We start from the raw sequence: 72089 nt of genomic DNA, 5'->3' as shown, positions 1-72089 counted from the left end.
TGCCCTGTATCAATCCCCAAACTAATCCCACTGCCCCACTCTCTCACCAAGCCCTGTATCAATCCCAAACTAATCCCATTGCCCCACACACTCCCCACAGCCCTGTATCAATCCCCAAACTAATCCCACTGCCCCGCTCTCTCACCAAGCCCTGTATCAATCCCAAACTAATCCCATTGCCCCACACACTCCCCACAGCCCTGTATCAATCCCCAAACTAATCACACTGCCCCACTCTCTCACCAAGCCCTGTATCAATCCCAAACTAATCCCATTGCCCCACTCTCTCACCAAGCCCTGTATCAATCCCAAACTAATCCCATTGCCCCACACACTCCCCACAGTCCTGTATCAATCCCCAAATTAACACCACTGCCCCACTCTCTCCCCAGAGCCCTGTATCAATCCCCAAACTAATCACACTGCCCCGCTCTCTTCCCATAGCCCTGTATCAATTCCAAACTATTCGCATCTCCCCCCTCTCCCCCCATAGACCTGTATCAATCCCAAACTAATCCTACTGCCCCACACACTCCCCATAGCCCTGTATCAATCCCAAACTAATCCAACTTCCCCACTCTCTCCCCATAGCCCTGTAACAAACACAAACTATTCCCACTGCCCCTTCTCTCCCCATAGCCCTGTCTCAATCCCAAACTAATCCCACTCCCCCACTCTCTCCCCATAGCCCTGTATCAATCCCCAATCTAATACCACTACCCACTCACTCCGCATTGCCCTGTATCTATCCCCAAACTAATCCAATTGCCCCACTCACTCCCCATAGCCCTGTATCAATCACAAACTATTCGCACTGCCCCACTCTCTCCCCATAGTCCTGTATCAATCCCAATCTAATTACACTGCCTCACTCTCTCCCCGTAGCCCTGTATCAGTCCCAAACTAATCCCCCCTCCCCGCAGCCCAATGTCAATCCCGAAACTAATATCACTGCCCACTCACACATCGTAGCCCAGTGTCAATCCCCAAACTAATCCCACTGCCCCGCTCCCTCCCCATAGCCCTGTATCCATCCCAAACTGATTCCACACACCGCTCTCACCCCATAGCCCTGTTCCAATCCCCAAAATAATCCCACTGTCCCACTCTCTCACCATAGCCCTGTATCAATCCCAAACTAAGCCCAATGCCCCGTCCTCTCCCGGAAACCTGTATCAATCCCAAACTAATCCCACTGCCCAATCTTTCCCCATAGATCTGTATCAATCCCCCACTAATCCCACTGACCCGCTCTCTCCCTGTATCCCCGTATCAATCCCAAACTATTCCCAATGCCCCACTATCTCCCCATTGCCCTGTATCCGTCCCCAAAGTAAGCCCACTGCCCCACTCTCTCCCCATAGCCCTGTATCAATCCCCAAACTAATCCCACTGCCCCACCCTCCCCTCCCCATAGCCCTGTATCAATCCACAATCTAATCCCACTGCCCCACTCTCTCCCCACAGAACTGTATCAATCCCCAAACTAATTCCACAACCCCGCTCTCACCCCACAGCACTGTTCCAATCCCCAAAATAATCACACTGTCCCACTCTCTCCCCGAAGCCCTGTACCAATCCCCAAACTATCCCACTGCCCCGCTCTCTCACCAGAGACCTGTATTAAACCCCAAACTAATTCAAATGCCGCACTGTCTCACCAAAGCCCTGAATCAATCCCAAAATGATCCCACTGCCCCGCGCTCTCCCCGTATCCCTGTATCAATCCCCAAACTAATCACACTGCCCCACTCTTCCCTCTCTGCCGATAGCCCTGTATCAATCCCCAAACTAATCCCACTGCCCCAGCCTCTCCCCATTGTCCTGTGTAAATACCCAAACTAATTCCACTGCCCCACTCGCTCCCTGTCGCCCTGTATCAATTCCCAAACTAATCCCATTGCCCGACTCTCTCCCCGTAGCCCTGTATCAATCCCAAACTATTCGCATTGCCCCACATCGCTCCTCTCTCCCGAGAGCACAATCTCAACCCCCAAACTAATCTCATAGACCCACTCTCTCCCCGTAGCCCTGTATGAATGCCCAAACTAATCCCACGGCAGTCTCGCTCCCCATAGCACTGTAAGGATCCCCAAACTAATCCCACTGCCTCACTCACTCCGCATAGCCCTGTATCAATCCCCAAACTAACACCACTACCCACTCACTCCCCATAGCCCTGTATCAATCCCCAAACTAACACCACTACCCACTAACACCCCATAGCCCTGTATCAATCCCCAAACTATTCACACTCCCCCACTCTCTCTCCATATCCCTGTATCAATCCCCAAATTATTTGCACTCCCCCACTCTCCCCCATAGCCCTGTATCAATCCCAAACTAATCCCACTGTCCCACTCACTCCCCATAGCGCTGTATCAATCCCCAAACTAATCCCACTGCACCACTCTCTCCCCATAGCCCTGTATCAATCCCCAAACTAATCCACTTCCTCACTCTCTCCCCATAGCCCTGTATCAATCCCAAACTAATCCCACTGCCTCACTCTCTCCCCATTGCCCTGTATCAATCAACAATCTAATCCCACTGCCAGTCTCTCTCCCCATATCCCTGTATCAATCCCCAAACTAATCCCACTGCCCCACTCACTCCGCATTGCCCTGTATCAATCCCCAAACTAATCCCACTGCCCCACTCTCTCACCATTTCCCTGTATCAATCCCAAACTAATCCCATTGCCCCACACACTCCCCACAGCCCTGTATCAATCCCCAAATTAATACCACTACCCACTCACTCCGCATAGCCCTGTATCAATCCCCAAACTAATCACACTGCCCCGCTCTCTTCCCATAGCCCTGTATCAATCCCCAAACTATTCACATTGCCTCACTCACTCCCCATAGCCCTGTATCAATCCCAAACAAATCCCACTGTCACACTCTCTCCCCATAGCCCTGTATCAATCCCAAACTAATCCCAGTGTCCCACTCACTCCCCATAGCCCTGTATCATTCCCCAAACAATTCACACTCCCCCACTCTCTCCCCATAGCCCTGTATCAATCCCCAAACTAATCCCACTGTCCCACTCTCTCCCCATAGCCTGTTTCAAACCCAAACTCATTCCACTGCCCCACTCTCTCCGCATAGCCCTGTATCAATCCCAAACTAATCTCCCTGTCCCACTCACTCCCATAGCCCTGTATCTATCCCCAAACTATTCGCATTCCCCCACTCTCTCCCCATAGCCCTGTATCAATCCCCAAACGATTCCCACTGCCCCACTCTCTCCCCATAGCCCTGTATCAATCCCAAACTAATCCCACTGTCCCACTCTCTCCCCATAGCCCTGCATCAATCCCCAAACTAATCTCAATGCCCCACTCTCTCTCCATAGCCCTGTATCAATCCCCAAAATAATTCCACTGCCCCGCTCTCTCCCAATAGCCCTGTATCAATCCCCAAACTAATCCCACTGCCCCGCTCTCTCCCGATAGCCCTGTATCAATCCCCAAACTAATCCCACTGCCTCACTCTATCCCCATTGCCCTGTATCAATTCCCAAACTCATCCCACTGCCCCACTCACTCCGCATTGCCCTGTATCAATCCCCAAACTAATCCCACTGCCCCACTCTCTCACCAAGCCCTGTATCAATCCCAAACTAATCCCATTGCCCCACACACTCCCCACAGCCCTGTATCAATCCCCAAACTAATCCCACTGCCCCGCTCTCTCACCAAGCCCTGTATCAATCCCAAACTAATCCCATTGCCCCACACACTCCCCACAGCCCTGTATCAATCCCCAAACTAATCACACTGCCCCACTCTCTCACCAAGCCCTGTATCAATCCCAAACTAATCCCATTGCCCCACTCTCTCACCAAGCCCTGTATCAATCCCAAACTAATCCCATTGCCCCACACACTCCCCACAGTCCTGTATCAATCCCCAAATTAACACCACTGCCCCACTCTCTCCCCAGAGCCCTGTATCAATCCCCAAACTAATCACACTGCCCCGCTCTCTTCCCATAGCCCTGTATCAATTCCAAACTATTCGCATCTCCCCCCTCTCCCCCCATAGACCTGTATCAATCCCAAACTAATCCTACTGCCCCACACACTCCCCATAGCCCTGTATCAATCCCAAACTAATCCAACTTCCCCACTCTCTCCCCATAGCCCTGTAACAAACACAAACTATTCCCACTGCCCCTTCTCTCCCCATAGCCCTGTCTCAATCCCAAACTAATCCCACTCCCCCACTCTCTCCCCATAGCCCTGTATCAATCCCCAATCTAATACCACTACCCACTCACTCCGCATTGCCCTGTATCTATCCCCAAACTAATCCAATTGCCCCACTCACTCCCCATAGCCCTGTATCAATCACAAACTATTCGCACTGCCCCACTCTCTCCCCATAGTCCTGTATCAATCCCAATCTAATTACACTGCCTCACTCTCTCCCCGTAGCCCTGTATCAGTCCCAAACTAATCCCCCCTCCCCGCAGCCCAATGTCAATCCCGAAACTAATATCACTGCCCACTCACACATCGTAGCCCAGTGTCAATCCCCAAACTAATCCCACTGCCCCGCTCCCTCCCCATAGCCCTGTATCCATCCCAAACTGATTCCACACACCGCTCTCACCCCATAGCCCTGTTCCAATCCCCAAAATAATCCCACTGTCCCACTCTCTCACCATAGCCCTGTATCAATCCCAAACTAATCCCATTGCACCAGACACTCCCCACAGGCCGGTATCAATCCCCAAATTAACGCCACTACCCACTCACTCCGCATAGCCCTGTATCAATCCCCAAACTAATCACGCTGCCCCGCTCTCTCCGCATAGCCCTGTAACAATCCCAAACTAAACCCACTGCCCCACTCTCACCCCATAGCCATGTTTCATTCCCCAAACTAATCCCACTGCCCCACTTTCTTCCGATAGCCCTGTATCAATCTCCAAACTAATCCCACTGCCCCGCTCTCTCCCCATAGCCCTGTATCAATCCCCGAACTAATCCCACTGCCCCACTCTCTCCCCATAGCCCTGTTTAAATCCCGAAGTAATCCCACTGCCCCACTGTCTCCCCACAGCCCTGTATCGATCACCAAACTAACCCCACTGCCCCGCTCTCTCCCCATAGCCCTGTACGAACCCTGGAACTAACCTCACTGCCCCGCTCTCTCCATTGTCCCAAACTAATCCCACTGTCCGCTGTCTCCCCAAGGCCCTCTATCAATTCCCAAACTAATCCCACTGTCCCGCTCTCCTCACAGCCCTGTATCAATCCCAAACTAATCCCAATCCCCCCACAGCCCTGTGTCAATTCCCAAACTAATCCCACTCCCCCCACAGCGCTGTGTCAATTCCCAAACTAATCCCACTCCCCCCACAGCTCTGGGTCCATCCCAAACTAATCCCACTCTCCCCACAGCCCTGAGTCAATCCTAAACTGATCCCATTCTCCCCATAGCCCTGTATCAATCGCCAATCTAATCCCACTCTCCCCACAGCCTTGTATCAATCCCCAAACTAATAACCACTGTCCACTCTCTCCATAGCCGTCGATCGGTCCCGAAACTTATCCTGCTGTCTGCTCTCTCCCCAAGTCCCTCTATAATTTCCCCCAATTTATTTGTTTCAATTTCTCGTGCCCAATTATCATTATTTTTCCAATTAAGGGGCAGTTTAGCGTGGCCAATCCACCTACCCTGCACATCTTTGGGTTGTGGGGGTGAAATCCAGGCAGACTCCGGGGGAATGTACAAACTCCACAGGGACAGGGGCCCAGGGCCGGGGTACGAACCCGGGTGCTCAGCGCCGTAGACTGCAGTGCTAACCACTGTGCCACGTGCTGCCCTTATCAATTCCCAACTTTATCTGAGTGTCCCACTCTCTCCAAAGGCCTGTGTCAAACCCAAAACGCAATCCAGCTGCCCATAGCTGTGCCAATCCCAAAACTAATCCCATCTCCCCATATCCCTGTGTCAATCCCAAATCTAATCTCACTGCCCCACTCTCTCGCCATAGCCATGTAGCAATCACTGAACTAATCCACTGACCCACTCTCTCCCCATAGCCCTGTATCAATCCCAATCTAATTCCATTGCCCCAGTCTCTCCACACAGCCCTGGATCGATACCCAAAATAATTCCACTCTCACCATAGCCCTGTCCCCATCACCCAAACTAATCCCACTCTGACCATCGCCCTGTGTCAATGCCCAAACTAATCCCACTGCCCCACTCTCTCCCTGTAACCCTGTATCAATCCACAAACTAATCCCACTGCCCGGCTCTCTCCCTATAGCACTGTATCAATCCCCAAACTAATCCCACTGCCCCAATCTCTCCCTGTAACACTGTATCAATCCCAACACTAATCGCACAGCGCGGCTATCTCTCCATAGACCTGTATCAATCCCGAAACTAATCCCACTGCCCGGCTCTCTCCCTATAGCACTGTATCAATCCCCAAACTAATCCCACTGCCCCACTCTCTCCCTGTAACTCTGCATCAATCCCCAAACTAATCCCACAGCCCCGCTCTCTCCCTGTAACTCTGTATCAATCCCAAAACTAATCCCACAGCGCGGCTGTCTCCCCATAGACCTGTATCAATTCCCAAACTAATCCCACTGCCCGGCTCTCTCCCCATAGCCCTGTATCAATCCCAAACTAATCCAACTTCCCCACTCTCTCCCCATCGCCCTGCATCAATCTCCAAACTAATCCCACTCTCCCCACAGCCCTGGGTCATTTCTCAAACTAATCCCACTCTCCCCACAGCCCTGGGTCAATCCCCAAACTAATCCCACTCTCCCCACAGCCCTGTGTCAATCCTCAAACTAATCCCACTCTCCCCACAGCCCTGTGTCAATCCCAAACTAATCCCACTCTCCCCACAGCCCTGTGTCAATCCCCAAACTAACCCCACACTCCCCACAGCCCTGTGTCAATCCCCAAACTAATCCCACTCTCCCCACAGCCCTGTGTCAATCCCCAATACTAATCCCACTCTGCCCACAGCCCTGTGTCAATCCCCAAACTAATCGCACTCTCCACACAGCCCTGGGTCATCCCCAAACTAATTCCACTCTCTCTATAGCCCTGGGGCAATACCCAAACAAATCCCACTCTCCCCAGAGCACTGGGTAAATCCCAAATACTAATCCCACTCTCCGCACAGCCCTGAGTCAATCCCCGAACTAATCCCACTGCCCCACAGCCCTGTGTCAATCCCCAAACTAATCCCAATCTCCACACAGCCCTGTGTCAATCCCCAAACTAATCCCACTCTCCCCACAGCCCTGTGTCAATCCCCAAACTAATCCCACTGCCCCACAGCCTTGTGTCAATCCCGAAACTAATCGCCCTGTGGGGACTTTTCCACCGTGATCACATTTCTGATTGTGGAATCTTACTGTGCAATCAATCTTCCTGCTTTCAGTTTGTACACCTTCGAGTATAAAGAGAGGTAGAAATCGATCTTCAGAGACTCTGAACTTAATTTTGAAAGTGCCCCATTTTTGGGCTCTTCCTGTGCACAAGCTGCCTGCAGAATTCCCCAAATTAAAAACAAGGTGAGAGAGGAGCGTGAGGATGGAGTTAACAGAAAGCAGTTGGGGTTATCAAACTGACAGTTTTCATTGAATCTAAATCGTTTCATTTTAAATTCTAATCTCAGAAATGGACATCAGAGGATTTCAGTGAAAAACCCCATTGATCCTCCCTGTCGAATAAAAAGATGTTGTTGCTGATGAATCTGTATTTATTCAGGAATAAACTTTACATCTCCCAGTCAGGAAAATCAAATTGAATCCAGATTTTTAGAGCAGCTACTGAAGAAATCTGTCTGTGAGTAACAGAATAAGATTGTCCCCATCAAAGACTCCCAAGACAGGAACGTCCTGGCGTTTCTTGCCGGTCTTTACTCATTGTATTGAAAACCCTCCTTGGGAGACAGACGAATAGACATCCCAAACGAGTCAGAAATTCATGGGGATATAAATATTAACATCAAGGCTCAAGTAAGGACAGGCCATTGCTAGATCTGTTGCTGTCCCCTGAATTAACATAACCATAGACAGGACAAATGCCTCTGGCCTCTCCTGTGAAGACACATCTTTAGTAAACAATCACAGCGGACAGACTGAAAACATTCATGACAGATAGTCAGGGGATAGTATTTTAACATATGCTTCAATTCTGTTATACAGAAATGTGGTCCCTGTGGGATGATTGTGTTAAGACAGCAGCTTTCTGGGTTCATTGCTGTGTCAGTTATCAACAGTAAGGAGATTGGTATCTCTTGTCAGTCATTTATATGTCAATAGTGAGCTGTCGTCAGAGGGAGACATTCCACACGTGTCAGAGACTAAGGCTGGAGTTTGCTCACAGCTCACTGAGGATAGATCTGAGTCTGAGGGACTTCAGTTCTCAAACCAATCCTTCCACTTCACTGAAAACATTGCCCCTCTTGTTCAGTGTGTGTCTGTGTGTGTTGCTGAGTGGAGCTTCAGTTTGAAGTGAGAGAGCTTGAAGTGAGAGCTGTTGGTGGTGTGAGGAAGTGGAGTACCCCGGTCCTACCTGCCCCAGCTTGTGTTGTGCCTGGTGGGGGTGGGACCATCCAGGGCTGCAGGCCCAGCCTCCTGTCCTCCCACACCCCTGCCTGAGGTGGGAGTGGAACCATCCAGGGCTGCGGGCCCAGTCTCCTGTCCTCCCACCCCACTGCCTGAGGTGGCAGTGGGACCATCCAGGGCTGCAGGCCCAGCCTCCTCTCCTCCCACCCCTCTGCCTGAGGTGGGAGTTGGACCATCCTGGGCTGCAGGCCCAGCCTCCTGTCCTCCCACCCATCTGCCTAAGGTGGGAGTTGGACCATCCAGGGCTGCAGGCCCAGCCTCCTGTCCTCCCACCCCTCTGCCTAAGGTGGGAGTTGGACCATCCTGGGCTGCAGGCCCAGCCTCCTCTCCTCCCACCCCTCTGCCTAAGGTGGGAGTTGGACCATCCAGGGCTGCAGGCCCAGCCTCCTGTCCTCCCACCCCTCTGCCTAAGGTGGGAGTGGGACCATCCTGGGCTGTAGGCCCAGCCTCCTGTCCTCCCACCCCTATGCCTAAGGTGGGAGTTGGACCATCCAGGGCTGCAGGCCCAGCCTCCTGTCCTCCCACCCCTCTGCCTAAGGTGGGAGTGGAACCATCCTGGGCTGCAGGCCCAGCCTCCTGTCCTCCCACCCCTATGCCTAAGGTGGGAGTTGGACCATCCAGGCCTGCAGGCCCAGCCTCCTGTCCTCCCACCCCTCTGCCTAAGGTGGGAGTGGGACCATCCAGGGCTGCAGGCCCAGCCTCCTGTCCTCCCACCCCACTGCCTGAGGTGGCAGTGGGACCATCCAGGGCTGCAGGCCCAGCCTCCTCTCCTCCCACCCCTCTAACCGAGGTGGGAGTGGGACCATCCAGGGCTGCAGGCCCAGCCTCCTGTCCTCCCACCTCTCTGCCTAAGGTGGGAGTGGGACCATCCAGGGCTGCAGGGCCAGCCTCCTGTCCTCCCAACCCCTGCCTGAGATGGGAGTGGGACCATATAGGGCTGCAGGCCCAGCCTCCTGTCCTCCCACCCCTCTGCCTGAGGTGGTAGTGGGCCAAGCCAGGGCTGCGGGCCCAACCTCCTGTCCTTCCACCCCTCTGCCTGAGGTGGGAGTGGGATCATCCAGGGCTGCAGGCCCAGCCTCCTGTCCTCCCACCCCTCTGCCTGAGGTGGTAGTGGGCCAACCCAGGGCTGCGGGCCCAGCCTCCTGTCCTCCTACCCCTCTGCCTGAGGTGGGAGTGGGACCATCCAGGGCTGCAGGCCCGGCCACCTGTCCTCCTGCCCCTCTGCCTGAGGTGGGAGTGGGACCATCCTGGGCTGCAGGCCCAGCCTCCTGTCCTCCCACCCTTCTGCCTGAGGTGGGAGTGGGACAATCCAGGGCTGCAGCGAAATACTTTGTCTTTGGCTCCCGCAGGGCTGAAGAGTGTCGTCCACCCGCTTTACCATCTGCGGCGCGTGTCGGGCAGCTTTGGACATTACATTAGGCCCCTCCAGGGCTGAAGAACGCTGCCCCGCTCTGCTATTGCCCTTCGGCGCCTTCCCTGCATATAGGCTGCCACATCCCCACCTCCCCTGTCCTTTGCCTTTTTACACGGCCGTGTGGTAACAGAGGTGGGCATTGTCAGCACCTCGGGGGCATCCTCCACTCTGCCGGTGGCAGGGCGGCCAAGACATTATGCGAGGGCGGCAGCCTCCCTTCCCTCCGCTGCCTCCGCGGCGCCCTCGCCCTCCCGCCTGCTCACGCGGAAGCTGGGGGTGAAGTGCTATGCCCACCCGACCATGACCATTGAGGCGGGCACCCGTGCGATGTCCGGGGTTGTCGGCCCCTCGGCCATTGTAGCCGCCTCGCGGATGTACGGCAAGGCCGGGTTCTTCTTGCGGGCCGAGCAGGCGGCCCAACGGGCCCTGGAAAGGGGGCTCACGGTGGGCGGGACACACGTGGCGGTGGAGCCGCTGGAGGCCACCGCAGAACGTGTTGTTCTATTAAACGTCCCGCCCTCCCTCCTCACTCAGCTCCTCCTCCCCCATCCCAACCTACTGGGGGTCTCGCTGCCCTCTTCCTGGGTGTGGGGAGTCTTGCTGGCCCCTCCCCTGGTGAGGGGGGTCTTGCTGGCCCCTCCCCGGGTGAGGGGGGTCTTGCTGGCCCCTTCCCGGGTGGGGGTGTTGGTCTCGCTGCCCCCTACCCGGGTGAGGGAGGGTCCTGCTGGCCCCTCCCCGGGTGAGGGGGTGTTGGTCTCGCTGCCCCCTTCCCGGGTGAGGGGGGTCTTGCTGGCCCCTCCCTGGGTGAGGGGGGTTGGGTCTCGCTCCACACCCCTGGTGAGGGGGTGTTGGTCTCGCTGCCCCCTCCCCGTGTGAGGGGGTGTTGGTCTCGCTGCCCCCTTCCCGGGTGAGGGGGGGTCTTGCTGGCCCCTCCCCGGGTGAGGGGGGTGGGTCTCGCTGCCCACTCACCGGGTGAGGGGGGTCTTTCTTCCCCCCGGGTGAGGGGTGTGTGGGTCTCGCTGCCCCCTCCCCGGGTGAGGTGGTGTTGGTTTCGCTGCCCCTTTGCAGGGTGAGGAGGGGTCTTGCTGGCCCCTCCCCGGGTGACGGGGGGTCTTGCTGCCCCCTCCCTGTGTGAGGGGGGATTCTTGCTGGCCCCTCCCCTGGTGAGAGGGCTTGGGTCTCGCTGCCCTCTCCCTGGGTGGCGGGGGTGTCGGTCTCGCTGCCCCCTCCCCGGGCGAGGGGGGTGGGGGTCTCTCGTGTTAGTTGCCATCCCCCTGACACCCAGTTCTGCGCACAGAAAAAGAAAAGCAAGGCCAGGGGGGCCTGCGAGGGCCCGGCCTGAGGACAACCATGATGGTGGTGTCGACCCGGGCCTAGGGTTAGCCGGTGGGCCCGTACCTCCCATACTCCATGTGCCGGGGGACTCGATTTCAGATGGTGGCCGTTCGGAGGAGGAAGGCTGCTCGGTGGCGGGTGAGGAGGAGGATTTAGATGTTCTCTGCAGCGAGGCAGAGGGCACCCTCACACCCGGCACCGAGTCTCCCCTCGTCCCCCCTGGGGAACTCCCAACATTTCTGGGTAAACATCATGGTCACCCAGACTGTATGCGGCTGGCCCTGGACTGCTGGGGAAATCTGGGGCTGCTCCTTGGCTCCGCCCGGGCCTATGAAGGAGAGGCCCGGGAGTTCGATCAAGACCAGGAGGAGCAGCGCCAAGCTGCTCAGTTCCTTGTGGGACTCCTGAGGGAGTGGATGGGGTGTTGACCCTCCCTCTGAGCACTAAAGGTGTTGGTGACGGATAGACAATACTACAGACATGGAGGTAACCATCGCCAGCCTCAACATCAACGGCAGCAGCATCTCGCACCACCGTTTCCAGTTCTTGTCTATCCTCCGGGATGGAAAGTACGGGGTGTGCTTCCTGCAGGAAACCCAGCCCATCCGGGTGACGAAGCTCAGTGGGCCCTGGAGGGGCAAGGAGGAGTCTTCATGTGTCACCTGGCCCCACCTTCGGAGGGGTGGCTATCTTGTTGGCTCCACATTTTCAGCCGGAGATCTTGGGGGGGGGGGGGTCAAGGAGCCGGTGCCAGGCCGTCTGCTGCACCTAAAGGTCCGGGACGGGGCAGTGGTGATTCACTTTGTAAATGTATCCGCTCCCGTGGCCGGACCGCAGCAGGCGACTTTCTTCCAAAAGGTGTCCACTCTTCTCGGCATCATCCCGGCGGGCGAGTGCATCGTCCTCGGAGGGGATTTTAATTGCACCCTCCAGGACAAGGACCGTGGCGGAGTCCAGCGCAGCGTGGCGGCGGTGGTGAAGTTGGGGGACCTGGTTAGGTCCTTTGGCTTGGTGGATGTCTGGCGGACTCTCCATCCTGAATTGCGGGTGCGCACCTCTGTGCGGCCCCCGTTCAGAGCGTCCAGAATCGACCGTCTTTACATTTCCAAGACGTACTTGCCCAGCGTTCCGACGGCCTCCATGGAGCAGGTGCCGTGCTCGGATCACCACCTGGTGTGGGCCGGTCTCGCCCCGTCCCGCGCTCAGACACGGTCCGCGTACTGGCACTTTAACAACCTGCTGCTGGAGGACGAGCGGTTCCTGGACACGTTCTGCCGTTTCTGGGCCGGCTGGAGAAGGAAGTGGGGTGGCTTCCCCTCCTTGAGGCTACGGTGGGATGTGGGCAAGGCCCAGATCCGTGCCTTCTGTCAGGGGTACACAAAGGGGTCTTCGGCGGGCGGAACTCCACGATCGCCAAATTTGCTGAGGAACTCCTCGATCTGGAGTCACGTCTCGCTCAGCCCGATGAGGCCCGGCCCTGGGGCTGGTGTACAGGGAGAAGAGGGGCGCACTGCAGGACCTGCAACTCGCCGGGTCCCGCGGCGCGGACGTGAGGTCGCGGATCCGTCTCCTAACGGACATGGACCGCGGCTCCCGCTTCTTCTACTCGCCGGAAAGAGGACGCGGGGCCCGTCGGCAGGTGTCTACGCTGCTGGCCGACGACGGGTCCCTCGTCTCGGATCCGGAGCGGGTCAGGACCCTGATCAGGGATTTTTACTCCGACCTTTTCTCTCCGGATCCGTCCCGCGAGGACGCTTGCAGAGTTCTGTGGGAGGACCTGCCGCAGGTCGGCCCGGAGGGCGCCTGGAATCTCGATCATGTCATCAACCTCCAAGAGCTGACCGTCGCCCCGGACAGCCTCTCACGGGGCAAATCCCCAGGGCTGGACGCGCTGACTGGGGAGTTCTTCAGGGGGAGCTGGGACCTCCTGCGGAGCGACTATGCGGGGGTCCTGGGGGTTGTATCGCGACCGGGGAGGTGCCCCTTTCGTGGCGCAGGTCCGTCATTGCCCTGCTGCCCAGGAAGGGGGATCTCCGCCAACTTAAGAACTGGCGACCGGTCTCCCTCCTCAGCACGGACTATAAAATCTTTGCCAAGGTGCTGTCTTTACGCCTTGGCCCCGAGCTGGACCACATGATCCACACTGACCAGTCCTACACAGTTCCGGACCGCACAATCTATGACAATATCCACGTGGCCCGGGACATTATTCATTTTACCCAGAGGACTGGTCTGTCGAGCGCCTCCCTGTCTATTGACTAGGAGAAAGCGTTCGACAGGATCGGGCACGGGGATTTGCTCGGGACTCTGCGAGCTGTCGGGTTTGGGTGGCAGTTTGTGGCCCGGATCAGATTACTGTCCGCCGCCTCGGAGTGTCTGATTAAGGTTAACGGGTCCCTGACTGTAGAAGCCAAGTATTTCAAATACAACTAGTATAGGTAAAAGATAGCTGTTTAAGCATAAATGTTGAGCCCCAGTTACAGCATAATTTTCTTTTACTGTAATTAGATGACTTAAGACAGATATGAAAGTGTATAACTGAAAAGTTTCTCCCGGCCATTTTAGCTTAAGTTTTGTTTTAGTGCTTAGTTTAGTCAGTTTTGTCCTTTATAGTCTCCATTTTAGAGATGTCTTTTGGGGTTCTGTCAGTCTAACAGTCTGTGTCAGTGATGTTAGTCCGCTTTTGACTTTGAGTTTGAGTTTAGCTGAAGATTAGCTTTCTCTCTCTTTTCATGTTTCATTGCCAGACTTTGACCTTTTAAAAGTTACTTTCGAGCTGTCTGCCTAAGCAAAGAAAGATAATGTCTGTAATTCTCTGAAAGCTTCGAATTGTCTACGAATTGCTTTTTAAATGACTTTCAAATTGTAATCAAGCGACTACAAATAAAACAATTCTTTTTGGCACCTGAGGAGTTTATACTGCAAATTTCTGCTGAGTTCCAGTATTCGCAAAGTGCTACTGATAACCGAATAGCAGAGATGATATAAATTCCTTCAACTATACACAGTCGAATAATACAAGGAATCAAACAACTTAACACAGTCTGCAAATAGTACAAATCTTATAACTTGTCGTATTGCGCCAGGACTTGATTCATCAACTAAGCTTCCCCCAAACTTGGCGTGGTTCGACAGGTTAAGATCCCATAATTTAAAGTTTCCTTTAATTGGCGTAGTCAGGCATTCGGGGGGGGGGGAGTACTGAGGACGACCTTCGGAGGCCCAGGTGACGACGGAAAGCTTCGAAGATAATCGGAGGAGGTCGGGAACCTTCGGGAAGCTTCGGAGATAATCGGAGGAGGCCCAGAAGACAGCCGGAACCCACGGCTAGACTGGGGTAAGAAATATATTTTTCACCCATTAAAAGTCTTAAAGCCGCATCAATCAGTACTTCGACCCTTGAAAAGAACATTTTTTATAAACTGTGTTAAATAAATCAAGTGCCAGTCGGCCCCAGGTACATCAGTCGGTCGGTCAGACTATCAGACGTGACTGGAAGATGAGTCACTGCAGTAACTAAAATAAAACGGCAGTCAACGATCAAGAAAAGTTATGGCTGATCCAAATCAAAGTGTAGATTCAGAGCCTTTAGCAGACAGAAAATTACTCCCCACTACATCCAAGGGGGGTGCTGGAATACCAGATGTTTCTGTTGAAGATATGTTGGGGGGTTGTAGATCTTTCACTCGTAGACATTTTAACCTATGTGAAACCTCAAAGAAAATTGAATCAAAGTATGATATCCCCAGAGGACAGTGGTCCTTCAATAATATCAAGAGAGCATGGGGAAAATGCACACGATTACACGGTGCAGAACGTGTAAAATGGTCTCTGGTAATTACGGGACACATACACAGTCAGCAAGAGATCATTGTTAAAAATAAAAGTGATCATCAGCTTCAGTCCACTAAAGACCAACTAAGTGCAGTTCTTGAAGATTTGCAAGATGCAAAATCCAAACTTGAGCATTATGATGAAATTAGAACAGATTTGCAAAATAAAACCTCTGAACTCCAGCAGTTAAATGTTCAAATCGCAGAATTTCAAAATCAAGTTTTTAAAGTGGAGTCAGAATTCCAAAATCAAGTTTTTAAAATGGAGTCAAAATACCAACAGCTGCAATTAAATACTGAACGAAGTGATGATGAGTATAGGTCTACTAAAAGGCAATTAATTACAGTTGTTGAAGAATTGCAAGATGCAAAATCCAAACTTGAGCATTCTGATGAAATTAAAACAGATTTGCAAGATGCAAAATCCAAACTTGAAACAGAATTGCAAGATACAAAATCCAAACTTGAATATTATGATGAAATTAAAACAGATTTGCAAGTTGCAAAATCCAAACTTGAGCATTATGATGAAATTAAAACAGAATTGCAAGATGCAAAATCCAAACTTGAAACAGAATTGCAAGATGCAAAATCCAAACTTGAGCATTCTGATGAAATTAAAACAGGTTTGCAAGTTGCAAAATCCAAACTTGAGCATTATGATGAAATTAAAACAGATTTACGAGTTGCAAAATCCAAACTTGAGCATCATGATGAAATTAAAACAGATTTGCAAAACAAAACCTCTGAACTCCAGCAGTTATCTTTTCAAATAACAGAATTCCAAAATCAAGTCTTTGAAGTGGAGTCAAAATACCGACAATTGCAATTAAAAACTGAGCGAATTGAACTTGAAAATTGCAAGTTAGTGAAAGAAAGATGTGTTTTAGAAAGAAATATAACCAGCGTGACTGAACATTGTAATTCTTTGACAAACATGCTTTCTGTACAAAAGATTGAACAAACTCAGAAAGCAGTCCAAGCCACCCACCTAGTGGCACAATCGGCAATTGCACAGCCGAGATCAATTGTTAAAAATAAATCATTTTCTCTGTCGGATGAATCAGACGAAGATAGTGTTCCTACAATACAAAATACTAAAGCAATTCGACTAGCCCCTTTAAAACGCAAACGGGTTAGAGTTGGAAGCAAAAAAATAGAAGAAGATGGTGAAACTATCACTAGAAACATATTTGACCACCAATGGGTTCATGAACAAATTGATCCTTCTAAAATTGACGAATGGTCCAAGGGTCTTCCACACCCTAAAAAGAGTGGTATGACCACATGGGATGGAACTCACAGATTACAAGCCATTTACAGTCTCCACCCACTTGATGGAGTACAAATTCTGACTATCATGCTAGGTACTCGTATAAGTTTAACCCTTAAAAATGAAGTAGAAGTTGCCCTTGGAGACGATTTGCAAAATTTAGAAGCTGGTTGGCAAGCAGTCAAGAATTGGCTATTAAAATTCCGTCCCCCGAGGACCAATTGGTCTAAGATCACAGCTTGCATTCAAAAAAATGATGAAGATATTCAGGATTTTGAGGAAAGATTTTTACATACTTGGATGGAATATTCAGGGATGACACTCGACCAGGAAAATGACACATGGGATGCAAGCACTTTAAGTCCATTAAAAACGGCTTTTATAGCCGGTGTTAAACCTGGAGTTTCTGCTGCCTTGAATTTGGTTTTACCAGCTTGGGCCACAGCTGGCACATACCGAGACATAGTTGACCGATGCATTCAGATAGATCGTGGTTTGCACAATCAGGCAACTTTTAACACTGCAGCTGCTCAAATGCAGCCTATTGCTCAAATCCAGCCCATGTTACCTGCTGCTCCAGCGGCGGCTGTTGCAGCACCTGCAGGAATATCAGCAGTAACTACAATTTCACCACCGGCGCCAGGGCAAACATGTACCCTTGCTCCATTAAAATCACGTAAGGAAATACCACAATGTCTTTTCTGTGGTAGAGTAGGACACTGGATGGCAAAATGCTATCAAAAACAACGGACCTCGTTGGATTCAAGAGATGATAATGAAGTAGAAAATATTCATTACAATACATACCCACCTCGTGGTCAATTACGTAACTCACACAAACAAGACGCACCTAGGGTTACGTTCCAACAAGACACACCTAGACTTGCGTACAGGGATTCGAGACCCTCCCAGCCGTACCCACGTAGGGAGGAACCGTACCCACGTAGGGACGAGCTGTACCCACGTAGGGAGGAACCGTACCCACGTAGGGACGAGCTGTACCCACGTAGGAATCTATACGATGATGATAATGCTGTGAATGAAATGTTAAACAGCTGTCCTCCAGCTCAAAGAAGTTCTCTGTATGATAATTCAAAAAACTACTAGAACCCACTCTTGATGATTCTCTCCATTTCTCTCTACATGCACTTGTGGAACAAAAAAATGATGGCCTATATATTTCATTAAGAGTGGGAGGCATTTATATCGATTTTTTATTTGACACTGGAGCTGAACTTACCTGTGTTACTGAACAGAGTGCTGCTTTCTTTCCCCGAACTGTAGAAAAAATTGAAGCTTTTGCTGCAGGAGGAGGCTCGGTCACTCTTCGGAGGACTAAACCACTGCTTTTAGAATTTGGACCACATCAACTGATGACATCAATATGGGTAGGTCAGGTAACACAATCACTTCTAGGTATGGACATCTTATCACAACTAAATTCTTCACTCAATTTCAATAATGGAAAAATCACCTGGTCCATTAGACACATCAAAAAAGAAGAAATACAAAGCCATCCAATTTGGGCAATTGACAAAAATGATTGTGGTCTTTTAAAAATGGAACCAGTCACTTTTATGGGATCCGCTGCACCTTGTACCAAACAATACCCTATTAATAAAACTTCAATTGAAGGCATTCTACCTATAATAAAACAACTTGAAGAGAGGGGTATTTTAATGCGCATTCACAGTTCATCAAACAGCCCTGTATGGCCTGTAAAAAAGGCTAATGGCACATGGCGCCTCACTATTGACTATAGAAAGGCAAATCAATTCATTGTCAGAAAAGCTCCTTTAGTGGCAGATCCATCTACAATCTTTAACTCTTTAACTCCTGACCTTCAATGGTTTTCAGTTATTGACATGGCAACTGGCTTCTGGTCAGTACCACTGGCTAAACATGTACAACCATGGTTTGCTTTTACAGTCAATCAGCAACAGTACACATGGACTAGACTACCGCAAGGTTTTCATAATAGCCCAACTGTTTACCACATGGTTCTGCAGAATCATCTCAGGCAACTGCCTGATCTGCCTTCCACCATTATTCAGTATGTAGATGATGTTCTAATAGCCTCCATCAATAAAGATGATCATGACAAAGACTTACGGGTGATCTTGAACCACCTCAGTACAAATGGTCACAAAGCTAGCTTTGCCAAAGCACAAATTGCCCAGGAAGAAGTTGTTTACTTGGGTCAGAAAATTTCCAAAGGCAAAAGGGAACTTACTCAGAACAGAACAATTTCCACCAAAGCAGCTAAAGAACCCTCAACTGTACAGGAAGTCAGATCTTTCTTGGGCCTCTGTAATTTTAACAGAAATTGGATTGATTCTTATACTCAGTTATGTCAGCCATTAAATGATCTTTTAAAAGGAAACAGAAAATCAAGAGATCAAGTTAAACTCAATTCAGAACAAAAACAATCATTTCTGAATTTGAAAAAGGTCTTGTGTTCGGCACCAGCCTTAGGTATTCCAAACAACGGAAAACCTTTTACCATGTTTGTTCATGAAAGAGATGGTTACATGACTGCAGTTCTAGCTCAAGAACATGGTGATCAGTTAAGACCAGTTGGGTACTATTCCCTTAAACTTGACAATGTGGCACAAGCATTTGGCAGTTGTTTACGAGCCATGGAAGCCACATGTCGAGCTGTAATGATGACATCAGGCCTTGTTCTAGACCAAAAATTAATCATTAAATGTCCACACTCAGTCCATTCTCTACTATCCACGAACAGAGTGTCACAAGTTACATCAGCGAGATGGACTAGGTGGACAGCAGTACTGGAAGCTCCCAACCTATATTTTCACAAAGCTAGTCCTATAAACCCATCATCCTTGCTCCCGCTTCCCGAGGAACAAAAGGGAGGGGAGGGAGAAGGGCATGACTGTGTGAAAATAATAGAGGAAATGGAAGAAGTACGCTTAGTAGAAGAAGAGCCACTACAGAACCCAGATTTAATCCTATTCACTGATGGTTCCTCTTTTATTGACAAGGGTATCAGAAAAGCTGGGTGGGCAGTCACAAGCCCATACGAAGTATTAGCTGAAGGAAGCTTGCCCCCAGGTACATCAGCTCAGCAGGCCGAATTAAAGGCACTAACAGAAGCATGTCATGTGGCAAGAGATAAAACTGCTAACATCTTTACTGACTCCAGATATGGTTTTGGAGTAGCACATGATTTTGGCCATCTGTGGAGAAAAAGAGGATTTTTCACAACGGCAGGTACACCTATCCGAAATGGACAGGAAGTACAAAATCTTCTAGAAGCTATGGTTTTACCAAAAGAAGTATCAGTTCTAAAATGCAAAGCCCATACTCATGGAGACTCTATGGAAGCAAGAGGAAATGCTCTTGCTGACCAAGCAGCAAGGGAAGCTGCCTCCCTTTGTGCCTCTCAGTGGCATCAGGAATCCAGTCACATTTACAAATTGGGAGTAACTACCTTATTACATGATTTACGTGAAATGCAGAATGATTGTACAAAGGAAGAAAAATGGACATGGTTAGAATCAGGTATTCAACCAGGTGATGATGATGACATTTGGAGAGAAGTTCAAACTTGTAAACCAGTTGCACCACAATAGCTAATGCCTTTTTTAGCTCAACAAATTCATTCATGGGGACACATATCACCTCAACAAATGATGGATCGATTCCATAGAAGTTGGTGTGGTAAAGGATTCAAAAAACATGCACAATTGGTAGCAAACCGCTGTGTAACCTGTCAAAAGAATAACTTGGGACCCATAACATCAATGCCTCAATTAAGAGCTCCTGCCCCTGCAGGTCCATTCCAGGATATACAGGTAGATTACATCAGCCTTCCTAAATGTCAAAAGTACAATGACGTCCTTGTAATAGTGGATAAATTCTCCAGATGGGTGGAAGCTGCTCCAGCTAGAAGAGGGACAGCTGCCCATACAGCCAAAGTGCTGTGCAAAGACTTTATCCCTAGATGGGGAGTTCCAGCTAGCATTGACTCAGACAATGGATCCCACTTCACAGGTGCTGTTTGTAAGGAAGTCTGTAAACTACTAAACATTAACTGGAATTTACACTGTCCTTATCATCCACAATCATCGGGACAAGTGGAACGTATGAATCGAACTTTGAAAGAAAGACTGTCTAAATACAGCCAGGAAGGCATGAACTGGGTCCAATCTTTGCCAATAGTGTTATGCAGTATTAGAGCTACACCAAACAGAACAACAGGCCTGAGTCCATTTGAAATCATCACAGGCAGACCAATGTCTCTGCCAGGAACTATTGACTTGCGGAAAGCAGACTGTCATTTAATGAGTGATGCTTTGTTGTCTTACTGTCAAGATCTAACAAATGCAGTTAGCTCTGCTTCTCAACAGCTGTTAGCTGCGTGGGGAGATCCTCCAGAAGGTGGGCACGACCTGGTGCCAGGTGAAGAAGTGTACGTTAAAAAGCTGCAAAAGGAACCCTTAGGATCAAAGTGGGAAGGTCCTTTCGTAACCCTTCTCACCACCCAATCCGCTGTGAAGTTAAAAGGAAAGAAAAGTTGGATTCACGCATCACACGTGAAGCGCGCGTACAAGTAAAATGTTTGCCGCAATTTTAATTTTCAGTTATTTAATTGGCTTTGTGAACGTTGTATCAGAACTGAATAAGAACACATTCCTTTACACATCTACGATATATGCTAAAAACTTTAATATTTCTAATTGTTGGGTATGCATTGCAACCCCAACTAACTCAGGGGTGGGTATTCCCTTTCTAACTATTCCCTTTAATGCTTCAGAAACGGCAGAATGGTACATCTACCAAAGTGTCCCTCACTCTGTGGTGATTCGTTCTGGAGCATATTCATGTGAAAAAGGGAGGTTCCAGGTTCGCATCCAAAAATATATTAAACTATGGAAATCTGCAGGTTATCCACTAAATACCTTTTTAGGATGGCACCAACTTAAATATAACCCTAACCAAAAACCTCAACATCTCAACCTCCCAACTAATGGTAAACAAAACGGATCAATTTGCTTCATGAGTAAGAACCCTAAAGGGATACAAATGGGTAATAGTATTTGTACTAATTATGTAGATGTTAACACAGCTTATAAATGTACAAACGATCTCTTACAAAGAGTTCTGCGGTCCTCAAAGATAACAGGCATACCTAATCTCAAAAATAATAAAACATTCGAAGACCGATGGTTCTTAGAAAATATTTACTTATATTCTGCTTATAATGGAACTTATTTTATTTGTGGTAATAAAGCATATCCTTGGCTCCCAACATCCTGGTCAGGATCTTGCTATTTAGGATACATTGTACCGGCTATTCGTCATGTGATTAATCTTCCTCATGCTTCAGAAGCAGTTGCTCGAAGGAACAAACGTTCCATTTTCTTAAAAGATGCAATTTTTGATAGAATGATTCCATTCTATCAGGAAATGAGGATGGAGAATAAATTGAATAAAATAACAACCATCATACAAAACGTAGCCGATTACACCGCCACTGCCCTAGATAAAATTTCTGACGAAATGCGAGCAATTCGAACCGTGGTATTACAAAATCGAATGGCACTTGACTATGTGCTAGCTGAAAAAGGTGGCACCTGCGCCCTGATTGGTGCAGAGTGTTGCACTTTCATTCCCGATAACTCGAAAGAAGTTAAAGATTTGGCATTACATATCCAAAACGAAATCAAAAAACTTGATCCACCCCAATTTATCTCTCTCTGGGATAAAATTTGTGGGTGGCTTGGACCTACTGGAATGTCCACAATAAGAATAATCTCATTCTCCTGTGTAGCTGTATTCACCATTTACATAACATACCAATGTGCTAAGTGCATAAAAAACCTATTCGCTAAACGCAGGGGACCAACTATCAGAATGATTCAAACTAACCCAACGGTACCCGTAATTGATGAACTTGAGCTGAAATACTATTATTGAAATATTACTGATCAATCAACTATTTGACTATTATTAACATATTGTATAATTTATTAATACTGAATCAGTAGGATCAAATTTGATTAATCTATTAATTATAATAATTATTTTGAAATGCCTGTTGCAATGTTAATTCCATTTTATTCTTTAAAACTGCAATGATTCTTTGCGCTTTTACCTATCCTATCGCATTAATGATGTATTTTCTGATATATCTCAATTTTTCGATTTATCAAAGGGCCGACTGTAGAAGCCAAGTATTTCAAATACAACTAGTATAGGTAAAAGATAGCTGTTTAAGCATAAATGTTGAGCCCCAGTTTTTAATACCCATTTATACAGCATAATTCACTTTTACTGAAGTCCATTGTTCTGGCAAATGCATATTTTCAAAAACAGTGTGACATTAAAAAAAGCACAGTTGCAAGATAATTTGACACTGTCTTGTGCTAATTGTCAAGGACAGGGACTGGATACACAGCACCATTGTTCACAATGCAGATAACATCTGGGTCAGAAAAGCTGATGTTGCACATTGAAGATGGACGGCTTGCCATCAAATCAAATGTGTTTGAGTCTAACCCAAACCAATTAGGATTATATTAGGGTGTAATTAGACGACTTAAGACAGATATGAAAGTGTATAACTAAAAAGTTTTTCCCCGCCATTTTGGGTTTTTAGTATTTTAAGTTTTGTCTTTCTGTTAGTTTAGTCAGTTTTTGCCTTTGATTCTAGTCTCCATTTTAGTTTCTGTCTTTTGGGGGTTGTCAGTCTAACAGTCTGTGTCAGTGATGTTAGTCCACTTTTGACTTTGAGTTTGAGTTTAGCTGAAGATTAGCTTTCTCTCTCTCTTCATGTTTCAGTGCCAGACTTTGACCTTTTAAAAGTTACTTTTGAGCTGTCTGCCTAAGCAAAGAAAGATAATGTCTGTAATTCTCTGAAAGCTTCGAATTGTCTACGAATTGCCTTTTAAATGACTTTCAAATTGTAATCAAGCGACTACAAATAAAACAATTCCTTTTGGCACCTGAGGAGTTCATACTGCAAATTTCTGCTGAGTTCCAGTATTCGCAAAGTGCTACTGATAACCGAATAGCAGAGATTATATAAATTACTTCAACTATACACAGTCGAATAATACAAGGAATCGAACAACTTAACACAGTCTACAAATATTACAAATCTTACAACTTGTCGTATTGCGCCAGGACTTGATTCATCAACTAAGTTTCCCCCAAACTTGGCGTAGTTTGACAGGTTAAGATTCCCTTAAATTAAAGATTCCTTCACTGCTCCTGTAAAGGTAAGGCTTTTTAAATTCACTACTCACCTCCAAGAAGGCCCCTGCGCACCGCTGCCGCCGAAATCCAAAGAGCTACTCCTGTAAAGGTAAGGCTTTTTAAATACACTACTCACCTCCAAGAAGGACCCTGCGCACCGCTGCCGCCGAAATCCAAAGGGCTGCTCCTGTAAAGGTAAGGCTTTTTAAATACACTACTCACCTCCAAGAAGGCCCCTGCGCACCGCTGCTGCCGAAATCCAAAGGGCTGCTCCTGTAAAGGTAAGGCTTTTTAAATACACTACTCACCTCCAAGAAGGACCCTGCGCACCGCTGCCGCCGAAATCCAAAGGGCTGCTCCTGTAAAGGTAAGGCTTTTTAAATACACTACTCACCTCCAAGAAGGCCCCTGCGCACCGCTGCCGCCGAAATCCAAAGGGCTGCTCCTGTAAAGGTAAGGCTTTTTAAATTCACTACTCACCTCCAAGAAGGCCCCTGCGCACCGCTGCCGCCGAAATCCAAAGGGCTTCTCCTGTCAAGGTAAGGCTTTTTAAATACACTACTCACCTCCAAGAAGGCCCCTGCGCACCGCTGCCGCCGAAATCCAAAGGGCTTCTCCTGTAAAGGTAAGGCTTTTTAAATACACTACTCACCTCCAAGAAGGCCCTTGCGCACCGCTGCCGCCGAAATCCAAAGGGCTTCTCCTGTCAAGGTAAGGCTTTTTAAATACACTACTCACCTCCCAGAAGGCCCCTGCGCACCGCTGCCGCCGAAATCCAAAGGGCTGCTCCTGTAAAGGTAAGGCTTTTTAAATTCACGAGTCACCTCCAAGAAGGCCCCTGTGCACCGCTGCCGCCGAAATCCAAAGGGCTGCTCCGGTAAAGGTAAGGCTTTTTAAATACACTACTCACCTCCAAGAAGGCCCCTGCGCACCGCTGCCGCCGAAATCCAAAGGGCTGCTCCTGTAAAGGAAAGGCTTTTTAAATTCACTACTCTCCTCCAAGAAGGCCCCTGCGCACCGCTGCCGCCGAAATCCAAAGGGCTGCTCCTGTAAAGGTAAGGCTTTTTAAATACACTACTCACCTCCAAGAAGGCCCCTGCGCACCGCTGCCTCCGAAATCCAAAGGGCTGCTCCTGTAAAGGTAAGGCTTTTTAAATACACTACTCACCTCCCAGAAGGACCCTGCGCACCGCTGCCGCCGAAATCCAAAGGGCTGCTCCTGTAAAGGTAAGGCTTTTTAAATACACTACTCACCTCCAAGAAGGCCCCTGCGCACCGCTGCCTCCGAAATCCAAAGGGCTGCTCCTGTAAAGGTAAGGCTTTTTAAATACACTACTCACCTCCAAGAAGGCCCCTGCGCACCGCTGCCGCCGAAATCCAAAGGGCTGCTCCTGTAAAGGTAAGGCTTTTTAAATACACTACTCACCTCCAAGAAGGCCCCTGCGTACCGCTGCCGCCGAAATCCAAAGGGCTGCTCCTGTAAAGGTAAGGCTTTTTAAATTCACTACTCACCTCCAAGAAGGCCCCTGCGCACCGCTGCCGCCGAAATCCAAAATGCTGCTCCTGTAAAGGTAAGGCTTTTTAAATACACTACTCACCTCCAAGAAGGACCCTGCGCACCGCTGCCGCCGAAATCCAAAGGGCTGCTCCTGTAAAGGTAAGGCTTTTTAAATTCACTACTCACCTCCAAGAAGGCCCCTGCGCACCGCTGCCGCCGAAATCCAAAGGGCTGCTTCTGTAAAGGTAAGAGTTTTTAAATACACTACTCACCTCCAAGAAGGCCCTTGCGCACCGCTGCCGCCGAAATCCAAAGGGCTTCTCCTGTCAAGGTAAGGCTTTTTAAATACACTACTCACCTCCCAGAAGGCCCCTGCGCACCGCTGCCGCCGAAATCCAAAGGGCTGCTCCTGTAAAGGTAAGGCTTTTTAAATTCACGAGTCACCTCCAAGAAGGCCCCTGTGCACCGCTGCCGCCGAAATCCAAAGGGCTGCTCCGGTAAAGGTAAGGCTTTTTAAATACACTACTCACCTCCAAGAAGGCCCCTGCGCACCGCTGCCGCCGAAATCCAAAGGGCTGCTCCTGTAAAGGAAAGGCTTTTTAAATTCACTACTCTCCTCCAAGAAGGCCCCTGCGCACCGCTGCCGCCGAAATCCAAAGGGCTGCTCCTGTAAAGGTAAGGCTTTTTAAATACACTACTCACCTCCAAGAAGGCCCCTGCGCACCGCTGCCTCCGAAATCCAAAGGGCTGCTCCTGTAAAGGTAAGGCTTTTTAAATACACTACTCACCTCCCAGAAGGACCCTGCGCACCGCTGCCGCCGAAATCCAAAGGGCTGCTCCTGTCAAGGTAAGGCTTTTTAAATACACTACTCACCTCCAAGAAGGCCCCTGCGCACCACTGCCGCCGAAATCCAAAGGGATGCTCCTGTAAAGGTAAGGCTTTTTAAATTCACGAGTCACCTCCAAGAAGGCCCCTGCGCACCGCTGCCGCCGAAATCCAAAGGGCTGCTCCTGTAAAGGTAAGGCTTTTTAAATATACTACTCACCTCCAAGAAGGCCCCTGCGCACCGCTGCCGCCGAAATCCAAAGGGCTGCTCCTGTAAAGGTAAGGCTTTTTAAATTCACGAGTCACCTCCAAGAAGGCCCCTGTGCACCGCTGCCGCCGAAATCCAAAGGGCTGCTCCTGTAAAGGTAAGGCTTTTTAAATACACTACTCACCTCCAAGAAGGCCCCTGCGTACCGCTGCCGCCGAAATCCAAAGGGCTGCTCCTGTAAAGGTAAGGCTTTTTAAATTCACTACTCACCTCCAAGAAGGCCCCTGCGCACCGCTGCCGCCGAAATCCAAAGGGCTGCTCCTGTAAAGGTAAGGCTTTTTAAATTCACGAGTCACCTCCAAGAAGGCCCCTGCGCACCGCTGCCGCCGAAATCCAAAGGGCTGCTCCTGTAAAGGTAAGGCTTTTTAAATACACTACTCACCTCCAAGAAGGCCCCTGCGCACCGCTGCCGCCGAAATCCAAAGGGCTGCTCCTGTAAAGGTAAGGCTTTTTAAATTCACGAGTCACCTCCAAGAAGGCCCCTGTGCACCGCTGCCGCCGAAATCCAAAGGGCTGCTCCTGTAAAGGTAAGGCTTTTTAAATTCACTACTCACCTCCAAGAAGGCCCCTGCGCAGCGCTGCCGCCGAAATCCAAAGGGCTGCTCCTGTAAAGGTAAGGCTTTTTAAATACACTACTCACCTCCAAGAAGGCCCCTGCGTACCGCTGCCGCCGAAATCCAAAGGGCTGCTCCTGTAAAGGTAAGGCTTTTTAAATTCTCTACTCACCTCCAAGAAGGCCCCTGCGCACCGCTGCCGCCGAAATCCAAAGGGCTGCTCCTGTAAAGGTAAGGCTTTTTAAATACACTACTCACCTCCCAGAAGGCCCCTGCGCACCGCTGCCGCCGAAATCCAAAGGGCTGCTCCTGTAAAGGAAAGGCTTTTGAAATACACTACTCACCTCCAAGAAGGCCCCTGCGCACCGCTGCCTCCGAAATCCAAAGGGCTGCTCCTGTAAAGGTAAGGCTTTTTAAATACACTACTCACCTCCAAGAAGGCCCCTGCGCACCGCTGCCGCCGAAATCCAAAGGGCTGCTCCTGTAAAGGTAAGGCTTTTTAAATACACTACTCACCTCCCAGAAGGCCCCTGCGCACCGCTAGAGACAGCTGCACCCCAGAGTGCAGTGGAACCATACAGAGAAACACACTGACAATTGGAACTGAATCACTGAATCATCTCAGTTACAGAGACAGCTACATCCCAGAGTGCAGTGAACCCACCCAGAGAAACACACTGACATTTGGATGTGAATCACTGAATGGTCACAGTTACAGAGGCTGCTACACCCCAGTGGGCACAGGAACCTCACAGAGTAACGGAATGGCTAGTGGAACTGAATCAGTGAATGGACACAGTTACAGAGGCAGCCAAACCCCAGAGTGCAGTGGAACCACCCAGAGAAACACACTGACAATTGGAACTGAATCACTGAATGGTCACAGTTACAAAGGCAGCTACATCCCAGAGTGCAGTGGAACCACCCAGAGAAACTCACTGTCAATAGGAACTGAATCACTAAATGGCATAGTTAGAGAGGCTGCTACACCCCAGAGTGCAGTGGAACCAAACAGCTAAACTCACTGACAATATGAACTGAATCACCGAATGGTCACAGTTACAGAGACAGCTACATCCCAGAGTGCAGTGGAACCACACAGAGAAACACACTGACAATTGGAACTGAATCACCGAATGGTCACAGTTACAGAGGCAGCTAAACCCCAGAGTGCAGTGGAACCACCCAGCGAAACACACTGACAATTGGAACTGAATCACCGAATGGTCACAGTTACAGAGGCAGCTAAACCCCAGAGTGCAGTGGAATCACCCAGAGAAACACACTGACAATTGGAACTGAATCACTCAATGGTCACAGTTACAGAGACAGCTACATCCCAGAGTGCAGTGGAACCACCCACAGAAACATATTGAGAATTGGCACTGAATGGTCACAGGTAGAGACAGCTACACCCCAGAGTGCAGTGGAACCAATCAGAGAAACACACTGACAATTGGAACAGAATCACTGAATGGTCACAGTTAGAGCTACACTCCAGGGTGCAGTGGAATCATCCAGAGAAACACACTGACAATTGGAACTGAATCACTGAATGGTCACAGTTAGACACAGCTACACCCTAAAGTGCAGTGGAACCACCCAGAGAAACACACTGACAATTGGTCCTGAATCACTGAATGTTCTCAGTTATAGAGGCAGCTACATCCCAGAGTGCAGCGGGACCACCCAGAGAAACACACTGACAATTGGAACTGAATCACTGAATGGTCACAGTTACAGAGACAGCTACATCCGAGAGTGCAGTGGAATCACCCACAGAAACATATTGAGAATTGGCACTGAATGGTCACAGGTAGAGACAGCTACACCCCAGAGTGCAGTGGAACCAATCAGAGAAACACACTGACAATTGGAACAGAATCACTGAATGGTCACAGTTACAGCTACACTCCAGGGTGCAGTGGAACCATCCAGAGAAACACACTGACAATTGGAACTGAATCACTGAATGGTCACAGTTACAGAGACAGCTACATCCGAGAGTGCAGTGGAATCACCCACAGAAACATATTGAGAATTGGCACTGAATGGTCACAGGTAGAGACAGCTACACCCCAGAGTGCAGTGGAACCAATCAGAGAAACACACTGACAATTGGAACAGAATCACTGAATGGTCACAGTTACAGCTACACTCCAGGGTGCAGTGGAACCATCCAGAGAAACACACTGACAATTGGAACTGAATCACTGAATGGTCACAGTTACAGAGACAGCTACACCCCAGAATTCAGTGGAACCACCCAGGGAAACACACTGACAATTGGAACTGAATCACTGAATGGTTACAGTTACAGAGACAGCTACACCCCAGAGTTCAGTGGAACCACCCAGCGAAACACACTGACAATTGGAACTGAATCACTGAATAGTCTCAGTTACAGAGACAGCTACACCCCAGAGTTCAGTGGAACCACCCAGCGAAACACACTGACAATTTGAACTGAATCACTGAATAGTCTCAGTTACAGAGACAGCTACACCCCAGAGTTCAGTGGAACCACCCAGCGAAACTACAGGCCCCCAAACTGTACTACAGGCCCCCAAACTGTACTACAGGCCCCCAAATAGTCAGCGGGAAATTGAGGAGCAAATATGTAAGGAGATTTCAGATAGCTGCAAGTATAATAGGGTGGTAGTAGTAGGGGACTTTAACTTTCCCAACATTGACTGGGACAGCCATAGCATTAGGGGCTTGGATGGAGGGAAATTTGTTGAGTGTATTCAGGAGGAATTTCTCATTCAGTATGTGGATGGACCGACTAGAGAGGGGGCAAAACTTGACCTCGTCTTGGGAAATAAGGAAGGGCAAGTGATAGAAGTGCTAGTGAGGGACACTTTGGGACAAGTGACCATAATTCCATTAGTTTTAAGATAGCTATGGAGAATGATCGGTCTGGCCCAAGAGTTAAAATTCTTAATTGGGGCAAGGCCAATTTTGATGGTATCAGACAGGAACTTGCAGAGGTAGATTGGGGGAGACTATTGGCAGACAAAGGGACGGCTGGTAAATGGGAGGCTTTTAAAAATGTGTTAACCAGGGTGCAGGGTAAGCACATTCCCTTTAGAGTGAAGGGCAAGGCTGGTAGAAGTAGGGAACCCTGGATGACTCGAGATATTGAGACTCTGGTCAAAAAGAAGAAGGAGGCATATGACGTACATAAGCAACTGGGATCAAGTAGATCCCTTGAAGAGTATAGAGATTGTCGAAATAGAGTTAAGAGGGAAATCAGGAGGGCAAAAAGGGGACATGAAATTGCTTTGGCAAATAATGCAAGGGAGAATCCAAAGAGATTCTACAGATACATAAAGGGGAAAAGAGTAACTAGGGACAGAGTAGGGCCTCTTAAGGATCAACAAGGGCATCTATGTGCAGAGCCACAAGAGTTGGGTGAGATCCTGAATGAATATTTCTCATCGGTATTCACGGTGGAGAAAGGCATGGAGGTTAGGAAACTAAGGGAAATAAATAGTGATGTCTTGAGAAGTGTGCATATTGCAGAGGAGGAGGTGCTGGAAGTCTTAAAGCGCATCAAGGTAGATAAATCCCCGGGACCTGATGAAATGTATCCCAGGATGTTGTGGGAGGCTAGGGAGGAAATTGCGGGTCCCCTAACCGAGATATTTGAATCATCGGCAGCCACAGGTGAGGTGCCTGAAGATTGGAGAGTGGCGAATGTTGTGCCCTTGTTTAAGAATGGCAGCAGGGAAAAGCCTGGGAACTACAGACCGGTGAGCCTAACGTCTGTAGTAGGTAAGTTGCTAGAAGGTATTCTGAGAGACAGGATCTACAAGCATTTAGAGAGGCAAGGACTGATTCGGGGCAGTCAGCATGGCTTTGTGCGTGGAAAATCATGTCTCACAAATTTGATTGAGTTTTTTGAGGGAGTGACCAAAAAGGTAGATGAGGGCAGTGCAGTAGACGTTGTCTACATGGACTTTAGCAAAGCCTTTGACAAGGTACCGCATGGTAGGTTGTTGCAGAAGGTTAAAGCTCACGGGATCCAGGGTGAGGTTGCCAATTGGATTCAAAATTGGCTGGACAACAGAAGGCAGAGGGTGGTTGTAGAGGGTTGTTTTTCAAACTGGAGGCCTGTGACCAGTGGTGTGCCTCAGGGATCGGTGCTGGGTCCACTGTTATTTGTGATTTATATTAATGATTTGGATGAGAATTTAGGAGGCATGGTTAGTAAGTTTGCAGATGACACCAAGATTGGTGGCACAGTGGATAGTGAAGAAGGTTATCTAGGATTGCAACGGGATCTTGATCAATTAGGCCAGTGGGCCGACGAATGGCAGATGGAGTTTAATTTAGATAAATGTGAGGTGATGCATTTTGGCAGATCGAATCAGGCCAGGACCTACTCAGTTAATGGTATGGCGTTGGGGAGAGTTATAGAACAAAGAGATCTAGGAGTACAGGTTCATAGCTCCTTGAAGGTGGAGTCGCAGGTGGACAGGGTGGTGAAGAAGGCATTCGGCATGCTTGGTTTCATTGGTCAGAACATTGAATATAGGAGTTGGGACGTCTTGTTGAAGTTGTACAAGACATTGGTACGGCCACACTTGGAATACTGTGTGCAGTTCTGGTCACCCTATTATAGAAAGGATATTATTAAACTAGAAAGAGTGAAGAAAAGATTTACTAGGATGTTGCCGGGACTTGATGGTTTGAGTTATAAGGAGAGGCTGGATAGACTGGGACTTTTTTCCCTGGAGCGTAGGAGGCTTAGGGGTGATCTTATAGAGGTCTATAAAATAATGAGGGGCATAGATAAGGTAGATAGTCAACATCTTTTCCCAAAGGTAGGGGAGTCTAAAACTAGAGGGCATAGGTTTAAGGTGAGAGGGGAGAGATTCAGAAGGGCCCAGAGGGGCAATTTCTTCACTCAGAGGGTAGTGAGTGTCTGGAATGTGCTGCCAGAGGTAGTAGTAGAAGCGGGTACAATTGTGTCTTTCAAAAAGCATTTAGATGGTTACATGGGTAAGATGGGTATAGAGGGTTATGGGCCAAGTGCGGGCAACTGGGACTAGCTTAATGGTAAAAACTGGGCGGCATGGACTGGTTGGGCCGAAGGGCCTGTTTCCATGCTGTAAACTTCTATGATTCTATGATTCTATGAAACACACTGACAATTGGAACTGAATCACTGAATTGTCACAGTTACAGAGACAGCTACACCCCTAGTGCAGTGGAACCACCCAGAGAAACACACTGACAATATGATCTGAATCACTGAGTGGTCACAGATACAGAGGCAGCTACACCCCAGAGTGCAGTGGAACCACCCAGAGAAACACACTGACAATTGGAGTTCAATCACTGGATTATCAGTTACAGAGGCAGCTACACCCCAGAGTGGAGTGGAACCACTCAGATAAACACAAATGGAACTGAATCACTGGATGGTCAGAGTTTGCGAGGCAGCTACACCCCAGAGTGCAATGGAACCACACAGAGAAACTCACTGACAATTGGAACTGAATCACTGAATGGTCACAGTTACAGAGACACCTACACCCCTAGTGCAGTGGAACCACCCAGAGAAACACACTGACAATTGGAACTGAATCACTGAATGGTCACAGTTACAGAGACAGCTACACCCCAGAGTGCAGTGGAACCACCCAGAGAAACACACTGACAATTGGAACTGAATCACAGAATGGTCACAGTTAGAGACAGCTACACCCCAGAGTGAAGTGGAACCAGACTGAGAAACACACTGACATTTGGAACTGAATCACAGAATGGTCACAGTTACAGAGGCAGCTACACCCCAGAGTGCAGTGGAAACACGCAGAATAACACACTGACAATTGCAACTGAATCACTGAATGGGCACAGTTACAGAGACAGCTACCCCCCAGAGTGCAGTGGCCGTCCAGGGAAACACACTGACAATTGGAACTGAATCACTGAATAGTCTCAGTTACAGAGACAGCTACACCCCATAGTTCAGTGGAACCACCCAGCGAAACACACAGACAATTGGAACTGCATCACTGTATGGTCACAGTTACAGAGACAGCTACAACCCAAAGTGCAGTGGAACCACACAGAGAAACACACTGTCAATTGGAACTGAATCACTGAATGGTCACAGTTACAGAGACAGCTACACCCCAGAGTGCAGTGGAACCACCCAGAGTAACACACTGACAATTGGAACTGAATCACTGAATGGGCACAGTTACAGAGACAGCTACACCGCAGAGTGCAGTGGAACCACCCAGAGTAACACACTGACAATTGGAACTGAATCACTGAATGGTCTCAGTTACAGAGACAGCTACACCCCAGAGTTCAGTGGAACCACTCAGCGAAACACACTGACAATTGGAACTGAATCACTGAATGGTCACAGTTACAGAGACAGCTACACCCCAGAGTGCAGTGGAACCACCCAGAGTAACACACTGACAATTGGAACTGAATCACTGAATGGGCACAGTTACAGAGACAGCTACACCCCTAGTGCAGTGGAACCACCCAGACAAACACACTGACAATTGCAACTGAATCACTGAATCACTAAGCTATGAGGAGCGATTGAATAAACTCGGTTTGTTCTCACTGGAACGAAGGAGGTTGAGGGGCGACCTGATAGAGGTATACAAAATTATGAGGGGCATAGACAGAGTGGATAGTCAGAGGCTTTTCCCCAGGGTAGAGGGGTCAATTACTAGGGGGCATAGGTTTAAGGTGAGAGGGGCAAAGTTTAGAGTAGATGTACGAGGCAAGTTTTTTACGCAGAGGGTAGTGGGTGCCTGGAACTCACTACCGGAGGAGGTAGTGGAGGCAGGGACGATAGGGACATTTAAGGGGCATCTTGACAAATATATGAATAGGATGGGAATAGAAGGATACGGACCCAGGAAGTGTAGAAGATTGTAGTTTAGTCGGGCAGTATGGTCGGCACGGGCTTGGAGGGCCGAAGGGCCTGTTCCTGTGCTGTACATTTCTTTGTTCTTTGTTCTTTGTTCTTGAATGGTCATTGTAGCGCACAAAGACTCCGAGAGACGAATAGAGTGAAGTTGATGAGGCTTTATTAAGCGTGACTGTTCCCCCGCAGTTCAGTAGTAGACTGCCTGCGGGGGAGGACTCCTGGTTCTTATACTCCGCCTTGAGGGCGGAGCCAGAGGTCAACGGCCAGCCAGGACCCGGGATCTGTCAGCCAATGACATCACGGCTTCACAGTCCCACATGACCCCTAATGCATACTACCACATGGTCAGAGTTACAGAGGCAGCTACACCCCAGAGTGCAGTGGAACCACCCAGAGGAACACACTGACATTTGGATCTGAATCACTGAATGGTCACAGTTACAGAGACAGGTACACCCCAGAGTGCAGTGGAACCAACCAGATAAACACAATTGGAACTGAATCACTGAATGGTCACAGTTAGAGAGACAGCTACACCCCAGAGTGCAGTGGAACCACCAAGAGAAACACACTGACAATTGGAACTGAATCACTGAATGGTCACAGTTACAGAGACAGGTACACCCCAGAGTGCAGTGGAACCAACCAGATAAACACAATTGGAACTGAATCACTGAATGGTCACAGTTACAGAGGCAGCTACACCCCAGAGTGCAATGGACCGTCCAGGGAAACACACTGACAATTGGAACTGAATCACTGAATAGTCTCAGTTACAGAGACAGCTACACCCCATAGTTCAGTGGAACCAGCCAGAGAAACACACTGACAATTGGAACTGAATCACTGAATAGTCTCAGTTACAGAGACAGCTCCACCCCATAGTTCAGTGGAACCACCCAGCGAAACACACTGACAATTGGAACTGCATCACTGTATGGTCACAGTTACAGAGACAGCTACACCCCAGAGTTCAGTGGAACCACCCAGAGTAACACACTGACAATTGGAACTGAATCACTGAATGGTCACAGTTACAGAGGCAGCTACACCCCAGAGTGCAGTGAACCCACCCAGAGAAACACACTGACAATTGGAACTGAATCTCTGAATGGTCACAGTGGAGTGAGGGATATCACTGAAACAATCTGAGATGTAGAGATGGGACTGATGGTGTCTGAGTGGACAGCATCCTTTCTGTTAACGTTAGCTGAACAGTGTGACCAACACAGGCCTGTGTTTGGAAAGAGGTCACTCACTCACAAAAATAATATTTTATTTCACTGAACCAAATATCGGAATCTGTTTGTTCACATCTTTGAAAAATAAGTTAAACGATGTCACAACCACAATATCCCTGAGGTGGTTCCTCAGGGTATTAATTAAAAGCTTGGAGAATATATAACCTCAGAGTTTCAGACAGAGAGATTGCCAATCGCAGGAAGGGACACATCACCTCACAGTGAAAATGCTTTATCCAATTGAAATTGCTGAGAAAATAGTCTACCCAATCCTGGCTATTGTTGGTGTTCCTGGTAAGTGTCTGTCACCATTGAAGTTGTGTAAATCTGTGTGTGAGCGGCTCTCTGATTTTAAACTCTGACTGAAAATATCTGATCCTGATCTCGTGCTCACTGTTATATAGACACCTGGGCAACGATATAATTCACTTAATTCAAATCCCGTTAATAATGTATATGGTTTGAATCCATTTCATCAACTAACAATATACCTGTTTGTACCTCACGGGATCGCTGATCAATAAAGTTGTCATATTGAGTGGAATCTTGTATAATGTTGGATTGGATCTCAGTGAAGGCAATCTCTCTGAAGAAAGGTTTAGTGGGAGTAAGAATGAAATCACACTGACGGCGGATCGCTAATCAGATTGAAATATCTGACAGCAATGAACAAGGATTACTGGGAGTATCTGTCAGTTTAGAATTGTACTGAGTGTGGGTCTCTCACCAGAGTGGAATATCTGATCCAATTATCTATCTATTACTGGGACTATCTGTCCGTGTGGAATTGTATTGTGTGTGGGTCAGTAACTGGACTGAAATTAGTTGGTTCTGTTTTGAAATGATGTATTTTATTGGGGAGTGGTCGCTCCATTCTGTGGAGTTCTCGCTGTGTGTTTTAACTTTGGAATAGGTTGAAAACAGAAAGAGTTTGGCTGTGTTATGAAGATGTTTATATTTATTGTATGAAGTGAAATGTCTCTATCTCTGTTTACTATTGATCTACTCTAACAGGAACAGATATCATCCATACTCTAATATTTCATAAAACCCACAGCAGTGCAGTATTCCAATAGATTTTGTGATATTTTCTCATTTCTATTCATCCTGAAATGAACTCACATGTTTGATCAATCTTTATGGGTGTTTGTATACTGTTTTTCTGCTTCACACGATTTGTGAATCTATTCAACTGAACCCAGAAACCCCTCCAGTCCATTCACACACTTGTTTTCCAAGGAGTGAATGGGGGATTTATTGTTCTGATCAAAATGCAGCAGCGGATACTGATCTGTCAGAACATTAATTTCCCATTGAAATACCCACTTTGCAAATACATAATTAATGATGAATGTGTGAATGTAATTAGTTGTATTCTTCCTCTGTATTCACTGTCAGTCTCAATGTGATTTTGTCTGTAAATTGTGTAATTATCATTCTGCTTCCCGATCCCATACTGTTGATGGGAATAGTGAAGGAGAGTGATCCCAGTGCTGATCCTTGTGGAACACCACTTCCCACCTTCTACCAACCAGCCTAAATCCCTTCAACTCCTCTCCCTGTTTTCTGTGTGTGTCGCCAGCATGTGTCCATTCTGCTGCTGTGTCCCCTAACTCCACTGGCTCTGAGATTACCCATCAGTCTGTTATGTCGGATCTTACTGACGGCCTTTCGAAAATCTAATTGTTTAACATCTATCATACTACTCAGAAATATTATTTCTGGTAGTTATTGAAATAATTGGATGAAATGTGTCAGGAATAATGTTGACTTTGGAATATGTGCCGACTATTTAGTGTACTCTGTGTTACTGGATTTCTTTTATCTCAGACTTCTAATTCCATTTTTCCAACTGTTGACATTGGGACTGGAAGATTTTATTATATTCTGTTCTAAATTCAAGAATAACAGAAACCGACTTCTACTTTTCAATTCTTTGGTAATTATTCTGATGGTGATCAGTGAATAGATAATATTGTCTCTGCTGTTTCTCACTGTCTATTTTATGAAAATCTGTTGTTGAAATCCATCCGCCTCCAGTAATCTCCCTCTCCCTGGACCCCACCCTCTGGCCTCCTATCAGCTCTTGATCTTTTCATTGAGATCTGTCAGTGCGACATCGACCGACTCAATTTCTCTGTGCCTCTCGCCAACTCTATCCTGACTGACTCTAAACTTGTTCCAATCCTCTCTTTAACATCCAACCCTGGCCTGATGATCTAAGTTGCTCACAAGGGTGGTGCCATTATTCATAGAATCATAGAATCATAGAATTTACAGTGCAGAAGGAGGCCATTCGGCCCATCAAGTCTGCACCGGCTCTTGGAAAGAGCACCCTACCCAAGGTCATCACCCCCACCCTATCCCCATAACCCCACCCAACACTAAGGGCAATTTTGGACACTAAGGGCAATTTATCATGGCCAATCCACCTAACCCGCACATCTTTGGACTGTGGGAGGAAACCGGAGCACCCGGAGGAAACCCACGCACACACGGGGAGGATGTGCAGACTCCGCACAGACAGTGACCCAAGCCGGAATCGAACCTGGGACCCTGGAGCTGTGAAGCAATTGTGCTATCCACAAGGCTTCCGGTCTGGTGTCCTGACCTCTTCCTCACAGAGGCTGACCGTCAACTCTCAGACCCATCCTGCTACCTCCCCCTGGACCAGCAGCACTCCACCAAACATCATGATATTGTTTCCCGGACTTTCACTGACCGCATCGACTCTGGATATCTTCTGTCCACAGGCTCGGACACCATAACCCCACAACCCCACACATCCTGCATCAACCTCCTTCCCAAAATCCACAGACAGGAAAGTCCCAGTACACCCTTATTTCGGCCTGTTCCAGCCACACCAAGATCATTTCTTCCGATCTTAATTCCATCCGCTTTACCCTGTTCTGCCCCTTCCCAAAGACTTTGGTGTCACAGTGACACAGTGGTTTGCACGGCTGCCTCACAGCACCATGACCCCAAAATCAATTCCCACCTTGGGTGACTGTCTGTGTGGAGACTGCACTTTTTCTCCGTGTCTGCGTGGGTTTCCTGCGGGTGCTCCGGTTACCTCCCACAGTCCAGGTTAGGTGGATTGGTCATGCTAAATTACTCCACAGTGTCCAAAAAGATGTGTAGGTTAGATTAAAGGGTTAATGAGATAGGCGGGGGAGTGAGCTTGGTTGAGGTACTCTTTCAGAGGTTTGGTACAGACTTAATGGGCCGAATGACCTCCTTCTGCACTGTGGGGATTCTATGATTCCTGATTCCTCTGGTGCCGTAAACAATGTCCATTTCCCTGGCCCTAACCGCCCAATCTTCACAATGGGTGTCCAATCCCTCTGCACCTCCGTTCCCCAACACGCGGGTTGTGTACAGATCCTCATTCCCTGCTTCCTGTAAAGACTGCATCTCATTCTCCCACTTTCTCCGCCTCCATCGCCTCTGTTCTGATGATGACGTGTTCGAACATAGCCCGTCTGGCAGGTCTGTCTTTTCCTTAACCGGGCTGTCCCCGGGCTGCCTTCCTTTTGTTAACAGGCCTCTCAATCGTGTCCAATTCATTTCTCACACCTCTATCCTCACACACCCCCTCCCTCCCGGAAACATGATCGTGTCTCCCTCTCCTCACTTTCCACACCATCAGCCTCCCCATTGAAAGGAAAATCCTCCTCCATTTCTGCCAACTCCAGCATGATGTCACCACCAAACACATCTTCACCTCTCTCCAACCAACCCCCTCAAATTCTGCATTCCTCAGGTACCGCTCCCTCCCCCTTGTCCACTTCCCCCTCACAGCCCGCACCCCTTTCCCTTCCCCCAGCACCTTCCCCTGCAATCAGAGACGGTGCAACAACTGTCCCCTTACCTCCTCCCGTCTCATGGTTCTCAGCAGCAAACTCTCCTTTCTGGGGAAGCAGCGTTTCACTTCTGTGCCTTCAATTTGTTCTACTGTATTCGCTGGAGCCAATACCGTCTCCTCTACATTGGCGAGACTAAACGCAGACTGGGAGACTGCTTTGTGGAACACCTTCACTCAGCCCACAGCATGGCCCCAGCCTTCCTGTTGTGGCCATGTTAACTCAGCACCTTGCTCTCACGCCCACATATCTGTCCTTGGCCTGCTGTAAGAATGCAGTGAAGCCCAACGCAAGCTGGAGGAGCAACATCTCATCGTCCAATTAGGATGTTGCAGGACGTAACGTTAATTTAAACAACTTTAGTCTGGGAACTTTCTACTCCATCTTAATGCTCTTGTTTTGGCATTTCCCTACTTTTGTGTCGAATGCAATGATCCGAATCTGGAGAGAGTCTATTCCGGCCAAGTGAACCCTGGGGAATGTCCAATGCCGGAGCGGGAATATTCCTGAGAAAAGCTTACAACACCAGGTTAAAGTCCAACAGGTTTGTTTCGATGTCACTAGCTTTCAGAGCGCTACTCCTTCCTCAGGTGAATGAAGAGGTATGTTCCAGAAACACATATATAGACACATTCAAAGATGCCAAACAATGCGTGGAATGCGAGCATTAGCAGGTGATTAAACCTTTACAGATCCAGAGATGGGGTAACCCCAGGTTAAAGAGGTGTGAATTGTATCAAGCCAGGACAGTTGGTAGGATTTTGCAGGCCAGATGATGGGGGATGAATGTAATGCGACATGAAGCCCAGGTCCCGGTTGAGGCCGCACTCATGTGTGCGGAACTTGGCTATAAGTTTCTGCTCGGCGATTCTGCGTTGTCGCGCGTCCTGAAGGCCGCCTTGGAGAACGCTTACCCGGAGATCAGAGGCTGAATGCCCTTGACTGCTGAAGTGTTCCCCGACTGGAAGGGAACATTCCTGCCTTGTGATTGTTGCACGATGGCCGTTCATTCGTTGTCGCAGCGTCTGCATGGTCTCGCCAATGTACCACGCTTCGGGACATCCTTTCCTGCAGCGTATGAGGTAGACAATATTGGCCGAGTCGCACGAGTATGTACCGCGTACCTGGTGGGTGGTGTTCTCACGTGTAATAGTGGTATCCATGTCGATGATCTGGCACGTCTTGCAGAGATTGCCATGGCAGGGTTGTGTGGTGTCGTGGTCACTGTTCTGAAGACTGGGTAGTTTGCTGCAAACAATGGTTTGTTTGAGGTTGCGCGGTTGTTTGAAGGCAAGTAGTGGGGGTGTGGGGATGACCTTGGCAAGATGTTCATCGTCATCAATGACGTGTTGAAGGCTGTGAAGAAGATGACGTAGTTTCTCCGCTCCGGGGAAGTACTGGACGACGAAGGGTATTCTGTCGATTGTGTCCCATGTTTGTCTTCTGAGGAGGTCGGTGCGGTTTTTCGCTGTGGCGCGTTGGAACTGTCGCTCGATGAGTCGAGTGCCATATCCCGTTCGTACGAGGGCATCTATCAACGTCTGTAGATGTCTGTTACGCTCCTCCTCATCTGAGCAGATCCTGTGTATACGGAGCGCTTGTCCATAGGGGATGGCTTCTTTAATGTGTTTAGGGTGGAAGCTGGAGAAGTGAAGCATCATGAAGTTATCCGTGGGCTTGCGGTGAAGCGAAGTGCTGAGGTGACCGTCCTTGATGGAGACGAGTCTGTACAAGAATGCAACTGATTTTGGAGAGTAGTCCATGGTGAGTCTGATGGTTGGATGAAACTTATTAATGTCATCGTGTAGTCGTTTCAGTGATTCTTCGCCGTGGGTCCAAAGGAAAAAAATGTCATCGATGTATCTGGTGTATAACATCGGTTAAAGGTCCTGTGCGGTGAGTAGGTCCTGTTCAAACTTGTGCATGAAGATGTTGGCGTATTGGGGTGCGAATTTGGTCCCCATGGCTGTTCCGTGCGTCTGGATGAAGAACATGTTGTCGAAGGTGAAGACGTTGTGATCCAGAATGAAGCGGATGAGTTGCAGAATTGTGTCTGGAGATTGGCAGTTGTCGGTGTTGAGTACTGAGGCTGTTGCCGCAATGCCGTCGTCATGGGGGATGCTGGTGTAGAGTGCCGAGACGTCCATTGTGACGAGGAATGTTCCTGGTTCAACTGGTCCATGGGTGCTGAGTTTCTGTCGGAAGTCCGTCGTGTCGCGACAGAAGCTGGGTGTACCTTGTACGATGGGTTTCAAGATGCCCTCGATGTAGCCAGAGAGGTTCTCACACAGGGTCCCATTGCCTGAAGCGATTGGGCGGCCTGGTGTGTTGGCCTTATGTATTTTTGGGAGGCAGTAGAGATCTCCAATGCGGGGAGTACGTGGGATGAGAGCACGTAGGGTGCTCTGAAGATCTGGATCCAAGGTCTTGATCAGTCTGTTAAGTTGGCGGCTGTGTTCCTTGGTCGGATCTGCGGGTAACTGTCTGTAGTGTTCTTGGTTGTTCAGTTGTCGGTATACTTCTTTGCAGTAGTCCGTTCTGTTCAGTATGACAGTGCCCCCCCCCCGCCCCCCCTTTGTCGGCTGGTTTGATGACGATGCTGCGGTTGGTCTTGAGAGCGCGGATGGCATTGCGTTGTGCTTGGGTGACGTTCGGGGCTGTCTTGTGAATGCGACTGATGAATCTGGCATTGACGCGACTCCTGACGGCTTGAGCATACATGTCGAGTCTAGGGCAGCGACCTTCCGGGGGGGTCCAATTCGACTCTTTCCTCTTCGGTTGCCGCACCACAGATCACTCGGTCTGCTGTTCCGGTTCATTGATAGTCTGCTTGAGTTCGCTGCTGGCCTCTTGGGGTCTGTGGAAGAATTCCCGGAGCCTCATTCGCCTGATGAATTCCTCCGTGTCTGCCGCGAGACTGATGGGGTCCATTTTGGTGGTGGTGCAGAAATTGAGCCCTCTGCTGAGGACTTCGATTTCGTCTGGTTGAAGGGTGTAGTCCGACAAGTTGACAATAGATTTCCCTGTATTGTTTTCTACTGTGACACCGGGGGTGGCTTGGTTGCTGCCGGTGGTGATGCCTAGTTTCTCAAGCTTTCTGTTCTTGGTATGCATATAGGTGGCATAGTATTGTTGTCTCACAACGTCATCACCTTCGACAACAAGTTCTTCATCCAGATGCACGAAACAGCCATGGGGACCAAATTCGAACCCCAATACACCAACATCTTCATGCACAAGTTTGAACAGGACCTACTCACCGCACAGGACCTTTAACCGCCGTTATACACCAGATACATCGATGACATTTTTTGCCTTTGGACCCACAGCGAAGAATCACTGAAACGACTACACGATGACATTAATAAGTTCCATCCAACCATCAGACTCACCATGGACTACTCTCCAAAATCAGTTGAATTCTTGTACACACTCGTCTCCATCAAGGACGGTCACCTCAGCACTTCGCTTTACCGCAAACCCACGGATAACCTCATGATGCTCCACTTCTCCAGCTTCCACCCTAAACACATTAAAGAAGCCATCCCCTATGGACAAGCGCTCCGTATACACAGGATCTGCTCAGACGAGGAGGAGCGTAACAGACATCTACAGACGTTGAAAGATGCCCTCGTACGAACGGGATATGGCACTCGACTCATCGATCAACAGTTCCAACGCGCCACAGCGAAAAACCGCACCGACCTCCTCAGAAGACAAACATGGGACACAACCGACAGAATACCCTTCGTCGTCCAGTACTTCCCCGGAGCGGAGAAACTACGTCATCTTCTTCACAGCCTTCAACACGTCATTGATGACGATGAATATCTTGCCAAGGTCATCCCCACACCCCCACTACTTGCCTTCAAACAACCGCACAACCTCAAACGAACCATTGTTTGCAGCAAACTACCCAGTCTTCAGAACAGTGACCACGACACCACACAACCCTGCCATGGCAATCTCTGCAAGTCGTGCCAGATCATCGACATGGATACCACTATTACACGTGAGAACACCACCCACCAGGTACGCGGTACATACTCGTGCGACTCGGCCAATGTTGTCTACCTCATACGCTGCAGGAAAGGATGTCCCGAAGCGTGGTACATTGGTGAGACCATGCAGGCGCTGCGACAACGAATGAACGGCCATCGTGCAACAATCACCAGGCAGGAATGTTCCCTTCCAGTCGGTGAACACTTCAGCAGTCAAGGGCACTCAGCCTCTGATCTCCGGGTAAGCGTTCTCCAAGGCAACCTTCAGGACGCGTGACAACGCAGAATCGCTGAACAGGAACTTACAGCCAAGTTCCGCACACATGAGTGCGGCCTCAACCGGGACCTGGGATTCATGTCGCATTACATTCATCCCCCACCATCTGGCCTGCGAAATCCTACCAACTGTCCTGGCTTGATACAATTCACACCTCTTTAACCTGGGGTTACCACATCTCTGGATCTGTAAAGATTTAATCACCTGCTAATGGTCGCATTCCACGCATTGTTTGGCATCTTTGAATTTGTCTATATATGTGTTTCTGGAACATACCTCTTCATTCACCTGAGGAAGGAGCAGCGCTCCGAATGCTAGTGACATTGAAACAAAACTGTTGGACTTTAACCTGGTGTTGTAAGACTTCGTACTGTGCTCACCCCAGTCCAACGCCGGCATCTGCACATCATGAGAAAAGCTTGGCAGGGATTGTTTGCAAACAGGGAGAGGATGGATTCCTGGGAACAGTGAATTTGGGATGTTCCATACATGGCAATGGGGGATTCCTGGGAGCGGGCGCTGTACGAATGACTAAACCTGGGAGGGGTGATCCTTCGGGATGTTCTGGAGACTGGACAGACCCTATTCTGGACAGGCTGGGCTGCACGGTAGGACAGTGGTTGGCAAGTTGATTCACAGCTCCAGGGTCCCAGGTTCGATTCCCTGTTTGGGTCACTGTCTGTGCGGAGTCTGCATTTTCTCCCCCGTGTGTGCGTGGGTTTCCTCCGGGTGATCCTGTTTCCTCCCACAGTCCAAAGATGTGCAGTTTAGGTGGATTGGCCAAGATAAATTGTGTTTAGTTTCCAAACAAATTCGATGGGGTCACTGGGTTATGAGGATGGGGTGGGCTGAACTGGTTTTCTCTTTCCAAAAGCCGGTGCAGACTCGATGGGCCGAATGACCTCCTTTTACACTGTACATTCTATATTTCTATTGCTCCCATGATTATGAAGTGGGAAGGTCCTGCGTTTGTTTTATTTTTTCCATTGATCGTGGAGTATTCAAATAAACCAGGAGTGGGGTCCAACCCCATCAGAAATCCAGTCCAGGGAACGGTCCAATCCGGGGGGTGGTCCAATAATTGAGCTGGGATGACAATCTCTGGTATGTTTGTATCCGGTTTGGGAAACCTGGCCGGCCTGAGTGAATCCTGTAAATCAGTCTAAATGAGAAATGTAACCTCTCCCAAAGGTCTCTGAATTATAAACATTTTCCTACCACTGCCATCAAACTGACAGGGCAGCAATTCACACTTTCCCCCCATTCCCCACCTTTAACACTGGAGTTACATTTCCTACTTCCCTCTCTGCAATGCTAATCTCTGTGCCCACTCCTCTCCCAACACCCCCACCCGCCCACTGTCCATTATATTGATGCTGAAATTATGTCCTGGTTCAGACAGGGAGATTCATTACCCAGTAATTTCCCGTGTCTCTCCTTTCTCTCTCTGACAGTTAATATACTGGGAATTGTGATTCTGTGTCGGGGGAAGTGTGGTCTCTCTACCTGCACCACTCGCTACCTGGTGGCCATGGCAACGGCGGATCTGCTGTATATTATCACTAAACCCATACTGAACAGGATCAATGGTTATTATTTCCCCTGGAGTTTCCTGTCCCTTCTCCCTGTGTGTAGTGTTAAGGGTGCCCTGATCTCTGCAGCCAGGGACTGTTATGTCTGGTTCACCCTCACTTTCTCCTTTGATCGATTTGTGGCCATTCGCTGCCAGAAACTGAAAACTAAATATTGCACCGGGAAAACTGCGGCTGTGGTTCTGTCCACAAGCGGCCTCCTGCTCTGTGTGAAAAACATCCCCTGGTACTTTACATATGAACCTTGGGAGATAATCGACAATGTCCAGTGGGGCTGTCGGACAAAGAGCAGCGTTTGGACTGACCCGGGATGGGGTGGATATTCCTGGTTTGATCGGGTTTTAACCCCATTGATGCCGTTCTTCTCAATCCTGTTGACCAACGCTCTGACAGTCAGACACATTTTACTCAGCAGTCGGGTCCGGAAGGCACTGAGGGCTCAGAGTCAGGGAGACAATCGCACCGACCCAGAGATGGAGAGCAGAAGGAAGTCAATGATTTTACTCTTCAGCATCTCCGGAACTTTCATCCTCCTCTGGACCGCGTCTGTTATTAAATTTTTCTATATCGATGTGAGGGAATTAGTTTACATCACCCTATCTCAATATAATTTACAACAAGTCGGATTTATGCTGCGGGATTTAAATTGCTGCACAAACACATTTATTTATGTGGTTACTCAGTCCAGGTTCAGGGAGCAGATAAAGATCGCGGTGAAATATCCGGTTAAATCAATTATTAAATTAATGAGGAAATAAAACTGACTGACAGCATCTCAGCCAATCAGGAGCTCCACTCGCTGACTGACAGCCTCTCAGCCAATCAGGAGTTCCAGCCACTGATTGACAGCCGTTCAGCCAATCATGAACACCAGCGCCCGACTGACAGCACCACAGCCAATCAGGATCTCCAGTCGCTGACTCACAGCCTCTCAGCCAATCAGGAGGTGTAGCGCCAGACTGACAGCGTCTCAGCCAATCAAAAGCTCCAGCCGTTGACTCACAGACTCTCAGCAAATCAGCAGCTCCAGCCACAGATTGACAGCATCTCAGCCAATCAGCAGCTCTAGCGCCTGACTGACAACCTTTGAGTTAATCAGCAGCTCCAGTGGTTGACTGACAGCCTCTCAGCCAATCAGGTGCTCCAGACGCTGTGACAGCCCCTCAGCCACTCAGCATCTCCAACCGCTGCTGACAATTGTGTGGGGAGCACTGGCAGTGCTTGCTTTGGGGAGCACTGGCAGTGCTGGCTGTGGGGGGGGGGCACTTGCAGTGCTGGATGTAGGGAGCACTGGCAGTGCTGGCTGTGGGGAGCACTCGTACTGCTGGCTGTGGGGGGGGGGGGGTGGTGGCACTGCAAGTGCTGGCTGTGGGTGGAGGGCACTGGCAGTGCTGGCTGGGGGGCACTGCCAGTGCTGGATGGGTGGGAGCACTGGCAGTGCTGGCTGTGTTTGGGGGGGAGGGCACTGGCAGTGCTGGCTGTGGGGAGCACTGGTACTGCTGGCTGTGGGGGGGGGGGGTGGTGGCACTGCCAGTGCTGGCTGGGGGGCACTGGCTGTCCTGGCTTTCGGGAGGTTGCGGAGCACTGACAGTACTGGTTGTGGGGTTGCACCGGCAGTGCTGGGTGGATAGGGGAGCACAGGCAATACTGGCTGTGTGAGGAGCACTGGGAGGGCTGGCTGTGGGGAGCACTGGCAGTGCTGGGTGTGGGAGTACAGGAGCACTGGCAGTGCTGGCTGTGGGGGAGGGAGCGAAGGCTGTGGGGAGCACTGACAGAGCTGGCTGTGGGGGATCACTGCCAGTGCTGGCCTTGTGGGGGAGCACTGCCAGTGCTGGACTTGTGGGGGAGCACAGGCATTGCTGTCTGTGTGTGGGAGCACTGGCAGTGTAGGATGTGTGTGGGGAGCACTGGCAGTACTGGGTGTGGAGAGGCACTCGAAGTGCTGGTTGTGGGGGTGGGTACTGGCAGTGCTGGCTGTGGGGGGTGGAGCACTGTCACTGCTGGTCGTTTGCAGCAATGGCACTGCTGGTTGTGGGGGAGCACTGGCAGTGCTGGCTGCGTGGGGGAGGGAGCGGTGGCTGTGTGGGGACTGCTGACAGTGCTGGCTGTGTTGGGGTAGCACTGGCTGCTGGATAAGTGGCGGAGTACTGGCAGTGCTGGCTGTGAGAACACTGGCAGTGCTAGCTGTGGAGCTGAGCACTGCAAGTGCTCGCATTTGGTGGGAGCATTGGCAGTGCTGGCAATGGGGGCAGCACTGGAAGTGCTGGCTGTGGGGAGCACCAAGAGCGCTGGGTGTGGGAGCACTGGCAGGGCTGGCTGTGAGGCGGAGAACTAGCAGTGCTGGCTGTGGGGGGCAGTGGCAGTGCTTGCTGTGGGGAGCACTGGCAGTGATGGCAGTGAGGGGGAGCACTGGAAGTGTTGGCTTGGGGGGAGCACTGCAAGTGCTGGCTGTGAGGGGAGCACTGGCAGTGCTGGTTGTGGGGAGGATCTCTGGCAGTGCTGGTTATGGGGAGTAGCGGCAGTGCTTGCTGTAGGGGAGCACTGGCAATGATGGCTGTGTGGGGTGTGCACAGGCAGTGCTGGCTGTGGGGGAGCACTGGCAATGTTGGCTTTGTGTGGGAGCATTGGCAGTGCTGGTTATGGGGGTGCGCACTGGCATTGCTGGCTGTGGGGAGCACTGGCAGTGCTGGCTGTGTGGGGGGTGCACAGGAAATACTGGCTGTCGGGGAGCACTGGCAATGCTGGCTTTGTGTGCGACCAATGGCAGTAATGGCTGTGGGGGAGGGAGCGCTGGCTGTGTGGGGAGCAGTGGCAGTGCTGGATTTGTGTTGAGTGAGCCAGCACTGCCAGTAGTGGGTACTACTGGTGGAGGGCACTGGCAGTGCTGGCTGGGGGGCACTGCCAGTGCTGGATGTGTGGGAGCACTGGCAGTGGGTAGAACCCTCAAGAGTATTGAATTTCAGAGAGATCTAGGTGTACAGGTCCACAGGTCATTGAAAGGGGCAACACAGGTGGAGAAGGTAGTCAAGAAGGCATACGGCATGCTTGCCTTCATTGGCCGGGGCATTGAGTATAAGAATTGGCAAGTCATGTTGCAGCTGTATAGAACCTTAGTTAGGCCACACTTGGAGTATAGTGTTCAATTCTGGTCGCCACACTACCAGAAGGATGTGGAGGCTTTAGAGAGGGTGCAGAAGAGATTTACCAGAATGTTGCCTGGTATGGAGGGCATAAGCTTGAGGAGCGGTTGAATAAACTCGGTTTGTTCTCACTGAAACGAAGGAGGTTGAGGGGCGACCTGATAGAGGTATACAAAATTATGAGAGGCATAGACAGAGTGGATAGTCAGAGGCTTTTCCCCAGGGTAGAGGGGTCAATTACTAGGGGGCATAGGTTTAAGGTGAGAGGGGCAAGGTTTAGAGTAGATGTACGAGGCAAGTTTTTTACGCAGAGGGTAGTGGGTGCCTGGAACTCACTACCGGAGGAGGTAGTGGAAGCAGGGACGATAGGGACATTTAAGGGGCATCTTGACAAATATATGAATAGGATGGGAATAGAAGGATACGGACCCAGGAAGTGTATAAGATTGTAGTTTAGTCGGGCAGTATGGTCGGCACGGGCTTGGAGGGCCGAAGGGCCTGTTCCTGTGCTGTACATTTCTTTGTTCTTTGTTGTTCTTTGAGCGCTGGATGTGGGGAGCGCTGGCTGTGGGATCACTGGCAGTGCAGGCTGTGGGGGAGCACAGGCAGTACTGGCTGTGGGGAGCGCTGGCTGTGGGATCACTGGCAGTGCAGGCTGTGGGGGAGCACAGGCAGTACTGGCTGTGGGGAGCACTGGCAGTGCTGGCAGTTGGGGAGCACTGGCAGTGCTGGCTGCGTTGGGAGTAGCACTCGGTTCTGGATACGTGTGGGGCTGCACAGGCAGTCCTGGCTGTGCGGGGCGGGAGCACTGACAGTGCTATCTGTGGGGATAGCGCAGGCAGTGCTGGCTGTGGGGGGGAGCACTGACAGTGCTGGCTGTGTGGGGGGAGCACTGACAGTGCTGGCTGTGTTGGGGAGCACTGACAGTGCTGGCTGTGTGGTGGGAGCACTGACAGTGCTGGCTGTGTGGGGGGAGTACTGACAGTGCTGGCTGTGTTGGGGAGCACTGACAGTGCTGGCTGTGTGGGGGAGCACTGACAGTGCTGGCTGTGTGGGGGGAGTACTGACAGTGCTGGCTGTGTGGGGGGAGTACTGACAGTGCTGGCTGTGTTGGGGAGCACTGACAGTGCTGGCTGTGTGGTGGGAGCACTGACAGTGCTGGCTGTGTGGTGGGAGCACTGACAGTGCTGGCTGTGTGGGGGAGCACTGACAGTACTAGCTGTGTGGGAGCACTGACACTGCTGGCTGTATGGAGGGAACACTGACAGTGCTGGCTGTGTGGAGGGAGCACTGACAGTGCTGGCTGTGTGGAGGGAGCACTGACAGTGCTGGCTGTGTGGGGGGAGCACTGACAGTGCTGGCTGTGTGGGGGGAGTACTGACAGTACTAGCTGTGTGGGGAGCACTGACACTGCTGGCTGTGTGGAGGGAGCACTGACAATGCTGGCTGTGTGGAGGGAGCACTGACAGTGCTGGCTGTGTGGAGGGAGCACTGACAGTGCTGGCTGTGTGGGGGGAGCACTGACAGTACTAGCTGCGTGGGGAGCACTGACAGTGCTGGCTGTGTGGAGGGAGCACTGACAGTGCTGGCTGTGTGGCGGATTCAGAGAAAGTTGTAATGTGAAAGATTGCAAGGACTTAGAGATGGAAAACCGAAGGAAATCCATTGTTTCACTGTTCAGTCTATCCAGCAGTTTTCTTCTGCTGTGGGTGACTCGAGTGATATTCTACACCTACCAGAGAATTGCTAATGTGCATTCTTATTCTACCACTGACAGACTTTACACTGTGGAGGTTGTCGCCAGCATGCTTCAGGTTTTCAGTTCTTGTACTAACACGGGAATCTATGTCCTGACACAGAGGAAGTTCCGAGAGGAGTTGAAGACGATGCTGAAATACCCACTAAAACTAATTGTCAATTTATTAGCATCACATCACAGTAAGGATCGTTTCTTGCAATGAAGCAACAGAATACAATCGGCTTCCACTGCGCACCTTTATTTCAGGACATTATTAGTCCTCAAAAAACATTGAAATTTGCTTGTTACATATCACAAGGAGAGGAAGGGTATGTGTGGGAGAGAGGGTGTGGGAGATTGAGTGAGGGGGGTGGGGAAGAGAAAGCGAGATTAGTAACTAAATGGTTGGTGACTGATATCGATGAGGATAAGGTAATATGAACTCGAAGGAGCGATAAGCAGAGAGAAATACAGTAACCAAATGGCGAAGTGACGGTAATGTAGATAGTAGGCGTACAGAATGATAGATCAAAATGATAACTGACTAATAGATACTAAATTAGAACGAGAAATAGAACATGAAGATAATAAGTAGATATCATAGAAGAAGACCCGTAAGGGAAGGGCTTTGTAACATAATATGCTGTAAAGGAAATACATGTGGAAAGAGAAAACAGATCTTACAATATCCGAAATTAAGTTTTGAAAAATGTGATAGGAAACACGGAGGATAACAAATTACATATTTCTGCAGGTATTTTAAACAGAAACAATCGCATCCTCAATGCCAGCAAAACTAAAGAGCTGGTCATTGACTTCAGGAAGCAAAGTACTGTACACACCCCTGTCAGCATCAATGGGGCCGAGGTGGAGATGATTAGCAGTTTCTAATTCCTCGGCGTGCTCATCTCCAAAAATCTGTCCTTGTCCACCCACGTCAACGCTACCACCAAGAAAGCACAACAGCGCCTATACTTCCTGAGGAAACTAAGGAAATTCGGCATGTCCACATGAACCCTTACCAACCTTTACAGATGCACCATAGAAAGCATCCTATCTGGCTGCATCACAGCCTGCTATGGCAACTGCTCGGCCCAGGACCGAAACTGCAGAGAGTCGTGGACACCACCCAGTCCATCACACAAACCATCCTCCCATCCATTGAGTCTATCTACACCTCCCGCTGCCTGGGGAAAGTGGGCAGCATACTCAAAGACCCCTCCCACCCGGCTTACTCACTCTTCCAACTTCTTCCATCGGGCAGGAGATACAGAAGTCTGAGAACACGCACGAACAGACTCAAAAACAGCTTCTTCCCCGCTGTCACCAGATTCTTAAACGACCCTCTTATGGACTGACCTCATTAACACTACACCCCTGTATGCTTCATCCGATGCCGGCGCTTATGCAGTTAGATTATATACCTCGTGTTGCTCTATTATGGATTTTCTTTTATTCCCTTTTCTTCCCATGTACTTAATGAACTGTTGCGATGCTCGCAGAAAAATACTTTTCACTGTACCTCGGTACAAGAGGCAATAAACAAATCCAATCCAATCGCAAAGTGGGAGATGGCATTAATTAGACGTCTGTTTTGCTCTTTGCCTCGACATGACAGCAGAATCGAAAATCCACAGTCCTTTCAATTCAGTTATATCAGGATTGCTTCATTCAATCAGTAACTTCTGAATTGTATTGAGAGATGTGCAACCGAATGGGTGAAGCAACAGCATAATTGTTCATCTGTTAACGGAAATAAAACAACGTGCGACTATATTGACTTATATACTGACAAATACACCGTCATTGTTTTCCATAAACAATATAATTATCCACAAACACAGAATAATTAGTAACACGGTTAAATTCCATGTGAATAAACAATTTCGGAATATTGTGAATTGAATTGGAAACTATCGTGCGCTGTGTGTAGGAGGCGAGGGGCAAACTGGCAGAGGCACTGAAAGGATAATGCAACAAACAGGATGGGCAGAGGTCGAGAATTATTACTGAGAGAAGCAACAGGGATGCTGACAGAGGGCGCTCTGGATGGATGGATATAGAGATCGATGCAAGGACGGGCGGGGGTAAATATAAATATTGTGTCGCTCGGGTACTTACCTTAACAGGAACCCCAGGAGCAGCTAGGAATCATGGGAGCAGTGTCCGGAGGGCGGAGCCTCGCGACCGGTTCACAGGGCAGAATCTCAGCTATATTCTGCAAGGTAAGAGTTGTGGTTTTTTTAAGGGGGCAGCAAGCTATAGTTATATCATACAGCAGAATGACCAATTTTAGAGGGTTCACTAGAGAGTAGCAACAATATTGATAAGGGCCTATTGGGTGTTAATCTTGCTTTTATTTCCTTTTGCATCACTTTGGGAATTCGGATCAGAAGGGGTGGAAGTTAAGGCAGTTGCATGCTCCTCCTGTAGGATGTGGGAGGTAAGGGAAACCGCTGGAAAGGTGCTTCACATCTGCAGAAACAGAGTTATTGAGGAATGTTTTTCTACTGAGTCAGTATGGCTGGAAGTCAGAAACAAGAAACGAGCCGTCACTTTATTTGGAGTCTTCTACAGATCCCCCAATAGCAGCAGAGATCTGGAGAATCAGGTTGGGCGGCAGATCTTGGAAATGTGCAGAAGTAACAGAGACGTCATGGGTGACTTCCAGTTCCCTAACATTGACTGGGACATCCTTAGTGCAAATGGATTTATGGAGCAGATTTTGTCAGGTGTGTCGATGAAGGATTCCTGACTCATTATGCAGATAGGCCGACTAGAGGGAAGGCCATATTTGATTTGGTGCTTGGCAACAAACCGGGCCAGTTATCAGATGTCTCAGTGGGAGAGCATTTCGGTGACAGTGAGCACAACCCTTGACCCTTACCATAGTCATGGAGAGGGAGGGGAACAGACAGTATGGGAAGGTATTTAATTGGGGGAGGGGAAATTCTACTGCCATTAGAGAGGAACTGATGAGCATGAAGTGGGAACAGTTGTTCTTGGGGAAATGCACAACAGTAATGTGGGGATTGTTTCAGGAGCACTTGCTGCGTGTGCTGAATAGTTTTGTCCCACTGAGACGAGGAAGGAATGGTAAGGTGAAGGAGCCTTGGATGGCAAGAGAGGTGGAGCTTCTAGACAAGAGAAAGAAAGAATCTTACGTAAGGTTGAGGAAGCAAGGATCTGACTCGGCTCTCGAGCGTTACAAGGTCGCCAGAAAGGAACTAAAACATGGACTGAGGAAAACTAGAATGGGGCATGAAAAAGTCCTGGCGGGAAGGGTTAGGGAAAACCCCAAGCCGTTCTACACTTATGTGAGAAATAAGGTGATGATCAGAGTGAGAGTAGGGCCAATCAGGGCTAGTGGAGGGAACTTGTGCCGAGAGTCTGAGGAGGTAGGGGCGGCCCGAAGTGAATATGTTGTTTCAGTATTCACTGGAGAGAGGGACTTTGTTGCTCGTGAGAACAGTGTGAACCAGGTTAATAGGCTCAAATAGGATGATATTAATAAGGAGGATGTGCTGGAAAATTTGAAAAGCATCAGGATAGATAAGTCCCCTGGGCCTGACGGGATATATCCAAGCTTACTACGGGAAGCGAGGGAGGGGATTGCTGCGCCGTGGGCGATGATCTTTGCATCCTCACTCTCCACTGGAGTAGTGCCGGACGATTGGAGGGAGGCGAATGTTGTTCCCCTGTTTAAGAAAGGGAATAGGGAAAACCCTGGGAATTACAGATTATTGGAAAGGATTCTGAGTGTTAGGATTTATGATTATTAAGAAAAACATAGTTTGCTTAAATATAGTCCGCATGGCTTTGTGAGGGGCATGTCATGCCTCGCAAGCCTCATGAATTCTTTGAGGATATGATGAGAAACATTGAACAAGATCGGGAAGTGGATGTGGTGTATATGGATTTCAGTACGGCATTTGATAAGATTCCCCATGGTGGGTTCATTCAGAAAGTTACGAGACATGGGTTCCAGGAAAAATTGGATGACTGGATACAAAATTGGTTGACCGAAAGAAGATAAGAACATGAGAACTAGGAGCAGGAGTAGGCCATCTGGCCCGTCGAGCCTGCTCCGCCATTCAATGAGAGCATAGCTGATCTTTTGTGGACTCAGCTCCACTTTCCGGCCCGAACACCATAACCCTTAATCCCTTTATTCTTCAAAAAACTATCTCTTTCTCTTAAAAACATTTAATGAAGGAGCCTCTACTGCTTCACTGGGCAATGAATTCCATAGATTCACAACCCTTTGGGTGAAGAAGTTCATCCTAATTCAGTCCGAAATTTACTTCCCCTTATTTTGAGGCTATGCCCCCTATTTCTGCTTTTACCTGCTAGTGAAAACAACCGCCCGCATCTATCCTCTCTATTCCCTTCATAGTTTTATATGTCTCTATAAGATCCCCCCCCCCCCCCCCCCACATCCTTCTAAATTCCAACGAGTACAGACCCAGTCTACTCAACCTCTCCTCGTAATCCAACCCCTTCAGCTCTGGGATTAATCTAGTGAATCTCCTCTGCACACCCTCCAGCGCCAGTACGACACTTCTCAAGTAAGGAGACCAAAACTGAACACAATACTCCAGGTGTGGCCTCACTAACACCTTGTACAATTGCAGCAGAACCTCCCTAGTCTTAAACTCCATCCCTCCAGCAATGAAGGACAAAATTCCATTTGCCTTCTTAATCACATGTTGCACCTGTAAAGCAACTTTGTGCGACTCATGCACTAGCACACCCAGATCTCTCTGCATGGCAGCATGTTTTAATAATACACCCCACTCTTGGAAAAAGTTGTTGCTATCCACGCTTCCCATACCTCTCAATCCCTTTTGCTGTTATTCCTACCAAAATGGATCACCTCACATTTGTCAACATTGAATTCCATCTGCCAGACCCTAGCCCATTCACTTAACCTAGCCAAATCCCTCTGCAGACTTCCGGTATCCTCTGCACTTTTTGCGTTATCACTCATCTTAGTGTCGTCTGCAAACGTGGACACATTGCACTTGCTCCCCAATTCCAAATCATCTCTATAAATTGTGAACAATTGTGGGCCCAAAACTGATGCCCGAGGGACACCACTATCATATAAGTTACAGTGCAGAAGGAGGCCATTCGGCCCATCGAGTCTGCACCAGCTCTTGGAAAGAGCACCCTACCCAAGGTCAACACCGTCACCCTATCCCCATAACCCAGTAACCCTACCCAACACTAAGGGCAATTTTGGACACTAAGGGCAATTTATCATGGCCAATCCACCTAACCTGCACATCTTTGGACTGTGGGAGGAAACCGGAGCACCCGGAGGAAACCCACGCACACAGAGGGAGGATGTGCAGACTCCGCACAGACAGTGACCCAAGCCAGAATCGAACCTGGGACCCTGGAGCTGTGAAGCAATTGTGCTATCCACAAGGCTACCGTGCTGCCTTTAACTATCTACTGATTGCCAACCAGAGGAACACCCATTAAACCCCACTATTTGCTTTCCATACATTAACCAATCGTCTGTCCAAGCTACTACTTTCCCCTTAATGCCATGCACCTTAATCTTATGCAGCAACTTTTGTGTGGCACCTTGTCAAAAGATTTCTGGAAATCCAGATATACGTCATCCATTGGCTCCCCGTTATCTACCGCACTGATAAATTCCGAAACAAATTCCACTAAATTAGTTAGGCACGACCTGCCCTTTATGAACCCATGCTGCGTCTGCCCAATGGGACAATTTCAATCCAGATGCCTCGCTATTTCTTCCTTGATGATGGATTCCAGCATTTCCCTGCTACCGAAGTTAAGCTCACTGGCCTATAATTACCCGCTTTCTGCCTACCTCCTTTTTTGAACAGTGGTGTCACGTTTGCTAATTTCCAATCCGCCGGGACCACCCCAGAGTCTAGTGAATTTTGGGAAATTATCACTGGTGCATTTGCAATTTCCATAGCCATCTCTTTTCGCATACTGGGATGCATTCCATCAGGGCCAGGAGACTCGTCTACCTTCAGCCCCATTAGCTTGCCAATCACTAAATCCCATGTGACAACAATCATCTCAAGGTCCTCAACTGTCATTGCCTCATTTCTTTCTGTCACTGGCATGTTATTTGTGTCTTTCACTGTGAAGACCGACCCAAAAAATATGTTGAGATCCTCAGCCATTTCCTCATCTCCCATTATTGAATCTAATTTCTCATCCTTTAAAGGACCAATATTTACTTCAGCCACTCGTTTTTGTTTTATATATTTGTAGAAACGTTTAGTATCAGTTTTTATATTCTGAGCAAGTTTACTCTCATAATCTATCTACTTTATAACTTATTTAGTAGCTTTCTGTTGCCCGCAAAAGATTTCCAAGTCCTCTAGTTTCCCACTAAACTTTGCCGATTTGTATGCAATCCTTCAATTTGATACTGCTGCACGATCAATCACTACTGAAGTGAGATTGCAGTCCAATTGAAGGCTTTAATGAACAAGGAGTTACCCAGCAGCTCCGGTACAGAATGACTGCTGTGGGTGAAACACAGACTCTTATGCTCCGCCTGCTGGGAGGAACCAGCAGGCAGGTTCTACCACTGATACTACAGCATACGGTACATCCCACCGAGGTGCCGCGATACACCTAATATAGCCTGCCACACCCTCCCCCATCTCAGGTTCCTCAGAAAACGGAATAAAGTAAGGACACTCCCCACCCTCCTCATTGAAACGCGAACAGGCTGTTTCTGCCCCCCCTGATTGAAACACTAACAGGCTGTGTCTGCCCGCGCCCCCCCCCCCGCCATTGAAACTCTAACAGGCTGTGTCTGTCTCCCCCTCCCCTCTCATTGAAACACTAACAGGCTGTGCCTATCCCCCCTCACATTGAAACACTAACAGGCTGTGCCTGTCCCCCCCTCACATTGAAACACTAACAGCCTGTGCCTGTCCCCCCTCACATTGAAACACTAACAGGCTGTGTCTGCCCCCGCCCCCCTGCCATTGAAACTCTAACAGGCTGTGTTTGTCTCCCCCTCCCCTCTCATTGAAACACTAACAGGCTGTGCCTATCCCCCCTCACATTGAAACACTAACAGGCTGTGCCTGTCCCCCCCTCACATTGAAACACTAACAGGCTGTGCCTGTCCCCCCTCACATTGAAACACTAACAGGCTGTGCCTGTCCCCCCTCACATTGAAACACTAACAGGCTATGCCTGTCCCACTCCCATTGAAACACTAACAGGCTGTGTCTGTCCCCCCTCCCACTCACACTGAAACACTAACAGGCTGTGCCTGTCACCCCCCCCTCACATTGAAACACTAACAGGCTGTGCCATCCCCCCCCTCACATTGAAACACGAACAGGCTGTGTCTGTCCCCCTCCCCCTCACATTGAAACACTAACAGGCTGTGCCTGTCCCCCCCCCCCCCTTGTTGATCTCCTATTTTCTTTCTCTGTCAGTCTGGCCTCAATAAAAGTTGAGACGGATTCGCACGTAAACAGAAGTTATTTATTTAGCTTGCAAGCTTAATCATCTTACAGAATGTAACAGGACGTCCTGCCTCTTACACTCCAGAAAACGACTGAACTAACAGACAAAGGAATCTCTGCAAAATCAGTTCAAATGGTATCAAGTTTCACATACTCGACGGACATAGGTCAGCCTAGGTCCCTCCTGACCTGTTTAATCCATTCTGATTGGCTCACTTCCAATCCCTTTCTCTGGCCCCTATCAATGCATCCTCACTCTTATAGACACACCTCTTCCTGCTTTTTCCATGCGGTCCCAAATTCCTTTGTCCCTAACTAAAAGAATCAAAGTGGCTTATTTCTACATTACATTAACTAGTATCTCTAAAGTAACTATTTTATATCACATTCGTCATTCCCTCCTTTTATCATTCCATGATAACCGAACTATCCAATCTATAGCTACGGTTCCTCATCTAAAAAGATTCGTCGCTGCATTTCCAATTCCTGTCTTAGCCCTCCTTCATCTGCTTCACCCTCATGGATTTTAACAGTTAAATTTTTTTTCTCGGTGATTGGGGCGGTGATCTGATCCAGTGCACCCCGCATTTTACCCATCACACATTTAAGGATGGCCAGGCCCACAAAGATGCAGCCGATAGCTACCACTAGATACATGGCCATATTTATCAACCAGTCCTTCCATCCTCCAAATCCCCAGTTACCCCAAGAGCCAGGATCCTGCATCCCGTCCAAGTGATCCCGTATGCGATCCATAAATTTAGTGATGTTAGCGGTCAAGTCTTGAACACCCATAATACACTTGCCCTGTACTATGGCGCATACCCCACCCTCACGGGCCAGAAGATAGTCAAGAGCATACCGGTTCTGCATTGCAAACAACCGTAGCTGAGACAACTCCTTAGTTATTGCCCCGAGGGCTCCCAAGGTTTCATTTCCCAAAAGGGTAAGGCCGCAAATAAAATAATTCCGATCACTAACAGCCAAGGAACCTCCCAGTGTCAATACGCTCAGAATGCCCCACCCGGCTGAGTGGCCCCGGTTGGGTGCAAGAACCTGAGGTTTTTTCCAGTTCTCGCAAAATTCAGCAGAGACTGCCCGGCGTGCTAACTGATTATGCAGGTTCCACGCCGAAGGGCAGGGGACTGTGGGAGGCACTAGAGTCCCTATAGCAATTCGGCGGGGAAATGGGGGTGACAAAACGTTGGTCGCCGTACCATTAAATAAAAAGTAGTATCCTTGTTCCGTGTGGAGACTAGCATCACAATCAGTATATCGGTTGCGTAAGGACCTCCCAGTAGCCCAGTTTTTCCAATTTTGAAATGCCCATTCGGGCCGCCCAGCAATGCGGAAAGCCCTATTCCCGACAGTGATATGAGAGACATTCGCCCAGCCACAAAGGAGCTGGAGGCCAGCGTTCAATGGAACGCAAGTGGTGCTATAACAAACGCATTTAAGATCTGTGTCCTTCTATCGTCGTCTAACGCATAGGCCTGCTGGAGTGCGGCATGACTAGCATAATTCAGGTGGTTAAGACAAGTGCGGTACTCTGCTGGGGTTAAAATCTGCTGAACTAGGGCCCAGAGGTCCCTTGAATCAGCTTGATAAATTGAGATAGTAGTTCTCAATGAATCCACAAAGGCAGCAGGAGATTTTTTTCTATCTGGGATTGTAGTCATAATAGCCATCATCTCACTGGGTGTCCATGGGAAGTAAACGTCTATTGTGGGGTTTGCAGCCGCCGTCCCTGGATCGGGGTTTCTCATCTTCCTAATCGGTAACTGTCTCCGAATGTCACCAGGGGGCACTCTAGGTATTTCCCCTGGTTGTTCCAAGACTTCAACGTCTCTCCCTGTCACTAGGGGGAGTTCTTTCTCTTCAACCGAAGTTGTTTCAGCTTTCTTTGTTCCCAACTCTTGTGATTTCTCCTCAGTTTGGGGAGACTGAGGTGATATGCTTAATTGTTTCTGGTGAGCTTCAAGCCCCTCTCTTGCTGTCCGAGATCTTGTCCTAGAGCTAACTGGGCTTGTGGGACAAAGTTCCTTTTGCTCTTTCGGTTGTGAAGTTGGTAAAACAGGACCCACACTATCACCCAAAAGGGCTTGAGTTTCTGGCATATTTGAAATCTGGGGAGCAATGGCTGGGTATATATTATTGTACTCTGGTGGTTCTGGAATGAGCGCAGACCATACTATGGGTGCAGACGGAATTTCTACTGACTTTTCCGACTTATTGAATTTTTCTTCTTCTGACAATTCAAGGCCAGCCATTGAAGTACGTAGTTCACCTCTTGTGTGACCCGGGTCCTTCCTGTCTCTATTTGCTCTTTTTTGAAATGCACATTACTTTTTCAAGATCTGTAATGTTTTTAGGTTACCCTGTTCACTAATTGAAATCCCCATTTTAAGTGCGTTATCCTGCCAGCTGGACAACATAATCTTATCTTTTTCCTCTTGACAATATTGCCTCCATAATCCAATTAATTCTTTAGTTTTCATACTTTGATTTTTTTTCCATATCAGTCCCTGGATTTTCTTAACCATTTCTAGGTCTTTGGTTCCCCCTAGTGGCCATTCATCTCCCATTTTAGTTCTTAACTGTGCTGACAATTTTCTAAAGTCCTTTGCTTTGTCCGGATACTTATCACATAATATTTGCAGTGGCATGCCTGGATCATTTGTGCTATCCAAGGAATTTCCCATAATCTCAACTCGTCCTTGGAACTGCGTTTTTCCGCCACTACAGTCCAAGGAAAATTCTTTAACTTAATCAACTATATTTTTAACACACAGACATATAGAGGTGAACCATTTGTTTCAATTTCAAATGTTACATCTACCTCTCATAACATAACCCAACCGAATTAACTTACAAATACAGTTGACCCATTTATATTTTAAATGTTCCATCAACAGTACAGCCTACCCCAGCCGAATTAACTCACAATTAAAGTTGAACCATTTATCTTAAATGTTCCATCAACAATATAGCCTTCTCCAGCCGAATTAACTCACAATTAAAGTTGAACCATTTATCTTAAATGTCCCATCAACAATATAGCCTTCCCCAGCCCAATTAACTCACAATTAAAGTGCTTATCCCCAGACTGACCTGTGATTTCGTCGAGGCGGTCTTTCTGTGCCAACCGCGAGTGACCAGACTAATCAGACGATAAGAAGAGGGGAACAATCAATGCTGGTCGTTTTCCATTTCTACATTGAGGGCCCTTTGTTCCCCGTCCTCCTGTTCATAATCAGTCTAATTCTGATTTCGCAGTTGGATCAGGATCGCCCTGAGAAATCCCGGGTTTCGGCACCAAATGTTGATCTCCAAATTTCTTTCTCTGTCAGTCTGGCCTCAATAAAAGTTGAGACGGATTCGCACGTAAACAGAAGTTATTTATTTAGCTTGCAAGCTTAATCATCTTACAGAAATGTAAAAGGACATCCAGCCTCTTACACCCCAGAAAAACGACTGACTAAAAGACAAAGGGATCTCTGCAAAATCAATTCAAATGGTATCAAGTTTCACATACTCGACGGACATAGGTCAGCCTATGTCCCTCCTGACCTGTTTAATCTATTCTGATTGGCTCACTTCCAATCCCTTTCTCTGGCCCCTATCAATGCAGCATCACTCTCATAGACACACCTCTTCCTGCTTTTTCCATGCGGTCTCAAATTCCTTTGTCCCTAACTGCAAGAATCAAAGTGGCTTATTTCTACATTACATTAACTAGTATCTCTAAAGTAACTATTTTATATCACATTCGTCAGTATTGAGGGAAAATCTTATGAGGAAAGGCTGATGGACTTGAGGTTGTTTTCGTTAGAGAGAAGAAAGTTAAGAGGAGACTTAATAGAGGCATACAGAATGAACAGGGGGTTAGATGGGATGGACAGTGAGAGCCTTCTCCCGCGGATGGAAATAGCTAGCACGAGGGGACATAGCTTTAAACTGAGGGGTAATAGATATAGGACAGAGGTCAGAGGTAGGTTCTTTACGCAAAGAGTGGTGAGGTCGTGGAATGCCCTACCTGCAACAGTAGTGAACTCGCCAACATTGAGGGCATTTAAAAGTTGATTGGATAAGCATATGGATGATAATGGCATAGTGTAGGTTAGATGGCTTTTGTTTCGGTACAACATCGTGGGCCGAAGGGCCTGTACTGCGCTGTATCGTTCAATGTTCTATGATAGGATTAGTCTATAGGCCACCAAATAGCAACAGGATGGTAGGGCAGGCAATAAGCAAAGAAATAACGGATGCATGCAGAAATGGTACAAAGGTTATCATGGGAGATTTTAATCTGCATATCGATTGGTTTAACTAGGTTGGTAAAGGCAGCCTTGGGAGGAGTTTATAGAATGTGCCCGGGATAATTTCCTGCAACAGTATGTAATGGAACCTACAAGGGAACAAGCGGTCCTAGATCTGGTCCTGTGTAATGAGGCAGGATTGATTCATGATCTCATAGTTCGGGATCCTCTTGGAAGGAGCGACCACAATATGGTGGAATTTAAAATACAGTTGGAGAATGACAAGGTAAAATCAAACACTCGTGTTTTGTGTTTAAACAAAGGCGATTACAATGGGATGAGAGAAGAACTAGCTAAGGTAGACTGGGAGCAAAGACTTCATGGCGAAGCAGTTGAGGAACAGTGGAGAACCTTCCGAGCGATCTTTCAGTGTTCAGAAAAGGTTCATACCGACAAAAAAGAAAGACGGTAGAAAGGGGAAAAATCGACCGTGGCTATCTAAGGAGGTGAGGGAGAGTATCAAATTGAAGGAAAAACCATACAAAATGGCAAAAATTAGTGGGAGACTAGAGGACTGGGAAGTCTTTAGGGGACAACAGAAAGCTACTAAAAAAGCCATAAAGAAGAGTAAGGTAGACTATGAAAGTAAACTGGCTCAGAACATAAAAGCAGATAGTAAAAGCTTCTACAAATATATAAGACAAAAAGAGTGGCGAAGGTAAATATTGGTCCTTTGGGAGATGAGAAGGGAGATTTAATAATAGGAGACGGGGAAATGGCTGAGGAGCTGAACAGGTTTTTTGGGTCAGTCTTCACAGTGGAGGACACAAATAACATGCCAGTGACTGATGGAAATAAGGATATGATAGGTGAGGACCTTGAGATGATTGTAATCACTAAGGAGACAGTATTGGGCAAGCTAATGGGGCTGAAGATAGACCGGTCTCCTGGCCCTGATGGGATGCATCCCAGAGTGTTAAAAGAGATGGCTAGGGCAATTTTAAACGCACTAGTGATAATTTATCAAAATTCACTAGACTCTGGTGTGGTCCCAGAGGATTGGAAAGTAGCAAACATGACACCACTGTTTAAAAAAGGAGGTCGGCAGAAAGCGGGTAATTATAGGCCGGTAAGCTTAACTTCGGTTGTAGGGAAATTGCTGGAATCTATCATTAAGGAGGAAATACTGGGGCACCTGGAGGGAAATCCCATTGGGCAGACGCAGCATGGGTTCACAAAGGGTAGGTCGTGTCTGACTAATTTGGTAGAATTTTCTGAGGCCGTTACCAGTGCAGTAGATAACGGGGAGCCAATGGATGCGGTATATCTGGATTTCCAGAAAGCTTTTGACAAGGTGCCACACAAAAGGTTGCTGCATAAACTAAAGATGCATGTCATTGAGGGTAAAGTGGTAGCATGGGTAGAGGATTGGTTAACTAACAGAAAGCAGAGAGTGGGGATACATGGGTGTTTCTCTGGTTGGCAACCTGTCAGTAGTGGGGTCCCTCAAGGATCAGTGTTGGGTCCGCAGTTGTTCACAATGTACATAGACGATTTGGAGTTGGGGACCAAGTGCAATGTGTCAAAGTTTGCAGACGACAGTAAGATGAGCGGTAAAGCTAAAAGTGCGGAGGATACCGTAAGTATGCAGAAGGATTTGGATAGGTTAGGTGAATGGGCTAGGGTCTGGCAGATGGAATTCTATGTTGCAAAGTGTGACGCTATCCATTTTGGGAGGAATAACAGCAGAATGGATTATTATTTAAACGGTAAGATGTTAAAACATGCTGCTGTGCAGAGGGACCTGGGTGTGCTGGTGCACGAGTCGCAAAATGTTGGTGTGCAGGTGCAACAGGTGATTAAGAAGGCTGATCGAGTTTTGTCTTTCGTTGCTAGAGGGATGGAGTTCAAGACTAGGAAGGTTATGCTGCAATTGTATAAGGTGTTGGTGAGGCCACATCTGGAGTATTCTGTTCAGTTTTGGTCTCCTTACCTGAGAAAGGACATATTGGCACTGGTGGGAGTGCAGAGGAGATTCACTAGGTTGATCCCAGAGTTGAGGGGATTAAATTATGACGAGAGGTTGAGTAGACTGGGACTGTCCTCATTAGAGTTTATAAGGATGCGGGGGGATCTTATTGAAACAAAAAAATTATGAAGGGAATAGACAGGATAGATGCAGGCAGGTTGTTTCCACTGGTCGGGGAAAGCAGAACTAGGGGGTATAGCCTCAAAATAAGGGGAAGTAGGTTTAGGACCGAGTTTAGGAGGAACATCTTCACCCAAAGGGTTGTGAATCTCTGGAATTCCATGCCCAGTGAAGCAGTTGAGGCTCCTTCTTTAAATGTTTTTAAGAAAAAGATAGATACCGTTTAAAGGAATAAAGGGATTCGGGGATATGGTGTACGGGCCGAAGAGTGGAGCTGAGTCCACAAAGATTAGCCATGATCTCATTGAATGGCGGAGCAGGCTCGAGGGGCCAGATGGCCGACTCCTGCTCCTGGTTCTTATGATTGATTCCACCTTTAGAATGATGAACAGGGGCAGCACGCTCGCGCGCTGGAGGGGCTGCTTAGCACAGGGCTAAATCGCTGGCTTTGAAAGCAGACCAAAGCAGACTAGCAGCACGGTTCAATTCCTGTTCCAGCCTCCCCGAACAGGCGCCGGAATGTGGCGACTAGGTGCTTTTCACAGTAACTTCATTTGATGCATAATTGTGACAATAAGCGAGATTTATTTCATTTCAGTGGTCAGCAAGGTTGCCGAGTTCTCAGGTTCAACCCCGGTTCTGGGTCACTGTCCGCTTGGAGCTTGTACATTCTCCCCGTTGTTGCATGGGTTTCTCCCCCAACAACACAAATATGTGCCGGGTAGGTGGATTGGCCACGCAAATTGCCCCTTAATTGGAAAATGTGAATTGGGTCCTCTATATACTTTTTTAAAGAATGCAGAACAGTTGATCCCAGGCCCCAGAAATTCAAAGCACCAATGCATTAAAAAGATCACTTTTACTGGATGTGAGAGTTGCTGGTTATGACTGAATTTATTGTCTTCCCCTAGTTGCCCTTCAGAAGGTGGTTGGTGAGCTGATTTCTTGAATCGTTGCAGACCCTGAGGTTTGGGTACACCCAACATGCTTTCAGAGAGGAAGCTAAATGATTTTGCCCCGTTACCGTGAAGAAACGTTTAGATGGTTCCAAGTGGGAGTATTGAATGATTTGGAGGGAAATTCCAGTTTGTGATTGTCCCAAGTAGGGGCTTGTCTAGTTCTTCAAAATGATAATGGTCGTAGGTCTGGATGGTGCTGTCGAAGGAACAATTGTCTGAGGAACTTTGTTGAGTTATTGCGCTGCAGTTTGGGATGGCTGTGGCGGAGGGATTGAATGCTTGTGGCAGGAGGAGCAATCAAACGCACTGCTTGGTCTGGATGCTTTCGAACTCCCTGAGTGTTCTTGGAGATCTGGGGAACAGCGTTTCACGTGGAAAAAAATGGATTAATCAATTTGCCTGCGTAAATCATGTTCTGAAATTTTAAAACATGTATAATCGATAATCATGAATGTTCTTTTCCTGCATTTAGGTTGTGAGCAATTGACAGAGGTGAAAGGTCACTTATTAGAACAAAGAAAATTACAGGACAGGAACAGGCCCTTCGGCCCTCCCAGCCTGCGCCGATCCAGATCCTCTATCTAAAACTGTCTTCTATTTTCCAAGGATCTACTTCGCTCTGTTCCCCGCCCGTTCATATATCTGTCTAGATGCATCTTAAGTGATGCTATCGTGCCCGCCTCTACCACCTCCGCTGGCAAAGTGTTCCAGGCACCCACCACCCTCTGTGTAAAAACCTTTCCACGCACATCTCCCTTAAATGTTCCCCCTCTCACCTTGAAATCTTGACCCCTTGTAATTGACACCCCCACTCTTGGAAAAACCTTGTTGCTATCCACCCTCTTCATACCTCTCATAACTTTGTACACCACAATCCTAATCTACTCATCCTTTCTTCCTAGCTAGCACCCTCCATACCAGGCAACATCCTGGTGAACCTCCATTGCACCATCTCTAAAGCATCCACATCCTTCTGGTAATGTGGCGACCAGAACTGCAGGCAATATTGGTAATGTGGCCCAACCAAAGTCCTATACAACTGTAACATGCCCTGCCGACTCTTGTACTCAATACCCCGTCCGATGAAGGCAAACATGCTGTATGCCTTCTTGACGACTCTATCGACCTGCGTTGCCATCTTCAGGGTACAATGAATCTGAACTCCCAGATCTCTCTGTACATCAATTTTCCCCAGGACTCTTCCATTGACCGTATAGTCCGCTCTTGAATCAGATCTTCCAAAATGCATCACCTCGCATTTGCCTGGATCGAACGCCATCTGCCATTTCGCTGCACAACTCTCCAATCTACCTATATTTTGCTGTATTCTCTGACAGTCCTCCTCGCTATCTGCAACTCCACCAATCTTAGTATCATCTGCAAACTTGCTAATCAGACCACCTATACCTTCGTCCAGATCATTTATGTATAACACAAACAACAGTGGTCCGAGCACGGATCCCTGTGGAACACCACTAGTCACCTGTCTCCATTTTGAGACACTCCCTTCCACCACTACTCTTTGTCTCCTGTTGCCCAGCCAGTTCTTTATCCATCTAGCTAGTACACCCTGAACCCCATACGACTTCACTTTTTCCATCAACCTGCCGTGGGAAACTTTATCAAACGCCTTACTGAAGTCCATGCCTTCCCTCATCAATTAACTTTGTCACTTCCTCAAAGAATTCTATTAGGTTTGTAAGACATGAACTTCCCTGCACAAATCCATGCTGCCTATCACTGATAAGTCTATTTTCTTCCAAATGTGAATAGATCCTATCCCTCAGTATCTTCTCCAACAGTTTGCCTACCACTGACGTCAAGCTCACATGTCTAGAACTCCCTGGATTATCCATGATACCCTTCTTAAAGAAAGGGACAACATTAGCAATTCTCCAGTCCTCCGGGATCTCACGCATGCTCTAGGATGCTGCAAAGATATCTCTTAAGGCCCCAGCTAGTTCGTCCCTCGCTTCCCTCAGTAACCTGGGATAGATCCCATCCGGAACGGGGACTTGTCCACATTAATGCCTTTTAGAAAACCCAAAACTTCCCCCTTCCTAATGCCGACTTGACCTAGAGTATTTAGAATCCATCCCTAGCCTCAACATCCGTCATGTCCCTCTCCTTGGTGAATACCAATGCAAAGTACTCATTAAGAATTAAGACAAAAGTACTCATTAAGAATCTCACCCATTTCCTCTGACTCCACGCATGAATTCCCTCTTTTGTCTTTGAGTGGGCCAATCGTTTCTCTAGTTACCCTCTTTCTCCTTATATACGAAGAAAAGGCTTTGGGATTTTCCTTAATTCTGTTGCCAAATATATTTCATGACCCGTTTTAGCCCTCTTTATTGCGCATTTGAGATTTGTCCTACTTTCCCGAGATTCCTCCAAAGCTTCATCAGTTTTAAGTCGCCGAGATATTATGTAGGCTTCATTTCTCATCTTAGCTAGTCTCACAATTCCACCCGTCATCCATGGTTCCCTAATCTTGCCATTTCTATCCCTCCTTTTCACAGGGACATGTCTGTCCTGCGATCTAATCAACCTTTCCTCAAATGACTCCAACATTTCAAATGTGGATTGACCCTTAAACAGCTGCTCCCAATCCACATTCCCTAGCTCCTGCCGAATTTTGTTATACTTGGCCTTTCCCCAATTTGAAGTGAAATAAAAATCGCGTATTGTCACAAGTAGGCTTCAAATGAAGTTACTGTGAAAAGCCTCTAGTCGCCACAATCCAGTGCCTGTTCGGGAAGGCTGGTACGGGAATTGAACTGTGCTGCTGGTCTGCCTTGGTCTGCTTTCAAAGCCAGAAATTTAGCCCAGGCTGCTAAACCAGCCCCAATTTAGCACTCTTCCTTCAGGACCACTCTCGTCTTTGTCCATGAGTATTCTAAAACTTACAGAATTGTGATCCCAAAGTAATCACCGACTGAAACGTCAACCACCTGGTCGGGATTATTCCCCAATAACAGGTCCAGTATGACCCCTTCCCGAGTAGGACTATTTACATCCTGCTCTAAAAAACTCTCCTGGATGCTCCTTACAAATTCTGCTCCATCTATGCCTCCAACACTACATGAGTCCCATTCAATGCTGGGGAAGTTAAAATCTCCCATCACAACCACCCTATTTCTCCTACATTTTCCTATAATCTGTCTACATATTTGTACCTCTACTTCATTGTCGCTTTTGGGTGGCCTGTAGTAAAGTCCCAACAATGTTACTGCACCCTTCCTGTTCCTCAGCTCTACCCCTATTGCCTCAGTGCTCGAATCCTCCATCGTGCCCTCCTTAATCACAGCTGTGATATCAGCTCTGACCAGTAATGCAACTCCTCCACCCCTTTTACCTCCCTCTCTATCCCTCCTGAAGTATCGACACGCTGGGATATTTAGTTGCCAGGCTTGCCCTTCCCTCAACCAAGTCTCAGTAATACCAATAACATCATATTCCCAGGTACTAATCGAAGCCCTATATTCATCTGCCTCACCTGCTACACTTCTCGCATTGAAACAAATGCACCTCAGACCACCTGTCCCTTTGCGTTCATCATCTCGTCCCTGTCTACTCTTCCCCTTAGTCACATTGTGTTTATTATCTATTACCTGACTGGCTTTAGTTGCTGCCTCTTTACTGACCTCTAACTTCCTAATCTGGTTCCCACCCCCCTGCCACATTAGTTTAAAACCTCCCCAACAGTGTTCGCAAAAAGCTCCCCCTAGGTCATTGGTTCCAGTCTTGCCAAGGTGTAGACTATCCAATTTATAATGGTCCCACCGCCCCCAGAACCGTTTCCAATGTCCCAAAAATCTGAACCCCTCCCTCCTGCACCATCTCTCAAGCCACGTATTCATTCTGACTATTCTTGAATTTCTACTCTGACTCTCTCGTGGCACTGGTAGCAATCCTGAGATTACTACTTTTGAGGTCTTACATTTTATCTTATCTTCTAACTCCCTAAATTCTGATTGTAGTACCTCATCCCGTTTTTTACCTGTATCGTTGGTGCCTATATGCACCATGACAACTGGCTGTTCTGAATGTCCTGCAGCCGGTATGAGGCATCCCTGACCCGTGCACCCGGGAGGCACCATACCATTCAGGAGTCTCGTTTTCGAACACAGAATCGCCTGTCTACACCCCTTACGATTGAATTCCCTATGACTATAGCCCTTCCAGCCTTTTTCCTGCCCTTCTGTGCAGCAGAGCCAGCCACGATGCCATGAGCCTGGCTTTTCCTCGTGAGTCATCGCCCCCAACAGGATCCAAAACGGTATACCTGTTTTCGAGGAAGATGACCGCAGGGGAGACCTGCACTGCCTTCCTGCTCTTTCTCTGCCTTTTGGACACCTATTCCCTGTCTCCCTCATCAATCCTAATCTGCGGTGTGCCCAACTCACTGAACATGCTATCCACGACCTCCTCGGCATCGCGGATGCTCCAACGTGAGTCCATTCGCTGCTGCAGAGCCGTCATGCGGTCTAACAGGAGCTGCAGCTGGACACACTTCCCGCACATGAAGGAGTCAGGGGCATCGGCCGCGTGCCTGAACTCCCACATTGAGCACGAGGAGCATAACACGGGTCTGGGATCTCCTGCCATCTATACACTTTACCATAACTGATTACAAATATAATATCAAATAATGAATAAGTAAAAGGAATAAAGATTTTACTTACCAATCTCAATACTTACCAACACACGAAGAGTTAAACTTCTACAAGCTACTGCTAATTGGACCACTTTCCTTCCCAGCCAATCAGGTCACTGCTTTGCTGTGATGTCACTCTTCAAGGTAAGTTTTTAAAGAGGAAAACGTACCTTCCCGACAAACTCCTGGCCACTGCTCCCGCCGAAAATCTGAAGGCTGCTTCTCCGGCAGCTGTGTCCCCGCCGCTCTCCTCGCGCTCTTTTATCCTCTCTCCCCACGCCTCTCATCGCGCCCTTTTATCCCGTGACCCCGCCGCTCTCCTCGGCCTCTTTCACTGTTTTCCCGCTGCTCTCCTCGCACTCTCTCCCTGAGTCTCTCTTTCCCTGAGTCTCCGCCGCTCTCCTCGCGCTCTATCATTGAGTCCCCGCCGCTCTCCTCGCGCTCTTTCATTGAGACCCCACCGCTCTCCTCGCGCTCTTTCACTGAGTCTCCGCCGCTCTCCTCGCGCTCTTTCATTGAGTCCCCACCGCTCTCCTCGTGCTCTTTCACTGAGTCTCCGCCGCTCTCCTCGCTCTCTTTCATTGTGTCCCCGCCGCTCTCCTCGCGCTCTTTCACCGAGTCTCTCTTTCCCTGAGTATCCGCCGCTCTCCTCGCGCTCTTTCACTGAGTCTCCGCCGCACTCCTCGCGCTCTTTCACCGAGTCTCTCTTTCACCGAGTCTCTCTTTCCCTGAGTATCCGCCGCTCTCCTCGCGCTCTTTCACTGAGTCTCCGCCGCTCTCCTCGCGCTCTTTCATTGAGTCCCCACCGCTCTCCTCGCGCTCTTTCACTGAGTCTCCGCCGCTCTCCTCGCTCTCTTTCATTGTGTCCCCGCCGCTCTCCTCACGCTCTTTCACCGAGTCTCTCTTTCCCTGAGTATACGCCGCTCTCCTCGCGCTCTTTCACTGAGTCTCCGCCGCTCTCCTCGCGCTCTTTCACCGAGTCTCTCTTTCACCGAGTCTCTCTTTCCCTGAGTATCCGCCGCTCTCCTCGCGCTCTTTCACTGAGTCTCCGACGCTCTCCTCGCGCTCTTTCACCGAGTCTCTCTTTCACCGAGTCTCTCTTTCCCTGAGTATCCGCCGCTCTCCTCGCTCTCTTTCACTGAGTCTCCGCCGCTCTCCTCACGCTCTTTCACCGAGTCTCTCTTTCCCTGAGTATACGCCGCTCTCCTCGCGCTCTTTCACTGAGTCTCCGCCGCTCTCCTCGCGCTCTTTCACCGAGTCTCTCTTTCACCGAGTCTCTCTTTCCCTGAGTATCCGCCGCTCTCCTCGCGCTCTTTCACTGAGTCTCCGACGCTCTCCTCGCGCTCTTTCACTGAGTATCCGCCGCTCTCCTCGCGCTCTTTCACTGAGTCCCCGCCACTCTGCTCGCGCTCTTTCACTGCAGGCTGTGATGTCACGGTTCAACTTCTTTCCACTTCTACCTGCCCTCGAGTCTCCCTCCTGATCTTTACTCGGCGGGGATCCTTACAGTGATTGTCTTTCTTTTCGGTTAGAGGAGGAGGTAGGGAGGGAAACACTGAAGAATTGACTCGGATTAACTGTCACTTGACAACAGCTCCTCCACAAACCACCTTCAAGGTGTACAGAGCTGGAATTGAACTTGGCTTTCCGCAGTGTGAGATCAGAAAGTTAACAGGTGGCACAAGCCCCTTTTCAAAACAGATCAATGCAACCTCTAAACAAAATACACCCACTTCTAATTATAAATGTGCTGCTGCTTTTATTTATGCAACACACATGTTTTGGGAATATTAAACACGCCAGGAAGCGCCCACGGTGAGACAGGTCCGAACTTACAATTAAGTTGATGCTGTGAAGTAACCAGTGAGCTAAAGCTGACGTCGGGTTCAAACATCGGCACATTGTATATAAAGGATTACCGTGATCCTACTCGCCGCGGTCGGTAACATTGACGGGAAACTCCAGGTGTTGGTGCACATCACCTCACAGCCAGACATGACCAAGTACTTAAAAGTGAATGAATTAATGAATTACCGACAAAGGACATTCATTCTGTTTAACCTCAGCGGCTCTTTAGATGAGCGGTTCAGTCAATCCCACCCGATCAACCTTTCCCCAAAGACATGCATTTGATTCCTGTCGTTTCTGGCAGTGACATTTGAAAGCTACTGTTGTATCTGCCTCCACCAATCTCACAGGCAGTGCGGAACAGATAATTGAACTGTATCCCAGCACATTGAAATAATTGTTCGAAAGATGTAACTAAAAATCTTATCTCGCATTTATATTGACCTGTGAGCTGCGCGTGCTGTGGCAACTGGAACTGCGAGCAATTTACAACAGAGGGAGACTACACGGCCACTCACTCTTGCCCCAATATTCAGTTTGATCACAGCTGAGCCTCTGCCTGAATGTCAATTCCTGCCTGTTCCTCAGATAATTTCATTCCCTCAAAGTTCCCTGTCATTATGAAAAATCGAGGCAGACGGCCACAGCAAAATTGAAAACCGATTTGGACATATAGATGGAGTGATCGAATCTCAGCGACACAGATCTGGAAGGTGGGACAGGTCATAGAGTCATTGAAGTTTACAGCATGGAAATAGGCCCTTCGGCCGAACTTGTCCATGCCGCCCAGTTTTTACTGCACAAAGCCTGTCCAATTGTCCAATTGGTCATATTCCTCCATACCCACCTTCTCCAGATAACTATGTAAATGCTTTTTAAAAGGCAGAATTGTAGACGCCTCTACTACTGCAAATGCCAGCTCTTTCTAGCCACTCACCGCCCTCTGTGTGAAACAATTATTCTTCTGGAACCTTTTGTGTCTCTCCCCTCTCACCTTAAAGCTATGCCCTCTAGTTTTGGATTCCACTACCTTTGGGATAATCTACCTGATCCATGCCCCCGATTATTTTACAGCGGTCGTCAAGATCACCCCGAGGCTCCAAGAACCAAGT

This window comes from Scyliorhinus torazame, chromosome 20 (genome assembly GCF_047496885.1).
Source record: "Scyliorhinus torazame isolate Kashiwa2021f chromosome 20, sScyTor2.1, whole genome shotgun sequence".
Lineage (NCBI taxonomy): Eukaryota > Metazoa > Chordata > Chondrichthyes > Carcharhiniformes > Scyliorhinidae > Scyliorhinus > Scyliorhinus torazame.
Note: the sequence above shows the minus strand (reverse complement) of the source record.